The sequence below is a fragment of the Geotrypetes seraphini genome, chromosome 6 (assembly GCF_902459505.1).
Source record: "Geotrypetes seraphini chromosome 6, aGeoSer1.1, whole genome shotgun sequence".
Lineage (NCBI taxonomy): Eukaryota > Metazoa > Chordata > Amphibia > Gymnophiona > Dermophiidae > Geotrypetes > Geotrypetes seraphini.
Genome location: NC_047089.1, coordinates 98,851,407 through 98,923,495, shown reverse-complemented (window position 1 = coordinate 98,923,495; position 72,089 = coordinate 98,851,407).

Here is a 72,089-nt window from a genome sequence, read left to right as displayed (position 1 = left end):
AGGGGGGGCAGAGGTGTATTCGCTCCATAAGATGCACCCCCTTTTCCACCTCCTTTTTGGGAGTGGAAAAAGTGTGTCTTATGGAACGAAAAATACGGTAGTTTGTGAGAGAAGCTATATACATATTACCTCTAGTACAGGGTCTGTGCTGAAAAACATTCCTGGCTTTCCCAATAGCTAGGATGTGCCAGTAGAAGTATTGATTCTAGGAGTGAAACTACTTTGAGATCTGCAGAACAGTGAGTGTATTTATTCTTTAAATTTGATATTAAAGAAATTATGTTCAAGAACCACAATGACCAGCCTGGTAATATTTAGGCTACAAATTCAGAGTTAAACTGGCTGACTAGCACTTAGTGTAGCATGAGGCCAGTAACATACATAGTAATACTTTAAAAACAAGTAGGATAGGGGAAAATATTTTTTCACTTAACAAAGAGTTACTGTATACAGTTGACTCCGCTTAAGTGCAAACCCTTCGGACCGGTTCTCCATATGCGCTTAAATGGAGTGTGCACTTAATCGGAATACCATGTGAAGAGAGTCGAGTACCATCATTTTTCTCGTGAGATCAGCAGCTCGGGGAAAGGATGAATGACCTGTAGTGACATTTGAAGTTTGCGATTATCCCTTGGTTTTTGTTGCTTTCATATTCAACAGGCAGGCACCTTGAAGCCAACAGCTTCACTACGTTTGAAAGCGGTGTATAGGTCTCTATCACTTTAATTGGGAGACCATACTGTAGTTACATAACATAAGAACATAAGAAGCACCATCTCCGGATCAGACCTTCGGTCCATCAAGTCCGGTGATTCGCACATGCAGAGGCCCTGCCAGGTGTACGCCTGGCGTAATTTAGTCACCCATATCCCTCTATGCCTCTCGTAAGGAGATGTGCATCTAGTTTGCTTTTGAATCCTAGGACGGTCGATTCCGCAATAACCTCCTCTGAGAGAGCATTCCAGGTGTCAACCACTCTCTGCGTGAAGCAGAATTTTCTGATATTTGTCCTGAACTTGTCCCCCCCTTAGCTTCATTCCGTGTCCTCTTGTCCGTGCCAAATTGGACAATGTAAATAATTTTTTCTGCTCTATTTTGTCGATTCCTTTCAGTATTTTGAAGGTCTCGATCATATCCCCTCGTAATCTCCTTTTCTCAAGGGAGAACAATCCTAGTCTCTTCAGTCGATCCTCATATTTCAGTTTCTCCATACCCTTTACTAGCTTTGTTGCTCGTATCTGCACCCTCTCCAGCAGTTTTATATCTTTCTTTAGGTTGGGAGACCAATGTTGGACGCAGTATTCCAAGTGGGGTCTGACCGTTGCTCTATAAAGCGGTATGATCCTCTCCGATCTACTCGTGATTCCCTTCTTTATCATGCCCAACATTCTATTTGCTTTCTTTGCCGCTGCTGCACATTGTGCTGACGGTTTCAGGGTCCTATCTATCAGTACACCCAGGTCCTTTTCTTGTTCGCTCTTACCCAGAGCTGCACCTGACATTCTAAACTCGTGTTCCTTATTCTTACTGCCTAAATGCATTACTTTGCATTTCTCCACATTGAACTTAATCTGCCATTTCTCCACCCATTTCTCTAACTGACACAAGTCGCTCTGGAGTTCCTTGCTATCCTCCTGCGATCTGATTGCCCGGCATAGATTTGTGTTGTCTGCAAACTTGATGATCTCACTGGATGTTCCTTCTTCCAGGTCATTGATATAAATATTAAATAGGATCGGCCCAAGTACCAAGCCCTGGGGTACACCACTAATCACTTTCTCCCAGTCAGAGAACTTCCCATTTATGCCCACTCTCTGCTTTCTGTTCTCCAGCCATTTGCCTAGCCATCTTAGTATATCTCCCTCCATTCCATGGCTTTGTAGTTTCCTGAGAAGTCTCTGTGTGAGCAACTGCAGGAGGACCTGGAGTACACCACTGTCAGGGGACAGGCCCTTCCAATTTATGTACAAGTATACTGTAAGCGGCGTCTGACATCAGCATGGTGGACACTTTCAACCAAAGACAATGATTTTTGTCCACCCAACACATGGCCAGACTGCTGTTCCGAAACACATGGCTCATCTACGTGATTGCTTTTAACCGGAGTGATCGTTACGTGAAAGAATAGAGGTAGGACCAACGACATCAGTGCGCAAAGCGGATTGTTTGCTTATCAAAATTGAAAGTATCTGGAGTTTACATCCATTGATTGTAATGTAAAAAAAACGGGACCACGGTGGTCGGGCATGGATAACCGAAGCGTGCGCTTAACCGACGTGCACTTAGGTGGAGTTGACTCTATATTCAAATATAAATCTATCTGAATATAAACCGAGATGACCTTTTTCTCCCGAAAAAGGTTGACTCGAATATAAATTGAGATAGAAATTAGAGTAGAGAAAATATTGGGAGAAGATAGGACAAACGCTCTATTAATCTCAGAAAAACTTTGCCTCTTTCTCTTTTTTTCTGGTTAATAAGCATTTTGCAAGCCATGAAATAAATGCCCTCAGGATGATCCTCAACATTGCCCTCTTTATACCCCCCCCTCCCACACACACACACACAAAATGCAAGGAAACTTTGGAACAAAAAGCCATAGAATGCATGATCAAATCACTCATCTTGGTTACTAAAGTATACAATTCTGACCCAGATGTATGCAGGTAGTATATTTTTTGAAAAGCATTTAAAATTTAACAAATTCTATTCTCAAGTGCATTTTATATTGTTAATCTCATATCCTGCTCCAAGCAAATTTTGGATGAGTGGGTAATAAGGATGCTGAAATAATAAAACATATATTCTTGCAAATGAATTGTAGCTAGCCTAGAAAGCAAATTTGTACAGGGAGATCCCAGGCCCAGATCCATAACTCTGGCTCATTCACTGAAGTCCAGTATGATTTGACATTGTTAATTGTTGACATCTGGAAACCTACATGCATATCACCTTTCCAACACCAGTGTTTTGTGACTGCATCATCAGAGAATGACTCGTATCAGCCATGGAGACAGAGAGCACTTACCCACTGGGTACAAAAGAACAGAGGTTCTTACTAATAACAAAACTCTGAATAGAAATCCTGTCAACCTCTGATTTTAGAACCAGGGATCTCACAGTCTTACTCTAATACAAACTATTCTTCTTTTAGTAAGCAATTAGAGGCTTATTTTAAACAGGTAGCCTGGTTTAAGAGGGCATCTAGGTGTGTGTGTGTATATATATATATATATATATATTCTCTATATCTACTACAAATGGCATTCTTTTCCTTTTTAATTGACGTACACAGCACTGATATTGCAACAAAGAGTGTATTAAACATATATGCATCAGCTCTGATGTCAGAGGGGAAGGCTTCCAAGTCAACCAAGAGTGGTGGCGGCGTGCAGGAAATGCTATACATGGCTTTGAGAAGAAGCAAGTGCGACTGGAAGACAGGAAGAAGGAGGTGCTGCTTGGACAAATGAGGTAACTCACCCACAGGAGCCCCTCAAGAGGTGCCTCCATCCCCGTGGGATCCCCATGACTCCAGGGGATCCACACAGGATCCCCACAACACAGAGGAGAACTCTGTGGGATCCCCAGTGGATTCCTGTTGGCCCCATTCCTGTGCAGCTCTCTATGGTGGATGCTGATGTGCTACACAGAGCATTGAGCATCTGTACATGATCAAGGCCTGTCAGCAATCCACCTTCTCTGAGATTCTCAGAGAGGGTGGCAGCCTGCAGGCCTTGATCATGTGCAGATGCTCAAGGTCCCCTCTGTCAGCATATCAGCATTTTGGTTGCCCTAACCAATGTCAGCAAAGGCCTATGGGAAATTATATCAATCTGACTCTGGAATGTTGATGCAGATAGACCCTAAGTGCTCATGCACAGAATTCACATACAGAAAGCATCCAGGCAGACTGTTTCAAACAGCCCTAATTAAATCATGCTTAAAAGGTAACGAACGAACTTGCAGCTAAGAGGTGCTAAGAAGATGTGTTAATGTCTGATGCTTAGGATGGACAGCTTAGGATATACAATGGATCCAGGTGCACAGATATTGTCAGAAGAATACTGGAAATTACATGTGACTCCAGTCTATTCTCCTGTCTAGCACACCTCACTTCCCTTCCTGGTCAGTGAAACTAACCATTGTTTCAGACAGTTTACTAAGGATGGGGATGCTTAACTTCAATAGATTCTATTGAAGTTCAATAGATTCTAAGATTCCAAGCTATAAAAGCCCCCTCGCAACATCACTGCTTCTCTTGCTCTATCTCTGGAACCTGAAGCTGGGAACATCAACCTCCCCCTTTCTCTCTCTCTCTCTCTGCCTCTCCCTGGAACTTCACGCTTCTCTCTGGACTCTGCAAGGCAGGGAAACTGCTTTGCTCTCTCCTTAATTGTAATGCTTATGAATATTGCTTTTCTGTAAGCCTATTTCTATATTATATTCTTTATGCAATCACATCTGGCTGTGCTTATTTGGTTCTATCCCTAATGAAACTTCTGTGAAGGTAATGAATCCGGGACTGCAGATTGTAAGGCCGCTTCAACCATAACCCATCCAACGTTACATTGTGGGGGCACAACACAACCATCCTTAAACCCTCAACACCAAATCAGCATCCACCATTGGTGATCACAGCCTTATTCGGCATCACAGCAGTCGCTTTCTTGAGCACAAACTGGTAAGCTGCCAGCTTGGGTTTGGGGTGGAGGAGGGCATGTATGCAGGGTAGTGGCTCTGGGGGTTGTGTGCCGGAGGAAGAGGAAGACAGCCTTCCTGGCGGTTGGGTGGTGGCTCAAATATAAACCGAGACCCCCCATTTTTTGGTACACATCCATATTTTCATATGAAATTTTGTTCAACATATATATAATTAGAGTGTAAGTCATTTTAGCATGTAATTTCAGAATAGCAGTTTAACATGATACTGCCATTTATATGTCTTTGTGTACACTTACCTGTGTGAGTGGCAGTACAGTATTCTATTAACTTGTTTGCAAAAGGCACTCAAATTTAAGCAGTTTATTATAAAGCAAGGGGCTTTGTAAATATAGTTTATGCATTATTTCATTTGTTCTAGCTTTTAAGAACATAAGAATTGTCATACTGGGTCAAATCGAAGGTCCATCAAGCCCAGCATCCTGTTTCCAACAGTGGCCAACCCAAGTCCCAAGTACCTAGCTAGATCCCAAGTAGTAAAACAGTTTTTATGGTGCTTATCCTAGGAATTAGAAGTGGATTTCCCCAAGCCATCTCAAAAAGGGCCTATGAAGTACTTCTCTTTTAAGAAATGATCCAAACATTTTTTAAACCTTGCTAAGCTGATTTCACCATATTCTCTGGCAATGAATTCCAGAGTTTAGTTACACGTTGTGTGAAGAAATAATTTTTCTGGATAGTTTTAAATCTACATCATAGTAGCTTCATCACATGCAGGGCGAAGTGAGGGTGAGTGGCACCCCTCCCCTGTCCTCTTCTCCACCCACCACCCCCATTCCTTCCTAGCTCCCCCTGCTCTTCCCTTCCCCTTTACCTTTTAAATTTCACTGGCAAGCGCAACATCAAGAAATTGCTGCCCGTGTCATGTTGGCTATCCCTCTGACGTCACTTCCTGGGTGTGGGGTCCCGGAAATTATGTCAGAGAGAGGTGACACCGATGCGAGCAGCAAGTTTAAAATGCTGCTCACACAGGGAAAATTAGAGGTATGAGGGAAGGGAAGAGGCACACGTTTACAGCAGAGGGGTTTGGGAAGGAGCAGGGGGGGTGGAGAGGAAGACAGGTGCTGGGGCCCCTACCAAGACCATGTCCGGGGTGGACCGTTCCTGGCCCCCCTCACTACACTACTGATTGCATGCCCCCTAGTCCTAGTATTTTTGGAAAGAGTGAACAAGCGATTCATATCTACCCTTTCCACTCCACTCAGTAGTTTATAGACCTCTATCATATCCCCCTGAGCCATCTCTTCTCCAATCTGAAGAGCCCTAGCCACTTTAGCCTTTCCTCATAGAGAAAGTCATCCCATCCCTTTTATAATTTTTGTCGCCCTTCTCTGTGCCTTTTATAATTCTACTACATCTTTTTTGAGATGATGCATTCATTTGTGCTAGTTGGATATCCTTTATTTATTTTCTACTCTATATATGACTCTCATTTTCTCTTGCTTGCTTATATTTTCTATGTGCAGAGGGTTTGGTCTCTTTTTTTTCTTTTATTTATTTATTTATTCATTCATTCAATTTTCTATACCGTTCTTCCAGGGGAGCTCTGAATGGTTTACGTGAATTTATTCAGGTACTCAAACATTTTTCCCCTATCTGTCCCAGTGGGCTCACAATCTATCATATGTACCTGGGCAATAGGGTACCAGGTGGTCTGCTCAGGGTCACAGAGTACAATATAGGCTTAAACCCTGAGGCTATAGTTATAATCTCTGCACCACACTCTCAGACATTATATGGTACAAAATAGCAAGGCAACCATTGTATGATAGAGATGGCAAACATACCCCCTCCTTTACTAAAGCGTAGCGTGGGTTTTAGCGCCGGCAGCGGCAGTAACTGCTCTGACGCTCATAGGAATTCTATGAGCGTCGGAGCAGTTACCGCCACTACCGGTGCTAAAACTCACACTACATGTCAGTAAAAGTGGGGGATAGTTAACAAAGTATGGTGATACATAAAATGACAAAATGTGGTATGATGAGATATAGCATGGTGAGAGTAGAATGGCAGAACATAGCACGGCAGGCATAGTATTACAAGCATGGCTGACAAAGTGAGACATGACATTGCAAAAATGGTAAGACAAGTGTGCATAACATGAAAGACATGGTACAGTGACTAAATGTACCAAAATCATAAGCACCAGTAAAGCAGATAGAAACAAAACCTCTTCCAGGGCATTATTTTCAGATTTGCTCTATTTTTTAATTTTCATTTTTGAATAAAAGCATGTTCCCCATTAAAATGAAGACATACATTTCCACCAAAGACTCAAAATGGCAGCAATCCTCAGAGTGCTACATTTGGTCCCTGGTGTTTTATATATGTCATGTCTGATCCACCTAATAATGTCCCCCTCTTGGGGAACAGTAGGGGAAGGTTTCCATCATGTCTCAAGAAAGAAAGAAATTAAACATCTTTAACAATTGTTTGGTTATGCCACACTCCAACATGCGATATAAAAGGAATGCTACATTAAAAAAGTTAACTTAGTATTGTAGCAGCATTCTGTGAGATGATTAATTGGGAAGTCTATTTTCCCAATGTGTTTGTACCAGTCCTCAGCATATTTTCTTGTGTATTCTCGCCTTCGCTGTAAAATATATTGTGTACTTTAGTTGCTAATATTCAAACTCATTGCATTTAATAAGTTATATCATTCACATGATGAAATTTGTAGAAATCATACATTTAGGGTCCTATAATTAAGTATCCTGCTTAAAAACACTTACTAATGCCAGAGGTAATGATTCTTTGAAGTTTATCGTTCATGGTAATTCTTCAGCACTACAAAAGGCAAGTAACACTGTGACCAAACAAAATTAGAACCATAAATCAGATTAGCCCTTTGCTTATTTCTTCACAAACCTACCCATTCAATAAATCACTTTGTGTGGCCTACACATTACTCTTGTATCTACATCAGCACAACAGTGTGTTGTAAAATGTTATTTGATATATGCAAAGTGAATCAATGGAAATAAAAAAGAAGCATTTTACCACTTCACATTCCGTGGTTTGCTAGAAGATTTTAGAGCAGGGTTAAATGTTGGATGCATAGTAGGATCTAGAAAATTATCTTTTATCATTTAAAATTTTTATTTTTATTTTTTTTGCAGCTTTTGCAGTTTAAAGTGGCATCTTTGCTCTGGAATAAATCCAATTTCCTTTTTGCAATGCTTTTTTTTTGTTTTTCATTTAAATATGTATGTGCCAAAATGGTATATTTTGCTTTACTTTTGCTTTGTACATTTGTTTTCATAAATAAAAGAGCCCATCAAATATGATAAATATACATTTCAGACAGGAACAAAAAGGTGATGTGAAGGTCTGGGATGAGGGAAAAAGCCAATGCAAGAGAAGAGGAAGGGATGATAGGGAAGAGGAAACTATTCTGGACAAGAATGAATGAATCTATTAGGTCTTTTCTATTTATTATGGAGTTCTTGTTTTTATTTGGTTTTTGTTTTTATGTAAAACCACTGAGAACTATTGTAAGCTTTGGCAGGATATCAAATTTTAATAAACATAAACAAGATGCTGGTTGCTTAATTCCCAATCTCCTCTTCCCCTCCCCCAATAAATAAATAAATACAACTAAAATCTTGAAACTACAGCAGAAAAAAGAAGAATAAGCTAATTTTTGGTTTGAGAACAGAGTCAAGATTCAAAATTAACCCCTTCCCCCCTTTTTATCATGCTGCACAAGAGGTTTTTAGCACAGGCTAGTGAGATAAGTGCTCTGACGCTCATAGGAATTATTGGAGTGTCAGGGCATTTACTGCACTGGCCCGCGCTAAAAACCTCTAGCGCTGCTTGATAAAAGCGACCGTTAATTTGTTGATGTGGCCCATTGACTCGGTGGCAGCACATAGCACTGTCTTGTCATTGATTTCTGATTTGATTATCAAATATAGTTTCTGTTCTAAATGCTAACTATGAATACTGTGGAAGCAGATACCACTGCTTCAGGGGTGGGGAGGGAGGGAGAGGGTTACCATATAGCTCCAGAAAAAGGAGGATGGATTGAGACATCTGGTTTTACTTTAACTGAAAGCAATGGAAGTAAAACCTGGATGTCTCAATCCATCCTCCTTTTTCTGGAGCCATATGGTAACCTTAGGAAGGGAGGAATAAAGAGGTGATAGCAACAACGAGTGTTGCCAGCACCAAGTAGTGAGACCTAGGGATCATTAATATCAGATTCCATAAAGAACTGTGGCCTGTGTAAAGTTGTTAACATGGCCCAGTTCAACTGAACTGGCTTTTACAATTCTGATTTTGCCCTATTGCATGCATGAAGTTGTAGATTTGGCTAAGAAAAATCAATGAGCCAATCAGACCTATGTAATGGGGTAAAACCAGAACTGGATCAGCTGGTTTTTATTTCCAATTCTCATAATGCCACTGATGGATATCCCTAATGAATATGTTGGCTCACATCTCATTACCAATGACTTATTTCTCTTTATAAATATTTTTGTTTTAGAAATAAGCTTTTTTAAGAAATCCATTCTTCATTTCCATACAAATAGAGCTAAGAGTATGTAGAGACCAGAAGAAGATCTCATTTCCTGTGGACTTGCATTTTCAGAGAATAACCCTGTTAGCATTTTGGTTTTGGAAGCAAAAGGTTTTATACATAGAGCCCATCTGGATTCTTACTAAAGAAATATGTCCCTTCTAGGAGGGTCAAATTAAGTAAGAATAGTAAAGCTGTGGTTTTCAACCCAGTTTGTAGGGCACACAGTCAATAGGTGTGTGATGTTTCCATGTGCTGCCTCCTATGTATGCAAATCTATCTCATGAATATTCATTGTGGATATTCTGAAAATCTGACTGGCTGAATATGCCCCAAGGACTGGATTGAGAACCTCTGAGTTCGAGGAATATAAGATTTTGCTACAAGAATCCCTTTGGTAAAGGTAATTGCTAGCTTCGATATTACCAGTGACTGCTGTTTTAGCTACTCTTAGGTTTGTTTGTTTTTTAAGGCAGCAGGATGGGACTAAAAGCAAAATGACCAGGCAACAAAAGGTAGAAAAAATAATTTTATTTTTTATTTTGTGATAACAATATGTCAGATTTGAAATATGTATCCTGCCAGAGCTGGTGTTAGACAGCAAGCGTGAACTAGGAAAAGAAAGGAAAAGTATTTTTTATTTATTTTGTAGCCGGCATGGGGATGGAGAGGTTGCATCCCTATACTTCTACTAAGACTACCCCCCTCCTTTGCTGGCACGCAGCGTGGGTTTTGGTGCCAGTGATTGATTGGACGCTCACAGAAGTCCTGTGAGCATTGAAGCGGCCACTGGCGCTGGGGCCCACACTGCATGTCAGCAAAGGAGGGGGCAAGTATCTTAATAAAAAATCCGGCCCATGACTTAGCCTGCGTTTTAGATTTCATCCCCTTATGTGATTTGAGTTTGATACCCCTGGTCTAAGGAAACAAGTTCAATTCCCACTGCAGTTCTTTGTGCAGCAATCCAAAGGAGACGTATGAGACAGCAGGAGAGAGATTTATAAGCACAGCTCAGGAGAGGGACCTTGGTGTGATGGTGTCTGAAGATCTCAAGGTGATGAAACAAAGCAACAAGGCGATGGCCACAGCCAGAAGGATGTTGGGCTGCATAGAGAGGGATATAACCAGAAGAAGAAAGGAGGTATAAGGTGACTAAACGTCCCATTTTGAACAGGACCATCCCTTTTTCAGATCCCCTGTCCCGTTGTCCCCACGCACAGCTTCAGGATGCCAAAATGTCCCATTTTCAGCGACGGCATCCCAAAGCTGTGTTGTAGGGGTGTTTCCTTATTTGCACCTGAAGGTTAGGCCTCTCTGACGTCATCAAGCCTGAACCATTGTTTGCAAGAAATCATTCCAGCCCAAACCTAGCAAGAAGAGAAAGAAGAATACATCTTTGCTGTTTCTGCCTGATGCATTCTGGGTATGTACCAGAACTGTATTCTAGTCAAGGACATCCAGCTATGCCTACATGCTCTGCCTATGTGAATCTTGGGGGAGTTAAGGCTCCTGTGCTTCTTATCTAACGAAGGCGTCTCTGTTCAGCAGCCTGTACGAGACTCTATACAGAAAGGCTATTCATCTAAGTTCTGTTTCTGGATTGGTCCGGAGAGGTCATCTGACGAGATCCAAGTGAAACGTGCTAATTATTAATTTTGTCTATGCTGGGATGTGAGTGAACTTGCATCTTATCATAGGTGTCTCTGCACTTCTTATATAATAATTAAGACCTGAAAAGTTACCTCTTGTGACTATCTGCCTGAGAGAGAGTGAAACCAGACTTTTATACCTCTGGATTCCATCACATAAAGGAAACCTTGGCTGCCAACCTAAGTTACAGCTTCTCCAGTTGCTGACGGACTGTTCCTAAACAGAAGAATTTCTATATCTGCTAAGCTGAGGGAAGACGTCTTCCATTTCACCTGATTTTGGTGCTACGGCCTAATTGGATGGTGAGAATAAGGAATTATATGTCTTTTCTGCTGGGTTAGAGAGAGAGAATTAGATTGTCTTTGGGATAAGGAGATGTAAAGCTGCTAATCAGGAATTATTATTATAAGGAATTATTTAGAGTGTAAGAATTAGTTTTACTTATTTATCTAGCAAGTGTATTGTAATAATTATGTACTGAATTTCATATATGTATTCGGATATTTTGTGAACAATAATTAGTTATTGCTACTGGCTTATGAACTATATTTTTCTATTTTCATAATAAAAGTATTTCTCATTAGCCTGGGTCTCTATTCTTAGTATAAACTGGCAAAATAACGAACCTTGGGTAAGGAGATTATGGTTTACCTAGCATCTGACTAAAACAGGCACGTATTTGTTTATGTAACTGATTAGTCATCCATAAATATTTCTACAGTGTATGGGGACAATGGGACAGGTGATCGCAGGAGAATGGGCTCTCTCTCTCTGCTTCCCCGCCCTCCGCCGCAACAACAGCTGGAAAGGCATGTCCAAGCACTGGCCCAGAAGCTTTTTCCCCAACGTCAATTCTGACATCGGAGAGGAAGTTCCAGACTAACCAATCGCTGCCTGGCTGGCCCAGTACTTCCTCTCCGACGTCAGAATTGACGTTGGGGAGAAGGCTTCTGGCCAGCACCTGGACATGCCTTTCCAGCTGTTGTTGCGGCAGGCAGGAAGTAGCAGCAGGTTGCGGCAGTGGTGGACCGGGGGGGGAGCAGAACAATTGGCGGTAGGCTTTGGAAGGAGGAAGGCAGACAGACAGGCTGTTGTTTGCTAAGCGTTCTCATATTCGGTGTGGCAGAGAGGGAAGCTGGCTGGCTGCCTTCAGGGGAGAGGGTGGGACAAAGTCTGGAAGGCAGGCAGGAGGAGGTAGGCAGGTTGGCTTTGGCAAGGGAGAGGGAGGGAGGCAGACTGGCTGGCTGGCTTCAGGGGACAGGGTGGGCAAAGGCTGGAAGGCAGTGAGGGGGACATAGGAAGGAGGGAGGGAGGAAGGAGAGAAAGAGGCAGAGAAAGGGGGTGGGGGTTGTAAGCAGAAGAAAGACTAGAGAAAGAAAGGCCTGGACCAAAGAGAAAAGACAGGAGGCAGATGCAGGACTATGAGAGGTACTGACAGAGGGGGAGAGACCCTGAGGAAGAGCAGAAAGGGAGACCTGGAACAAAGGTACAAAGGAGAACTGACACTGGATCTGGGGGCACTAAGAACATGGGAAAGTGGCACTAAGGACATGGGAAAGTGGCACTAAGGACATAGGAAGGAGGCACTAAGGACATAGGAAGGAAGGAGGGAGGGAATAGAAAGGGACAATTGTTGGAGATGAAAACGGTAACACAATTAAAAAATGCGTGGGATAAACATAAAGGAATTCTATATGGAAGGTATGGAACCAAATATGCTTAGTGGTGATTAGATGGCAACACTAGTAATTGAGAAGAAAAGCCAGTGCCAAGCAGACTTCTACAGTCTGTGCCCTGAAAATGGCAAGGACAAATCAAAAATGCATATGTAATATCACATCACATGTTATAAGTTTATCTTGTTGGGCATACTGGATAGACTGGACAAGTCTTTATCTGCTGTTACCTAATATGTTAATATGTTGTAATTCTGGGCAAGCCACTTAACCCTGCATTGCTCCAGGTACAAAATAAATATCTGCACATAATATATAGACTACTTTAAATTTAACCACAGAAAGGCAGTACAGTATATTAAATCCCATCTAGAGAATGACATGGGGGAAAAATTTATCACCGTTCCTGCCTCATCCCCGTGAGCTCTGCCCTGTCCCCGTGAGTTCGTTCCCCATCCCTGCGAGCTCAATCCCCATCCCTGCGAGCTCAGTCCCCATCCCTGCCTTGCAAACTGTCAGATCCCATCCGCACAAGCCTCAAATAGTTTAGATTTTATACTGAACTTATTTTATTAAAGTATAAATAATACAGAGCAAGGATCAACAAAACTCCTGTCTCCCCTCCCTTTCACAAATATCCCCTCCACCATTGTGAAAATTGAACAAACCAAATTACTACAGAATGCTACATAGAAAAATCAAGCTAACAGAATACTTCAATCAAACATGGTAGGAATAGTGTTAGGGGAGTGCAAGTAGGGCAACTGCCCCCTGGTCAGAGAGAGAGAACCCTAAGCCAGCTGGAAGCTAAAGAAGCACAGCCTGGGCTTTGTGATCCCCAGTTGTGTCTAATACCAGCTCTAGCAGGATACATATTTCAAATCTGAAATATTCTAATCACAAAATATAAAGTAAATTTATTTTTTTCTACCTTTTGTTGTCTGGTAATTTTATTCCTCAGATCAAACTGGTCTCAGACTTTGGTTCTGGGTTCCTTCTGTCTTCATCGTGGCATGGCTGGCTCCTGAAGGTAAAATAGGTGCAAAAAGAGCTGGGGAGGAGGTTCCGAGTCTGACATGGGCGCAAATTTTTATACTGCAGGAGCAAGAGTTTTCACTGCTCCCACAGGGTGGTAATAGGTCTTGTCCCCATTCCTGTGGTAAACCAGTTGCAAATGTCTCCATTTCTGCGGATTTACTACAGTGACCACGGTTTACCGCGGTAAACGGTCCCCATGCCGTTCTCTAATCCCATCACCTTTCCCCAATAGGTATTATTAGCTCTCAAGGGAGTAGGGCATCCCTGTAATCATTTTATTTGAGATTCAGAGAAAGAAGCTGTAAAAAATAATTCTTCTAATTCTGATCTTTGTAACTTTAAGTTGAAAGTTGTGATTTTAAGCTCTCACTTTGTGCTATATTTATGCCTATTTTGCGTGATTTGCATCAGCTACCTATTTCATCCCGCATTGAATTTAAAGTAGTATGTTTGATCTTTAAGGCTATCTCCCACAGTCTGAATATTGGGATTGGGGGGTGTTGTCTCAAAGACAAATAATCAACTGAGCTCTGTAAAACTCTTCAGGTTCATAGCACTGATCTATAACTGCCTGCAAAGCTTCTCCATGCTTCCTATATGGAAGGCAAAAAAGAAAATTTTATTCAAGGGGTCAAGACTTCTCTGGGAATTTCAAGTATTTTTTTTTTAACCAGGGGTGTCCAATGTCGGTCCTCGAGGGCCGCAGTCCAGTCGGATTTTCAGGATTTCCCCAATGGATATACATGAAGTCTATTTGCATGCACTGCTTTCATTGTATGCTAATAGATCTCATGCATATTCATTGGGGAAATCCTGAAAACCCGACTGGATTGCGGCCCTCGAGGACCGACATTGGACACCCCTGTGTGACTTGGACTAATAATAACATGTGGGGTGACTAGGGTGACCAGATTACCCATTCCAGAAGGGAGACTTTTTGTCCAGTCCTAGTTTTAAAATAACATCACAACACAGTGTAGTTTTTGTAGTCCATGATTCTATCCATTGAAATCAGTACTGCAAGTCCCTTAATGCACCAGGATCAGGTCGGCATAAAATCCAGGAGTGGTCAAAAAGTCTCCCTTCTGGAATGGGTAACCTTAGGAAGGTGCCCCCTAAACACTGCAGGTGCTAATGCAGAAATGATACACTTTTCAACGTCAATATGACATTCTTACCCTCTGCTCTCTCCCCCTCCTTCCAAAGCAAGCAGGCAATCTACCTATGAATACCTCATTTTTTTCTCTATTAACTCCAGTTTATGGTATATCAACTCACTCTCTAGTGAGATAGAAAATTTTGGCAGTTTGCATTTAAGCACAATTTGCCTGATATTCAGCACTACTTGACTGACCAGGAACGGCTCCTGGCCAATTAAATAGCATTTGTCTAGCTAAGTGCTAATATTCAGTGGGAGATAGACAGCTATCTCCTCTGAATTTTAGCGCTAAGCGTCTAAAACTTGGATGGCTATATTGTGTGATAAACTGCTGATTTTATATGCTAACTGGCCAAATTTAGCAGCCAAATCAGGCCGCTCAAATAACTGATCTATCTTTGACCTCTATAACTTAAATGGCCAGCGCTTAAAATTGACTTAGCTGACCAAAAATAGATCAGATATTCAGTGCTGGACCCTGGAAATGGCCCAGCATTGAATATCTGGGCTTAGCACCGACAACAGGAGTTAGCCGGTCTCCCTCCCATGGTCTAAATATCAGCCCTAGTATACTCTAAGGATTATAATGTTACTTGATGCTCCACCACTGTCCTCTCTAACTTAACAGTGTGTTCCTTAGGAGGAAATTTAAAAGTTTTTTGGGTTGTATTTGCAGTGTTCAAATAAAGAATTAAAAAAAAAAAAAAAATGAGTCCCTAGGGCCAGGGGTAGGGAACTCCGGTCCTGAAGAGCCTTATTCCAGTCGGGTTTTCAGGATTTCCCCAATGAATATGCATGAGATCTATTGGCATGCACTGCTTTCAATGCATATTCATTGGGGAAATCCTGAAAAACCGACTGGAATACGGCTCTCGAGGACTGGAGTTCCCTACCCCTGCCCTAGGGCATTCACTGTTTTATTTTTCTAGAGTCACAATTGTCTGACAAGTGGCTTCTACTGTTAAGGTGTTTGAGTTGAGATCAGTGCATTTAATGTGTTTACAAAGAAGTTTTCCTTTAGATTGTATTTCCAAATAGTGTTTTCTCCTATAAATAAAGGGGAGACCTGTTTTTGAAACCACTACTGATGTATAGTGGCTTGAAGTCAGGATATAGTCATCAATGTAAATATAACAAGGATATTTGGGCTATTTGTCAGCAGCTGGCATCATCTCAAAGAGGTGATTTCAGCCATAGGAAGGTTTGATCAATCTCAACGTAGTATATCATCTGATTAATCATAAAGGACCCTACAACCAGGACAGAATTCACCCCTTCTTCTCCAGTTCTAAAAATAATAAGCTAGGAGATTGAGTCCGACTTCTTCCAGTAAGATCTGGCTAAGGGTGTTAGTAAAACCCTTTGAGAAGAAAACAAAATATGAGAACCCCCCCACCACCACCCCACAGACACACACAAAGGAACAACTTTTCTTCCTGGTGAATAGCATTACAGAGACTTCCTTCAAATATAGTTTTAAGTTTGAATCAAAATCAATCAGATGCACAAAAGTAATGGAAATGACACACTGACTCTCTTGGGCATGTGTGTGGTTGAAATTGGAAAAACCCAGATATCCCTGCAGTTAAATTTCATAAAACAATTGATTTATTGAGAATTTTTAAAACCACCAATTGATTTTAATATGCTTAACCTAGTTACATATATGAATATGTATAACTGAAAGGAGAAACTAATATAATTCCATGGGACAATAATATCATCACTGTTATTTTATGCCTTATTGCAAAGTGATAGGGATCTGTGTGGTGGGAATAGGGAAAGAGATTCTTTTAAGCATCATGAGAAATGAAAATAATTTTTTGTACATGGCATATTATAGAGTTTTAAATGTATATTCCAGAAAATTTGGATCAAGGATAAATAAAATAAGCCACTGTTGGAAAACTTACAACATAGACACTGGTGACTATTTTTAGGGCTTTTTAAATTTATTTTATTTAAACTACTTATATCATAGAAACATGATGGCAGATAAAGGCCAAATGGTCCATCCAGTCTTCCCGTCCACAGTAACCAATATCTCTTCCTCTCTTAAGAGATCCAACATGCCTATCCCACGCTTTCTTGAATTCAGACACAGTCTCTGTCTCCACCACTTCTTCCAGGAAACTGTTCCACACATCTACAACCCTTTCTGTAAAAAGGTACAGTGGTTCCTCGGAATCCGAATGCCCTAGAACTTGAACAACTTGGAATCCAAACTATATTTATTATTAAAATTTTGCCCTGGAATCCGAACGCTGCTTTGGAATCCGAACGTATGGGAACTGCAAGCGTTGCTCAGCCCAAAGCTTCCCCTCTGTCGCAGCTTCCTGTTTCCACCTTGGCGGTTCGCGTCAGAGGGAAGCTTTGGGCTGAGTACCGCTTGCAGTTGCCATTGCCAATCATGCTGCCTATGCCGGTGGGGGCCCAATCTTGCTGTCTCTGCCAGGGGGGGCTCGATCTTGCTGTCTATGCCACAGCACATTGTTCCTGCAGGTGAGTTTGTGGGACCAAGGTACGGATTAATCCAGTTTCTATTATTTTCAATGGGAAAAATCATCTTCAAACGCAAATGTTTTGAAACTCAAACGGGGTTCTGGAACAGATTAAGTTTGGATTTCGAGGTACCACTTTCAAATCTTAACTTCATCTATGCCCTCTCATTCCAGAGCTTTCTTTCAAATGAAAGAGACTTGACTCATGCACATTTATGCCATGTAAGCATTTAAACGTCTCTATCGTATCTCCCCTTTCCCATCTTTCCTCCAAAGTATACAAATTGAGATCTTTAAGTCTGTCCTCGTATGCCTTATGATGAAGACCACACACCATTTTAGTAGCCTACACTTGTGATTGAGGTTAACTGCCTTGCTCCTGGGTATGATCCATAGACCTTATCCTAGTAGAATGCATAGTGCAACCAGAGTTTACAGGATCTAGCTTGGTGTGGCTCGGGACCTATGGGGTCCCTGCTTGAGGACTGGCATGATATCTTTATGCACCACTCCACCCCTGGTGTCCCACTTGGCTCCCTGCAGCAATAGGAAGGTTAAAAATAAATGTTTGCCTGGCTTAGCTTTATTTCTTTGTTGTCGGGTCCGGGGGAATAAAGATTATTTAAAATTTTTTTTTTTTAAAAAGCCTAATAAAGATAGCACTCGACAGTCAGAATGAGCAAGGGCAAAGTGATGTGCTTAGTGAGTCTCAGCTTCCTCCGCCCTCTTATGATGGACCATTCTCAGCCGCAGAACAACTGTGCAGAAGTCTTAGGAGCCATGTTTGGTGGCTCCTGATCTGGTCATAGCCGCAAGTCCTATGGTCCCAGTTCCTACCATAAGCAATTCTCGAATTCCTTATTTGTCCCATTTGTCTGTTTTGATTAGATTGTAAACTTTGTTGAGCAGGAACTGTCTCTTACATGTTTAATGTACAGCGCTGTGTATGTCTAGCAGCACTATATGATAAATAGGAGTAGTTTCTTTGGGGGAGAAGTGTCTTGCAGTTATTCCCTCAGATACTGCAGCAGGAACAAGAGCGTCTCCCATGGTATTAGAGAGGCTAGCTAGGAGGTGTCCTAGATGGACTCCCAGGGACCCCCAGGCCATATTGTCTCCAATAGGTAATGAACTTGATCAAATAAACCCTGGTAAATAATAGTGCTCCCTACCTGTAAGGGGAGGGGGGAGGTTGGAGCAGGCCTTGCATGGACCAGAGGCTCTACTGGTTGGGGCCAAATGCAAGAAATATGGGTCAGCCCTAGTTGAAAGACCCCTGCACCTAGTGATTCTCCAGGAGAAATGGGAAGAGTTCTTTGTCTCCTTTTGCTTGGAGGACACTGGTTTTGTAAGTTACTTGTTTCAGAGGGAGCCCTGCCTATGTCCTGTCCATGCTCTGCTCCTGTGTATACCCTCCTTGTGAATTCACACAATGTGAGTTAAGTGAGTATTGGCAGAATAGTGATTAGGCAGCTTATTGGCACATATATACACTAGTATTCTAAACAAATATAGTATATAGTTTTGAGAATTGCCCTTATAATGCATAGAATTAAGCTCTGGCTCTAGCCATTTAAAGAGGATCAATGAATATACCTATAATTGCCAGCCATCTTGCTACTCATACACATGTTAGGCCTCTTCTCTGCTCTATTCTCTTACAGTCAGAACAGGCTCAGATATAGGCTTAGGTAACATAGGCAACTACATAGGGTATCAAATACTTAGGGCCATCCACTTCTACTATGTCACATAAGCACTACTGTGGCACTCTGATCCAATGCTTTCCAGTCTCCAAAAAAGCCCCCTTGAATGTCTGATCTAACAAGTACTTTTTGTCCTTCATCCCTGCCTATGGGCACTGAAATCTAGCCCTGATGTAGGAAAGTCTTTTTAGTTGGATAGCCCTGATGAAAATGGCATTGCTACCAAAGCTAGCTTATCTGTTGCAAATGTTACTTCTTCAGATTAATGGCAAGGAGGAAAGAATATATATAGTAAGTTTATAATTAATACCTTTATATGGAAATCTAGGCTAGCACTCATAGGATATAATAAATTGGTGTTGGAGAGGAAGCAGGGGTGGGGTTTCTGAATTTATATCTGTATAATGCAGTAGCTCTATTCAGATTGGTTCTTGAAATACACTCGATAAATTATAAATTTTTGCCTGCGAACCTATGGAAAGACTGCTGATCCTTTTAATGTACTACACATTGCATCTGGAGAAGGAGGGGGTCTTAAGGTCTTTCATAATTCCCCTGAAGAAGGCATAGAAATGGTGGTGAAGGACAGTAGGAAAAACGATGGGCATCCCCTCGTTTGTACAGTTGGTTGGCAATCCAGAATTTCCAGCAGGCCAGGGAAACATGCCATTTGGGGAATGGATTGCAAAAGGCTGTCGATATTTGGGGCAACATTTGGGCATGGCACAAGGGGTATTCCTTTCCTTTACACAATTGAAAGAAAAGTAGGATATTCTCAACACACAAAAGTTACTTTTTATTTCTAGGTTAGATATTATACTTTTTCTTTGTAGAAAAGGGCCCATACTGCTTCTCAAGGCTAGACATGGTGTTTGTTGCTACCCCTCCATGTAGTAGGTTTTTCTATTCATATTGGTTGAGAAGAGTGGAAAAGAGGGCGGTATACTTGAATACCATGGCTGAATTGTGAGGCAGAGAACTGGGAGAAGAAATTATTATTCATTAGTTGGAACACTGTTTTGTTAATGTCTTCACCTCCCACTCGAATGTCGACTTGCATTCTAATACTTTATAGAGTGTTGCATTCTAATACTTTAAAGTGTTTATTACTAAAGTTAAATGTAAACAAATGAGACTGTGGGAGGATGACACCTATGGAAAATGTAAAACCCAAGTAAGTATGTTGGTTCACTCCTTTTAAAAATGCACTAGTCTGGGTAAAGTGTGGAAATCCATGCTAGACCAGATGAATGTAGAGTGGACTTATCTACTCTTTCTATGGGGAGGTGATGATGCTATCAGAAGGCAGGGAATACCAGTACACAAAAGCCAATTCATACGAATAGCAGTGCTGTTGATCAAAAAAGTAATTTTAAAATTTTGGGTTCAGGAAGACTCACCACCATTGGAAAACTTATATGTGTGATATGGTTGATTGGGGACTAAAGTTAAAAAAGATTAGTCTGAACTTGGAGACCAGAGCCTATTGCCAATTATGGCAACAATTTAAGACAACATTCCCACATAGGATTGAACTGCACTGGGAGAGACTTAAGGGTTGGGATGAAAGAGTGGCAATAAGAAAAATATGAAGCAGGATGAATTTATTTATTAAAAATGTTTATATATAGCTTAAGAACTAAACTGTTCACATGAGTTAAAACAACCATAATAATTATGACAAACTGACTAAGGGGTGGAGCATGATTAAGATGGCACCCGTCTGTCCGGCCAACTTACCTAAAGGTACGGGGGGTGGGGGGGTCGTGGGGTCGGCCGGGGGGGTCGTGTGTTGGCTGGGAGGGGGGCCGATCGGGGGTTCTGGTGGGGCGGACGTTGGGGGGAGGGGGGTTCATCGAGGGCAGGAGGGCCTGGGATCCCTCCTGCCCGTAATGTAGTGGGGGGTGGGGGTAGAGGATCGGCGGGGCAAGAGGGCTTGGGCTCCCTCTTGCCCCGATGGAGTTGGGGAGTCGGGGGGGGGGGCAAGAGGGCTTGGGCTCCCTCTTGCCCCGATATGTCGGGGGTGCCGCGGTTGGCTGGGGCAAGAGGGCTTGAGCTCCCTCTTGCCCCGATGTTGTGTGTGTGGGGGGGGAGTGATGCATCGTGGCAGGAGAGATGCCTCATCTCCCCTACCGCGATGCCATCACTCCTCTACCTGAACTGCCGCGGGTCGCGGCAGTTCGGGTAGAAGAGTGATGGCATCGCGGTAGGGGAGATGAGGCATCTCTCCTGCCGCGATGGTTAGGTTGCCGGGCCGCTGAACTGATGGTGCCAACGGCCATCAGCTCAGCGGCCCGTTTTTCGGCACTTAGACCTGGTTTTATTTTGTCTAAGTGAAAAAGGTCTAAGTTCCGACTAAGCTGTATTGGTTATACCTGTTGTACACCTAGGTGTAGGTCGGCCCACCTCCTGCCCACTGCCCGCCCTTTCCCCTCCTCTAAACACATCCCTTTTCTCTCTGTGCGTTTAAAGGCAGGGGAAAGGCCTAAGTTGGTTTTAGATCTGTCTAAAAACCAGCTTTGGTTATGGGTACTTGGACGATCAGGCTTTTTGATCGTCCAAGTAGCCACTTAGGACACTTTTTAGACTTTTTTTTTTTTATTATTACCCCCACAGTCTTCACAAGTGGATAATTAGCCCCCAAAGCAAAATTGGCCATCTTTTTTTTTTCTTCCTTTAAAAGTAATGTGATATAATCTCCGCTGATAGTTTTTTTGCCGCCTCTTCATATAATTGGGGACTATCTAACAGTACAAGATAAATGATTTATTTCCTCATTACTTTTTAAATTTATGTCTTTTATATTACTTTAGTTATTTTACTGTTAATATTGAGTCATTTATTTGATCATGGAAAAATTTAAATCTTAATAAAGAAATATTGAAAAAAAAATTATGACAAACTAAAATCTTAAAAACAACAGAGGAGAGAACTTGTCAGCTTTGTTGAGAGAATGAAACTTTAGTCTGGTATTGCATGCAATATGCTTTGTTTTACTGTTTTTAGGGAAATTATACAGTCTGTTTTTACAGTGCAATTTGTACAGCAAATTTTTCTTACCAATAAAAATATAGTAAACAAAAAGAAATGGGAGGGGTTTTATAACTTCTTTCAGTTATCTCTCTTCCTCGCTGCCCTATTCTTTAAGTAGGGGTCCTTTTACTAAGGTGTGCTAGCCAATTTAACGCATGCTAAATGCTAACACAACCATTATATTCTATGGACACATTATCATTTAGTGTGCGCTAATATTTAGGCTAGCGTGCCTTAGTAAAAGAGGAGGAAAACAAGTATGCTCTCCTTGGCCCTTATCTCCATCTTTATCTCCTAGTTCTTCACTGGACACTAATAACAGCTGAAGCCTTGATGATGGCATTATTAATTTAAATTTTCAGTTATTTTTCCTGCATGCTTTTCAAATGTCCAATACATGCCTACCAATTTTTCTCATGCCAGAAAGTATTGTGTAAAAATGTCAATGCTTCACCAAACTGGATTGCCAAACTTTTTCTTTTAAAGCAATCTGAAAAATGTTAATGGACTTTTGAAAAACATGAAATGAATTTCATTGCATTGAAGATTCACTTCAGATTTTTTGTTTGTCTTTAAGTAGAGCATCAGTGGGAGAGTCAGGATCTGAATGCTGTCATTCTTGGCCTTGGCCCCTTTATGAGGGGCTGCTGAAAAGTTCTCAGCCCAACCAAGAAAGTTGGGGCAGTTTCCATCGAGAGCTATACACTTATCCCCCACCCCTTTTACAAAACCATGCTAGCATTTTTTATTGTTAGTCACGGCGGTAACAGCTCTGATACTCATAGAATTCCCTTGAGCATTGGAGCTGTTACTGCTGTGGCTAGCACAAAAATACGCTAGCGTGGTTTTGTAAAAGGGGGGCTTAGTACAGCAATTTTCTACTTTTTCATTCTGTATTTTTCCAACAGAATGAAAAAACTAGAAAATCACTGGACTAACCCCCTCTTTTACGAAACTCAATGAGCGTTGGGAGTAGCGCGGGCCTTTCAGCACGGCTCCCCATGCTAGAAACTGCTATCGCAGTTTCGTACAATGAGGCCCAAGTATATAGCTCTCGATGGAGACTGCCCCAACTTTGTTGGTTGGTCTGAGAACTTTATATCAGCCCCTTGTACTCTAACCACTAGACCAAGGGCCTAGTCAAACTCGTGGACCAGGGGCCACATGTGGCCCACCAGGTACTATTTTGAGGCCCTTGATACATTTATCATAATCACAAAAGTAAAATAAAACAGTTTCTTGATCATGTGTCTCTTTAACTATAAATTGCAATATTATTATTAAGACTTAGTCAAAAGGAAAGATTTATAAACTATAAAGAGTTTTACCTCATGCAAAATTGTCATTTCTTTAATAAGACATTAACTATTTCTTCTGAGGCCTTCCAAGTACCTACAAATCCAAAATGTGGCTCTACAAAGGGTTTGAGTTTGAGACCACTGCACTAGACTAACCCTTAATGTCTTCTATTCTATTTTCATTGTAGTAACTGTATTAGTTTATTCCTAGATAATATGTTTAAGGAGGTCCTGGGCAGAGGTGCTATGAAACATCATTGCATAAACTAGTGGGAAACAGCTCAGGGACACTAAATTGTGGCAGCAATATTTGAAAGTCAAGAAAACCTGGCAAGTAGGGAATTACACAACCACAAAGACCCAGTTTACATAAAAAGGATCAAATATATGAAATTCACTTGCTTCCAAGTTTAAATTCAAACTCAGCAAGTTTATTTTCAGGCCCAGATGATTCTTGCAGACTCGAGTTCATAGCAAAAATAATGATGTCTAAGAAGTAATTGTTACTTATTTAGTTATGATAGTGATGCCCATTGATTAATTATCATATTAATTTATTTTTAAATCTGTAAATAAGTTAATAATAATATATATGAGGAATATTGGATGTTTGTAAATCTTTTTAATATGGGCAAAATAAAATAGACACATGGTGTTACTACATCAGAATTTACACAGTGCTAAATATTTTTAGATTGATTTTTACTGAAAAGATTGCTGAGAACACTTGCAAAGATCTCTGGGGATCTATGCTATGATATTAGTTTTGCAAAAACAAATGTAATATAATTTGAACACTTAATCTTGTTACCTTTAACCTCCACAAATTCTTGGCCTTCTATTCCCAAATTAATAAATCATAAACAGAAATTCTTGTATAATGTAGCTCTGTGGTTTCTTTTTACAGAACTTAGTTTACATTTGAAAATTTATCCCAGGGAAACAGGATTACAAGACCGTTAAGAAAAGCACATAAAGGGTAATGTTTTAATAAGTCACCCACACTGGTTTTTACAAAGCTACAGTAGAGGCTTCTACCATGGGCTAGAATTCCTATGAGAGTTGAAGCATTTACCTTGCTGGCCTGTGATAGAATCCTCTACCGCAGCTATGTAAAAGGAGACCCTAGATTGAGAGGCAAAGTAGGTGCCTGTACTAAAATTATCTTATCAAGATACAAAGATGCCTATGGTATGTATCTTTTTAAAATGTCAGCACAAAATCATCTGAAATTGCAGTTGATGTAAATGTATGTGGTTTAAGTATGCACATAGATGTACATTTTTATACCCAATGCACTTATTTTGTGCCTCCTTCTACTTTATAGCTAAGATACTCCTCCAACCATGCTTATATCCAAGTAGCATGCAGGTAGGCTCCTAAATGTCATAGTGTGCCCTTATATACATTGAGTAATTTTTACAAAGTATTTCATGAGCATATACAGGTATATACACATGAAACATCCTTTACAATATTACTCCCTGTAAAAGCCTGAGTGAATTTTAGGGTGAAGCCTGTGCACACACAGACACACATGAAAGGTACAACAAAACTCTTTATTAGTTCATAAACCTGAGCACTGTCACTTCACAAACTCAGAGAAAGGAAAAGTAGTCTCTCAGTTCAAATGGCAAACAGCCTTTCTCTAGTCAAGTGAAATGGTCTGCTCCCAGCCGGACCCTAAAATGAAGTCCACATATATTCAGCAGAAGAGGTTGGCCTACACTAAGGTGACTTCCTCTTTCACTCTGTGAGCTAGCACCCCCTGCTATATAGTGGTATAATTGCAGTATCAGTGAGGGAGGACCATTCATGTCCTCATATACTCTCCCCCTCAGCTCAAACCTGAGAGGTTGAGTACCTGCTTTCGCCATGGGAAGCTCCCAAAAAGGCTGATGATAACTACCTCCAAGGGCAACCAGAACCCCCACACTCATAGGGAATCCCTGAGACCACCCCAGGCTACCACCACATAACCATCCATGTCACATCAGTCCTGCAGCAACCACACAGAAACAGGGCAAAACAAAGAAACCAAAACAACCATTGGGCCCTGTCACATCAATGATCCCAAACTGTCCAAGTTCCTGTCCCAGACACAGGAATTCCAGTAGACAACAGCTGGCCCCATCACTAGGCTACACTGCATCCATTTTCACTTCCAGCAACCACCAATAGTCTTCATCATGAAACCGATTACCCTCTCTAAAAGATAGCATCCCTCTACACACAGGCATCCCCTGTCTCTAAGTCATCACTGGGCCATTCGTCTGTACTAAAGCTCCCCTTCTCTACAACAGGCTGACACTCTTCCCTCCTGCAACACAAGAACATAAGATTTGCAGTTGCTGGGTCAGACCAGTGGTCCATCGTGCCCAGCAGTCCGCTCATGCGGCAGCCCTTAGGTCAAAGACCAGTGCCCTATTTGAGTCTAGCCTTACCTGCGTATGTTCTGTTCCAGTAGGAACTTATCCAACCTTTTCTTGAATCCCTGAAGGGTGCTTTCCTATATAACAGCTTCCGGAAGAATGTTCTAGATTTCTACCACTTTCTGGTTGAAGAACTTCCTTACGTTTGTACGGAATCTTTTCCCTTCTAACTTTAGCGCGTGCCCTCTTGTTCTCTTCACCTTGGAGAGGGTAAACAATCTCTCGTTCTCTACTAAGTCAAATCCCTTCAATATCTTGAATGTTTCGATCATGTCCCCTCTGTCTTCTCTTTCAAGGGAGAAGAGGCCCAGTTTTTCTAGCCTTTCATTGTACGGCAACCCCCCAGCCCCTTAACCATTTGTGTTGCTCTTTTCTGGATCCTTTTGAGTAGTACTATGTCAGGTTTCATGTACGGCAACCAGTGTTGGACGCAGTACTCCAGGTGGGGGCGTACCATGGCCTGGTACAACAGCATGATAACCTTCTCAGATCTGTTTATGATCCCCCTTCTTAATCATTCCTAGCATTCTGTTTGACCTTTTTGCCACCGCCTTGCATTGTGCAGACGGTTTCATTGACTTGTCTACAAGTACGCCAAGTCTCTTTCCTGGGGGCTCTCTCCGAGTATACCACCGGACATCCTGTATTCGTGCATATGATTCTTGATATTGTTCAGAGATGTTTGGGGGTTGCCTAGAAGAAAAACTGTGCACTGGTATGCTAATCTTTGTTTGTTCTGAATTTAAAAAAAAGAAATACAAGTGGAAATAAAGAAGTAAATAACAAAACAGATAAATGGGGTGGGGAAGGGGGCAGGGCAGGGGGGGGCAGTGTACTTGTGTGCCTATGGGCCCTCGGAGAATTAATCCTGCCCTGACAACACTAGGTTATTCACTAATATCATACATCAAGCCAATCTCTCAAATCAATCATATATAGCAATAGCACTTGATGCTGAAAAAGTGTTCAACCATGCCCTTAAGAGATTGAAAAGTTGTAAAAATGTAGGTGGAATTAATTTCCCTAGCTTTTACGACTACCATATAGCATTTTAATGAAACAAGGTTCCAAATGGCTAGTAGATGATTCTTTATCCCTGTCCAAATGTAATTGGTTGTAATTAGAATTACAACAACAAAATGTAGCTACACTAAAATATTTGCCATTCATGCATTCATCCACAGTTACTAATGCCAATCCTGTTTTGACTTCCACTGACACTGCTGTAAGAGAAAATGAAAATTGTATTGAAACAAAATGGCTTCAAACTTAGTTTTTGCCCATCTGGAATAATGATAGTTATAAAATACAAAGATCCACTATTGTCTGGAAACCATGGCAGAAATTAGGAATATGGTATGTTGGTCAATTATTTGACAGCACCAATTAGCTTTCTTTCAATAATTTATGGACCCTTTATAACTTACCTAATGACCAATATTTTCACTGATTACATTTGAAACACTGCATACAAGCCATTGTTACCAAAAACCCATTATTAGATATATCTCCAGACATCTTAACGATGGCATACAAATTGGCTTCCAAAAAAGGAGAAGCATCTTGTTGGTACAAGATCATTCAGTTGCATGAATCTCACAAATCTTCAGGAACTGAAGCTATTTGAGAATCTGATCTTGATATTACCCTCTCTTCTAATCAATGGAATGAGCTTTGGCTTTCTACATCTAAAACGCTCGCATCTGCAAGCATGTCTCAAACCTTATACTTTCTATACCACAGAGTTTTTTAGACTCCTTATTGTGTATCAAAAATTCAATCCACAAAAACTAACAAATGTTGGACATGTAACAAAGAAATTGGAACATTAGAGCATGTGATGTTTACTTGCACTTGTTTAAGCAACTTCTGGTCTGAAGTCTGGACAACTATTCAACAATTACGTCACATCAATGAACCCTTATCCTTTAAAATTCTGATACTTGGTCCAGTTGGATTAACCTTAAAGATATCAGATCAAAAACCAAAACTTTGAAAATCTTTACTGCTTTTAGCAATAAGACTTATTTTGAATAATTGGAAAGACTTCACTCTTGACTATACTTTATGTGCTGGTGGAACTACATCTGCCTGATAGCTAAATATAAATATGTTGCTTGCAGCAGAAAAGAAAAGCAATACCAAGGCTTACAATAACATATGGTCTACTGTACTAGAATGCTCACATTCAGCATGATTGTTATTATTTTGTCATTTGTCATATAATACTACTCAGATGTCTTTAATATTTATCATAGGCTTTGAAGTGATATTACTCTCGTTCTTTTTGCAATATATATGATCTGTTATGTATTTCCTTGTTATACGGTGTACTTTCATACAAGCTTATTAGCCACTTGTTATAACATTCAGATGGTGTTCCATCTTGTATTTATAAAATTTATTAAATGAAACTTGATTGAATTAAAAAAAATATTGCCAAAGATTCAGAATACCAAGGTTGTTTTTAAAAAAAAAATTAGTTCTAACCTTCTTTGTTTTTTGGGGAGCTATGGTATGAGCATTTCCCACTAATATAACTAATTGATCCACCTTATTCCAAAAATCTTCAGAGTTAAATTATCCTGATCTCATCTTTAATCTGTGAAAACCATCATATTTCTCCCTTTTTATATATGGCATATTGAGAAAAAAATTCAAAAAGTACTGGTCTGACCAAATAATTGGCCTCCAGTCTTAAGGATCAGCTAATAAATATCACTTTCCTTTAGTTAAAACACCACTAAAATCAAGTGAATGGCCTTGGATATGTTTAGGCAGTGCAGGATTAACAGTAATATTCAAAGACATACAAAAATCTAAAAATTGGCAAACATTGGGATCATTCCTATCTTCCAAATAGAAGTTTAAATCTCCCAGTATAACCAAATCATCAATTTATGCCTAGAGTGATGCTACTGGGCAAAAAAGCCATTTTAACTAACTCGTTGTCTACTGAACCACTGACCTATAGTCAATGGAGATCATTCAAGCCTCTTTGGAACGTAGGCACTTTGCAGCCCTTGATGGGGGCCGGGCTGTCACTTCCAAGCAATTTGGGAACACTTCTGGATGGATCTCACTCCTCACGCCCGGAGTCGACTTTTGAATGTGTGACCTTGATTCTTGACTGATTCTAATGCTCATGAACTGGGTTTGCATTAAGTGGGGGGGGGGGGGTGAATATAATGTACAGATACAAAAGAAAAATGTTCTGTTTTGTTCACTATGTTTGCGTGCACTTTGACATTTAATAAAAATATTTAAACATAACCAAATCATTAAAAATAGTGATACAATGTAAAATTACTTCATACAGTTTTGTTGAGATTTACCCCCCAAAACAGGAAGTCTTTAAAATAACAAGAAATCTAAGGTGCCAGCATGGTCAGATTCATATAGTTTACAAATTAAAACCTCCCAGATTAACGTAAGCATATGAATCAACCATTGAAGCCCCCCCAAAAAAAATCTTTATAAACTAATGCTAACTCACCTCCCCTTTTATTATGTTGTCACGGACTATTAATCACTTTATATCCCAAAGGATATATATTGGCAACATGGGGGTGAATCTAAATCTGGTATCCAAGTTTCAACAATAAAAGGAGCAGCTGAAAAGGAAAGGAAAAAGAGGTTAGTCCTATATAGCATCATGTCTGTCCATTATAGAATCACATCTGTCCGCCTAACCCTATCAAATCCCGCCTAACCATCCTGATTCCATAACCGGCGTCTATCACAGGTGCTGGTTAGAGAATTGCATTGCTGCTGAATTCAATATCATCCCACAGTGAAAACAATTAAATGAAGCGTTGTGCACAAATATATGCTGAGAAGTAAAAGCTGTGGAACGATTTTGAATTCACATCTGCTTACCATTGCTATTAAATCAGCTTGGAACATCACCGATTGATTCCATGCTTCTGACTCCTGATGCAGGCTTCTGGCCGAAACACGAATCATGTTGAGCCATTTTATATATCACCAAATAAACTTAATTTATTATAGTCTTTTGGTTTTCATCTCCTTCACTGTGGTACTGCATGTTATGAAACAGAACATGAACTCCAAATTAATTTCTTCTTTCCAACGGGAAAGAAGCACTTCTTCTGCACTTCTGATGCAAACAAAACAACCTATTTACAAAGTCTCTTTCAGGAAGTTGGAGGTTTCAGGAAGTTAGAGGTCTCTTCCTATCTTGATTTTAGGAAAATTGTTAAAGACTCAACTCTTTGATAGGCTGGTATCTTAATGCATTCTGCTTCATTTTTTCAATCAAGTTCCTTATATTCAACCTGATATATTTTATCTGTTCTATGTATTACTTCTTTCCCTGTATTATATTGTAAATGCTTTCTGTCTTTATCTGTTTATAAGTCCATTATTCAAATTTGTATTTTATCTGTATTCCATGTATTAGTTTACCTTGTTGTGAACCGCCTAGAACTTTTTCGGTATGGCGGTATATAAGAATAAAATTATTATTATTATTATTACATCTCCTAGTGTTAAGATCCTCTCTGTTGGGATCTTGATCTAAAGGTGGAGATCCCCCTATAAACAACTCTCCCACCCAATGCAGGAGCTTATGAATCCTCTGATGATGTCGCTCAGATGTTTCTTTATATCCACCATTCAGAGAGATTCTAACTCTGCCTGGGTCTCATGTATTGCAGGCTTCCAGAAGTTGCTGGAAACCCAAAGACTGGGTTTCCAACTGCCTCCTAAAAAATGTATAAACTACCTTACCAGTGCAAATCAGATTTCACATTCACTCTAACCACTTTTACTATACAGGCAACCCTAAACCCAGGGACTGCTAATACTCATTACGTAGTTTGGGGAGATGTATTTCCTGATGCATAAATCTAACCCCAGGCTACACATAATGTGAGCATAAATTTTAGCACCTACATTGTATTGCAGAATTGCCTCCAAAATACTGATTTCCAATGCTGGGTGCTTAACTTAGATGCTTTAACTGAGGCAAAACTACAGCAATTCTCCAGTACATTTTCAAAGAGGATAATTTATGAGCATAACTCAAAGTTAGGAATATAAATCCTCTGAATATTGGGCCTTATACAGTATATGTAAGTATCAGCGTTTACATGTTCAAAGCCCCAATTTATGCCATTTTTTGGAAACATATTCCTTCCTAAAATACCTATTCCTGCTGTACTTGCTGCAGACTGCATGTATTTTTACTGCATTGTTATACATATTTTACAAAAGGCTCTATATTCAGCTAGCCTTTTATAAAATATTTTGGAAAATGTGCACATCCAGACTTACCTAGAAAACCCATATAAAATCAAGCTCAGTTTGAAGAGATGACTGAAAGATGATATGATGGTGATTTGGAAAATAATGAGTAGTGTGAAGCAGGTTATTAGGGAATAGTTTACCCTTTCAAAGAGTACTAGAATTAGGGGGAACCTTCATGAGCTCATGCAGCAGATTTTAAATGAAATTTAAAAAGTACTTTTTCAGCACACTGTTAAATTGTGGAATTTGTTGTTGAGTGATGTCATCAAGGAATAGGTAGGTTTCAAAATATCTGAATAAGTTTTTGAAGGTTAGGTCAATTAACACTTATTAGCCAGGCAAGATCAGGTGACTGCTATTTTCTGGATACTTCCAGGTAACCTAGGTTGGCCACTGGAGGCTGTATGCTGTGCTCCATGAATGATTGGTCTGACTCTGCATAGCATTTCTTATGTTCAAGCTTGAAAGAGTTCCATTAAGTTAATTGTTAACAGGTTATAGTAATAGGGTTTTTATTGACAACCATTCCCCTTGTACTTATTTACATCTAGGATTTCTCATATATCACGGATTCCAGTGATGTATTGGAGAAACTGGGCCTCTTCTCCCTTAAAAAGAGAAGACTGAGAGGGGACATGATCGAAACATTCAAAATACTGAAGGGAATAGATTTAGCAGATAAAGACAGATTGTTCACCCTCTCCAAGGTAGGGAGAATGAGAGGGCACTCTCTAAAGTTGAAAGGGGATAGATTCCGTACAAATGTAAGGAAGTTCTTCACCCAGAGAGTGTTAGAAAACTGGAATGCTCTTCCGGAGTCTGTTATAGGGGAAAACACCCACCAGGGATTCAAGACAAAGTTTGACAAGTTCCTGCTAAACTGGAACGTACGCAGATGAGGCTGGACTCATTTAGATCACTGGTCTTTGACCTGGGAGCTGCCGCGTGAGCAGACTGCTCACGATGGACCATTGCTTTGACCCAACAGCGGTAATTCTTATGTTCTTATCACTTATCCCTTGACACCTTGTTTTTCTCTTATTTTGCTATATTATCCTTTGTCCATTATCCACTATGTATGTATATATCCTGTTTCACTTAATTTTGTAGAGTCTACAGTGTTTTGTTGCCAGTAGCATATCTATGGAACAAGCTGCTGTGTAGGCTGCTTTTAAGGTTGCATTTTAATATGTACTTCAAGTAAAATATATCATGATGGGCCTGAAGCAAAGAGTGTTGCAAGGTGTTATTTTCCTCACATCTTTGGGCAAATATTGCACAATACTTTATAACTCATTCTTGACTTCAGGGTTCATGAATTATACATTAGACAACTTTCCTGTGTAAAACATTGAAACTCATGTTTTGGGACTCTATTCTTCCGCTTTTGTAGAAATACAGTGATCATGAAATTTATTTATCTGGATTTGATTTCTTGCCTTTTGCTACTTACTGCAGAGAATTACAACTAAAAATAGATCAGTGCAAATATAATATTAAAATGGAATAAACCCCTGGAAAACTCTCCCATACAACAGAGGGCTATGCTCTTAGACTTACAGTTATGCTTTTTATAACATGAAAATGTCTCTCAAGTGTGTTCTTGCAGGCATATGCTGTGGCTGCAGCATATAAAAATTGAAAGGTTTGACCCAATCTGACACTTGGCATTTCATATCCCACAGCAAACAGTAAGGCATTGCTAAGGATGCGAGGGTCCAAAGCTGGATTGTTGTGGCGATTAGAACTCAGAAAAGAAACTATTTGCTTTACAAGACCCTATTTGTGCTGTGATTTTTAATTTTGAAAGTCACTGTCAGGCTTGAGTGTGACCTGTTAAAGTTTGAGAAAACTTTGATGCAAATAACAACTATAGAAGATGAAAATTCTGAATTCAGTGATAAATCTAAGAACATAAGAAGTGCCTTTGCTGGATCAGACCATAGGTCCATCGTGCCCAGCAGTCCGCTCATACGGCAGCCCATCAGGTTCAGGACCTGTATAGTGATCCTCTATCCCCTTTTCCTTCAGGAAGCTATCTAATCCCTTCTTGAACCACAATACCATACTCTGTCCTATGATACCCTCTGGAAGCGCATTCCAGGTGTCCACCACCCTTTGGGTGAAGAAGAACTTCCTAGCATTGGTTCTGAATCTGTCCCCTCTAGATGAAAGAAGCTTAATAAAACCACTATAGTGTACAGAGAAGGAAAAAAGTATATTGTACTGTTATACATTTTATTATAGCTGACTACCTGGTTTTTATAATGGATATTGATCATCCATCCATATTGTAAATAAAGAAAATGCTATTGGAATCAGAGGGAATGTGAAAAAGACCCAAACCCATTCCAAGATGAATTATGAAAGTCACTAGCAATAAAGGCTAATAAAAACAATAAAGAACATAAGGTGATAAATTTTTAATAGACTAACTTAAGACCCTTTTACTAAAGTGTCTTAAGAAGTTAACATGCAAATTAGTGTTCACTGTTAAAACTTGTGCGCAGTAACTGTTTTACTGTGATGTCATGCCAATTAGAATGCACTAATTTATGCTTTAACTGCATGCTGTGTTGGAGGCAGGGACTGCATATTGCAGGTAATGCATGGTACTTACCTCCCACTGCACCCAAAAGTGTTATTAAGTGCATCCCTGCTAATTGCAAGCACTCTACCTGTGGTAAACTACATTTCGGGCCATGCCCCCAACATTTTCAGCACAGTGGGCCTGATTCTATAAATGGCACCTAACGTATGTCATTCAAACTTAGGTACCATTTGTAGAATTGTGCCTAGCGGTGCCTAACTTGATGTAGGCATCAGGTGTCATAATGTTAGGTGCTGGTATATTAGGCCAGGGTTTTCCTGGACTAATTTACCAGTGCCTAATGTTATCCATTCCCATAACTATGCCTACTTTTTGGGCAGGCACAGGTAGGCACCTCTGTGTATATGCCTACATGGCACCTAGTGAGCTAGGCAACTACCCCAAAAGTAATTTTTTAATTATTTTTAAAATTGTTTTTAATAGTGCTTTTCAATTAACAGCATCGATTGAACTAATTAAAAAAATTAAGTTAGGTACCTACATCGATAGGCGTCCTGAACTAGGTGACTACTGGTAGGTGTCATCAGGGCCTATGTATTAATCTTCGCTGTTAACGCAGGGATGTCCAACCTTTTGGCTTCCCTGGGCTGCATTGGCCATAAAATTTTTTTCTGGGGCCACACTAACACTAGCTGATGAGCAAAAAAAAAAAGGTTGAGCAGGTCCCAAATCTGCAATCACTAATATAGAAGATGTATGTATCTAATAATAAATCTTCATTAAAAGGGACATTGAGCGAGGAACCCAAAAAAGCAGTAATACTTACCCTGACTGAGTGATCCTCCATGTACACTGCTGACATTGGAAGTAGCCACAGGCTTCCGCATCTCCATTCTGATGAGCAGGGATGCACGCTCCTGGTTCTCCCATTCACTTCTATTACAGCTACGGTGAGCCTCTTCAGAGCAGCGATGCTGAAACAGCTGTCAGCAGCGCACGTGGAGGATCATTTAATCAGGGTAAATATTACTGCTTTTTTGGGCCTCCCACTTTGAGCTTAGACTCCCTCAAAATGAATATCTCCCCTGCTGTAACTAGTAGGGATTCCCAAGCCTCACGAACTGACAGCCACCTCCTCCCCCTCCAACTTCCCAAGTTCTACAGCTGGCAGCAATATTGCAGAGCTGCTGCCTTCCCTCCTCCCTGCCCCCCCCCCTTGGCTTTCATGCATGCATGAAAGCAGGGGCAGCTTGAGGATATTGCCATTGGCTGCAAAGCTTGGAGATTTTGAATTGCTAGACTGGAGGAAGATGTCTTCAGCTGGCAGGGCTTGGGAATCCCCACTAGCTCAAGTATTTATAAATTGCACTCAGGCAGGGAGAAACTTTGGTGCCAATCCACTAATTTTGGGCTCCAATCCCTCCCCCAAATCAGCTATATATGACTATGCCACTTAATAAAAAAATTATTGTGATGTACATATTCCAGTTAATAAATTCAAAATAAAACAATTTTTTCTACCTTGTTATCTGGATGTTTTGTTTTTCCATCATCTTGGTCCCAGTTTTTCTATCTGCGTTTTCTCTATCTTCAACTAATTCTCTTTCCAGTGTCTGCTGTCCATTTTTTTCTCCTCTTCTCTCATTCCATTTCCTTCTTATGCCTATCTCCAACGTATTGACTTTCCCTTTCAGCTTTCTACCTCTGTCCACTCAAATCTTGCCTTCTTTCTCACCCTTCTTCTTTTTAAATGTTCAGTTACCTCTCAATTCTCCATCATCTCTCAGTCTCTAGCTCTCCCATTTCCTATCTCACTCCTTTCCCACTCAAATCTTGCCTTCCTTTCTCACCCTTCTTCTTTTTAAATGTTCAGCTACCTCTCAATTGTCCATCATTTCTCAGTCTCTAGCTCTCCCATTTCCCATCTCATTCCTTTCTCAGCCTCCTATTCCCTTCTATCTACTACCCATTACCACATTTCTACCACTGTACTCACTGCTCTCTCACTCATCTTATCACCTCCCTTTTGACCTCATCCACATGGCTCACCACTTTCAGAATCCCTCTCTCCACTTGTCAGGCTATAACTCCCTGTCCCTTTCTTTCCATTCCCTAGCATCATCTTATCCCAGCTCTCTTCCCTCCTGCCCTTCCATGGTTTCATCTCTCCTCCTCTATTTCCATGGTTCAACATTTTGCTCCCTCTCTTTTCTGTTTTTCTTCTTCCCTCCCCCCTTGATGCTGAACAATGAAATAGAGAAAAAAAGAGAGATGCTGCATCTTTCTGCCTTCCATCTACAGGCCTAACATTTCTCCCTCCCATCCTTAGATCCAACTTCTTTCCCTTTCTCTTCCCAACTGGCCCCCATCCCATCTCTCCCCCTGCCTGACTGCTTCCCTTCCCCAGGTCCACCATTTTTTTCTTTCTCTTCCCAACAGTTTTCCCTTCAAGCATCTCTTTCCCTCTTCCTCCACACCACCCCAGGTCCAACTTCTCTCCCTTCAGACCACTGCCCACCATCTCTCTCTCTGTTCTCTGTTTCTGGTCCCATAAGCTCTCTCCCCACGCCCAATCTGGCACTTCTTTTAATACCCTCTCCCCCTCCCCCCCAAAAAAAGTCCAGGAGGCTTCCTTGGCTCAGCGTGTTCTCCCCCTTCTCTCTGCGCCCATGCATCTCTATCTCGCTTCTCTCCCACCACCATGTCCAATAATTCTCTCTCTGTCTCCATCCCTCCTCTCTCTGCCCAACAGTTCTCCTCTTTCTTTATTTCTCCAACTGCACCATCTCTTTCCTTCTCTCAGACACCCAATTCTCCCTTTCTATTATCTCCCTCACCTCTGCATCTATTTCCCTCAGTCCCTCCATTCTTCCATCTTATGACTCATGCTCCCCTCTATCTTTCCCTTCATTCTGTGTCCTAAGTTCATGCCCCTCCCTCCTTCCCTCCATCATTTTTCCTAAGTTTGTGCTCCCTCCCTCTCAAGTCCTCTCAAGTCTCATGCCCTTCTCCCTCCCTCCCATGCCCCGGGTGTTTACCTTCAGGCCGGCTCCCTCCTCATTGCTAGTCATTTTTTGCTGAAAGCTGTGGACAGCGCCTCCCTTTCAAGTCCAATCACACCCTTCTCCCTCCCTTCTATGCCACAGGTGTTTACCGTCCTGCCTGCTCCGTCCTCCATCTTGCTGCAGCGTTTTCTCAATGCTGTGGGCAACAGATCCTATGTGCCTCTTGCGGCTGATCTGGAAGCATTCCCTCTGAGAGCCTCAGAGTGACCTATTTTATACCAAGTACGCCATGATTGGATGGTGAACTCTTTTCCTAAGAGGGGACAACCTTCCCCCTCTTCAGAGTTTCATGTCTCTGAGCGCATTTCAAATTTAGATTCACTCTCTGGAGGCTTAGTTCAATTTAGTCAGTTTCTTTTATCCAGCTAAACGATTTTACTGACTTTCAATATAATATAAAATATTATATCCCTGTTGTGTGTACGAAACAAAGTTGCATACATATTTGGCATTAACATTCAGTTTTTCAATTTTTCTGCTTTCTTCTCAAAATCTACGTTTCCACGTCTTACCTTCCCTCCCTATCGCTCTCTCCTTCCCTCCCTATTTCCATGGTCTGACATCTCTCTCCTCACAAATTTATAAGCTATTCATTCAATTTCAATTTGATACTCATAATTCACTACAAAAATCTTGGGAGACGGACCTGAGCTGTAGTATACATGATAGGCAATGGTCTATTCTCTGGTCTAAAATTATTAGAACTATCCCTTCTGCTAATTCGCTACAATCTATGTTCCTCTTACACCTTAAAACAAATTGAAAGCCCCAAAGACTCCATATTGCAGGACTTCTTTCCTTCAATCATTGTTGGAATTGCAAGCTGTTGCCAGGTACTTTACAACACATGATTTTTGAATTCCCTTGCTTGAAATCTTTTTGGACTGATGTTTGGACCACTATATAACATATCTTAAACTTTCAGTCTGACCTTTCCTATAACATTATTTTGAAATCCGAAACTCCTTCACTTAAGATCCCTACTTCTCAACATGCTCTATTTGATAACACTTCTGATCATTGCTCTCAGGCTTATACTTTCCAATTGTAAATCATTTGACTCGGTTAATATATACTTTTGGCTATAATCAGTGTTGTTACAACATAAATGTGAAATGTTGATATCTTCCGCTAAGCCTCTAAATACCAAAACACATACGAAATGGGCCTTTTTCTAAACCTACTTGGAGCCTATGAGCGTCGAGAGCAGCGCTGGGCATTCAGCGTAGCTCCCTGCGCTAAAAACTGCTATTGTGGTTTAGTAAAAATGGAGAGGGATGGGTATTTGTCTATTTTTGTATGGTTGTTACTGAGGTGACAGTGCAAAGAGTCATCTGCTTTGACCTCTTTGAAAAAACCCCGGAATAGGAATGATAATTAACAATTCTATGCGTACAGTGTGCGTTGTGTTTTTTAAAAATTTTATTGTTAGTAGATCATTTTGACTTGGTCATTTTAAAAGTAGCTCGCGAGTCAAAAAAGTGTGGGCACCCCTGGTTTATACTAAAATAGAGAAAATTGAGAAAGAAATGGAGCACCCCTAGGATGTTGAAAAGGACTGAGAGAGAACAACAGCAGGGGTTGATCATGGATGTAAAAAAACAAACCAACCTGGAATCCATCTAAAAGTGCTCCCAAATGTAATTGTGTGATGTGAAAACTCTGATATACATTGGATTTTTAAAAATCCTTTGGGGATCATATATTGGGTTATATGTGTAGATTGTAGGGAATCTCTGTCTCAAACTCCCCATTAGGGGTTTTGTTTGGTAAAACTGCTTATTATAGGGCTTTTGCATTGGGAAGGTTTTTATTCTTTCAAAAAGCTTGCTTGGTGGGTCATTAATGTATAATTTTATTTATATACTGCCTATTGTCTAAGAGCGGTTTACATACAGGTACCCAGTCATTTGTCCCTATTTGTCCTGACGGTCTCACAATCTAACTAACATACTTGGGACATTGGAGAATAGAATGACTTGCCCAGGGTCACAAGGAGCAGCGTGGGGCTTGAACCCACAACCTCAGGGTGCTGAGGTTGTAGCTCTAACCACTATGTCAGTCTTGGTTGCAGGATTCTCTGCCTGGATTTTGGCACTGGAGGAATCAACTTCACTGTTTACTACTATTCGAAGCTACACCAAGACACCAAGAAGCAAACATTTCCTCCTGGTCTGGGAGCCATATATCCAGTCTTTACCACATAGATCCAGAAGTTTGGTCCTGAATGAACTGAATTTATGAGCTGGAACTTGTTTAGTATTGGTCACCTTTGGCTCTTCAGGGATATCATTGAGGGGAGGGGGGGAGGGACGTATTTAGAATATTTTTTGGTTGGTTGACTGAAGGTACTTGTTTCTCTGTTTGCCTTGTAACACCATGTTAGTGGGATCTTAAGCATGATAGGTTCCACTTGATTTGGTATTGCACTTATTGGAGAATGGGGTGTTCATGTTTTGTTTTATACCTTCAATAAAAGAGAATCGACATACATTGGATTTTAATACCCTCCCAAAGCACCTTACTTATTTACAATGTATGAAACCTTATAATCAAGAGCCCTTATCATTATACTGTAAAACAATTATTCCTTATAGTAGTACTCTTTTGGTTTTAAATTACTTCATTAAATTTTGGAAAAACAACCTGTCGAAATAGTAGAAAGAGGTCCATACATGATAATGGCAATGCAGATTAATGTCACTTGACCAAATGTTTTTTGTTCTAGGCTGACTGGAAAACTTCGTAGTATATATAAAATTAAAAGCATAAGGACAAAATAAAAAGAAAAATATATTATTGAGAAGTTGGGCAGAGTTCTAGACCTAGATCCATTTTTAAGTTGCTAGAGTTTGAATCACTAAAATAACAAAACAAATATCCACTAACATTAAAGTCATTATTATATTCTAGGACTTTCTGGCAGTATTGTGTTGATTGTTTTTTGGGGGGAGTTTGGAAAGATTTTCAACCTTTCAAATTTATGCAAACAGTCTCATTAAAATGACTGAAGGGGAAATATTTTAACTGATGGGGCAAGAAAAAAATGTCATTATCCATGCAATACTCTAGCGAATAAGACTGTTTTGTGATACTAAAAATATTTGCAGCTTTGTGTTAGTCTAAATAGACCAATTATTTAAATCCTTAAGTGGCATTTGTCTGGTGCATCCGAGAATCTTCACTGCCACTACCCTGATGATAATTTACATAGCTGTGCTGATGATTCTTTGCTTCTGGAATTATTACTATTTGACAGCCACCCTGTAAGTACCTAATTAAGTCTCTGTGGAAACATAACATTGTACCTGAACTTTGTGAGTTTCTAATTCTAAATACTTGGACTTCAGTTTCAAATTCAAATGCTGTCAGAGCTGGTCATATTTATGTAAATACAATTTTGCCAATATACATTAATGGCATTGGAATGGGCTGAGAACCAGGAAAACCAGTGCTCAAATCCTACCTCTCCCATTGATGTTTTCTTTTGACCTCCAGCAAATTATTATCCCCCCCCCCCAACCATTGCTTTAGGGTCAACTTAGATTATGACCCCATTGGGCAAGAAAATAACTCTTGTGCCTGAATATAACTCTCCTTTGGCTTAGATTGGGAAAAGCAAGTAATAAATCTAAAATCCAGACAGGTGGTTTTATGAAAACTTTCTGTTCAAATGAATGGTTAACAAGGTTCCTAGTGTCTGTTAGCATAAAAATTAAAAGGATTCTATGGAAAATATTAACCAATTTGAATTCCAAATTCTGGGTATTGTAATAACATGTGAAAATATTCACAGGACTCGTATGCATTTTGTTAATTTAGTTATGAGTTCATGGCTCATCTTTGTACTGTAGCTAAATTTCACATGATATTTTTTTTAACATTGCTACATTCAGGAGCTCTGTACATTTCCAGCACTAGCAATGTGTAATTTAGGGCTTATTGTCAAAAAAGAAAAATGTCCAAAAAGTGGCAACCTATACCAATACAATATGGAGTAATACATAGTGCTCTCCTGTCCCCCTCTGCTTTTCAACCTCTATATCACTCCAGTGCTAGACATCGCCTTAAAACACCACATAAACGATCCACTTGTTTGCCAACGACATACAACTGTATCTACCGCTAAGCTCAAACTGAGATGCCCAAGTCTTTAAACTACTTCTTGAAAATAAAAAGCTGGATGTCTCAAAACAAACTGCAACTAAACGCGACAAAAGCTGATCTCCTTTAAATATGAAGAAGTGACCCAGAACTCACCCATCCATCGATCTCTTGAGAATCAGCCACCCTGATGGCCAAAGACAAAAAATGCAGACTAGGGATGATCATGGATGGTGACCTGTTGCTCTCTGGCCATATCTCCCAAGTAGCATCCGTCTCATTCTACTACCTCTGACAGCTATGGTAAACAGACGATACTTCTCGGAAGAGGACTTCTCTCAGCTACTCTATGTTTTTATCCTCTCCTGTATGGACTACTGCAACACACTCCTAAATGGCCTCCATCGACTACAATGTGTACAAAATGCCACCGACTCCTGAAGAATGTCATCATATGAGATTTGATCACTCCGGTGCTGCACGCTGCCCACTGGCTGCCGATCAACAAACAATGCATTTTCAAAGGCCTAGTAATGGCCTACAAGCTCTTCCACAACAATGGCACTGGCTTTTATGGCCTGCAAACTTCCGCCCTACACCCTGAATTGACTGTTTCGCTTGCAAGAAGAAAAGCAACTACACGTGCCATCAGAACACATCCTCTGTCTTGAGAATGCCTCAAAAATATATTACTCACACTTCCTACCGCACCTCTTGAACAAACTACCTGCCTTCATATGATCACTATAAAACCCACCTCTTCCCCTGTCCCTCTATGAGAGTGTGCTGATCAAATCTTCTGACAAAGTGCCTCGACTCCCACTGTCTCAAGTCTCAAATGATATGCACTTCATCCTATATCTGACCATATCATGTTTTCTCATACAATGTTCCTCTACACTGTGTTATACTATTCACCATCTTTGGCCTACTACACTATAATATACCATCTTTACCATACTATATTTGCCGTATTATGTGTGCCATATTACAATCTTTCATAACATGTCTGACACACAGTGTTTGCTATTCCATGTCTTCCATGCTACACTTCATGTACACTTGCCAAACCATTTCTGCCAAGTCGTGCCATGCTTTGTAATACCATCTTTGCCATGCTATGTTCTGCAATACTATGCTCACCTTGTTATGTCTCAGTACACCATGTCTGTCATGTTATGTTTTGCCATGCTTTGTCTGCTATCTCTGTCTTGACAATGCTTGCCATGCTATCTCCTACTACACTATATCTAAGAGTGTGGCACAGGGGTTATAGCTACTGCCTGGGCACCCTGAGGTTGTGGGTTCAGACTTACGCTGCTTGTGACCTTGGGCAAGTCCATTTGTAGATGCAATTTGAAAAGGGAGAAGAATTAATCCAAATTTCCTCAAAATGCGCCATATAGATATTAGCTATTGAAGGGGCAAACATAGCCCCCATGGCTACTCCTGAGATTTGTAAATACATTGCACCATCGTACAGAAAAAATATTCTCCTTCATGGCTAATGAAGCCAACTAAAGCAGAAAATCTGTTGGAATTATTTATAACTATTGTTAAGGCTTCATCTTGTGGGATCGAAACATATAGAGAAGCTACATCAAATGCCACTAAAATAAATGGAAAATCTTGTTCAGGAACTTCAGATAACAGTGTGAAGGAGTCTGGATACTTCTACATTCAAGAACTGGTAAACGAACCTGGACAATGGTTCCAACAGAGAACCCCTGGAGGACATGATCGGCCGACCTAGTAGGTCGACTGGATTTTTATGAATCTTAGGCAAAACATATAGCATAGGGTGCTGATTATTCAGAAAATGATAATCTCTGTAGGTTAAAAAACTAGTCTCTAGACCAGCCTTGGTTATTCTTGTGATTTTAGATTATAGGCGTTTGGTGGGATCAGCCCTTAATTTTTGTTGCGTTGAAACATCATTCAGTTGCCTACAAATTTGAAGATGATATTTCATCTTGCCGAGGACCACCAACGTGCCTCCTTTATTGGCTTTCTTGATGAAAATCAAGTTGTCATTCTTTACAGCTTTCCACTGTGCAAATGTCAGATTGTAATGATAATTATGAAGTGACTGCTTGATTTTATCCACTTCATTGATCACACATTTTTTGAAAACATTCAAATCATAATTCAATGGACCCTGAGAGTACCATGTTGACAGTGGTGCTATGACTGTATGATCTGTGGGTTTAGGTTTACCAGCAAAAAATAATTTAATCTGGAAGCGCCTTAAAAAGTTTTCCAAATCAACCAAAAATTGGAATGAATCAAAAGGGGTAGATGGAACAAATGATAGCCCATATAATAGCATTGTTTCTACAGTCTTGAAACTTGGTTGTGCTCAACAATAACAGAGGATTGCTTGAATGGGCTATGTATATTAGGTGTGCATCGAAAGCTGGTTCAAGAAAGAAGGATAGAAATAAAAAAGGACGTTCTGGGAAGGTTTAGTGCAGGTAGAAGAAAAATTGTTTTAGTGTAAGTTGAAGACTAAGGGCTCCTTTTACAAAGGTGCGTTAGGGCCTTAATGCGCAGAATAGCATGCGCTAAATTGCCACATGCGCTAGCCGCTACCGCTTCCTTTTAAGCAGATGGTAATTTTTCATCTAGTGTGTGCTATGGCGTTTGCTAATCTTGTGCGTGCGCTAAAAACGCCAGTGCACATTAGTAAATGGAGCCCTAAGTTTAAAATTAAAGCATTTTTTCAATGGCCTATTTTGTCATGTTTACTTAGGGCTCCTTTTACTAAACTGTGCTTAGCGGTTTTAGTGCACGCTGCATTGCCGCACACACTAGACGCTAACGCCAGCATTGAGCTAGCATTAGGTCTTGGTGCGTAGCGTGGGGTTACTGTGTGCGGCAATGCAGCGCACGCTAAAAACGCTAGCGTACCTTAGTAAAAGGAGCCCTTCGACTGAGACGACTACACAAAGATTGGACTTGAGCTTGAATGCATGGGTGTAAGCTAAGATCATTTGCACCCTCCTGGTTCAGATCCTAGCTACACCCATGAGCCCAGTAGCCTGTTTCCAACAGTGGCCAACCCAGTCCCAAGTACCTAAAACAGATTTTATGCTGCTTATCTTAGGAATAAGCAGTGAATTTCTCCAAGCCATCTCAATAATAGCTTATGGATGTCTTTTTTAGGAAATTATTCAAATCTTTATTAAACCCCGCTAATCTGATTTCACCACATTCTCTGGCAATGAATTCCAGAGTTTAATTATACATTGTGTGAAAAAATATTTTCTCCGGTTTGTTTTAAATCTACAAATTAGTAGCTTCATCGCATGCCGCCTAGTCCTAGTATTTTTGGAAAGAGTAAACAAACAATTCACATCTACCCTTTTCACTCCACTCAGTATTTTATAGACCTCTATCATATCACCCCTGAGGCATCTCTTCTCCAAGCTGAAGAGACCTAGCTGTTTTAAACTTTCCTCATAGGGGAGTTGACACATCCCTTTTATCATTTTTGTCACCCTTTTTTGTACCTTTTCTAATTCAGCTATATCTCTTTTGAGATAAAGCGACCAGAATAGCACACAGTATTCGAGGAGCGGCTGTACCATAGAGCAATACATGGGCATTATAACATTTTCATCCTACCATTCTATTTGCTTTCTTAGCTGCCGCCACACAATGAGCTGAGAGTTTTTCAAGTATCCTCAATGCAGTGACTCGTGACTCCGAGCATGAAACACTACAATCATGTAACTATAGTTCAGGTTCTTCTATCTCACATGCATAACTTTGCACTTGCTCACATTAAACATTATCTGCTACTTTTTCTAAGTGTTTGAAAAATTGTTATGCATCTTGTGTTTATTGTATAAATATAGTACCAGTAATAGAACATAGAGTTGACGATGAAATGAGAAATTAGGAGAGATAAGTGAACCCACCTCAACCTCACTTTGACCTGCTGAAGTGGTAGGGTCTCCATTGCAAGACATATCCATTGTTATTAGACATCGCTAGACGACTCTATAATTTCAGCATCTTCAGCTGAATGTGAGAGACACTTCAGCGCATTCAATGCTTGGCACACAATTATGTCACAACACAGTTTCATGTATCATGAACTGTTGAGGCTATTTCAATCATGCTTGAGGGGTACAAAAATAAGCTGATTTTGGAACAGTGATTTTCTCAGGCAGACAGTAGATATAATAGACTTTGTTACTGCAGTCGCAGTCGCACAACACATGACTCACATTTAGTAGTACTATGCCCATTACAATTGCGATACATGTCTTTTTGCCATTAGTGCTGCCCAATTCAGGGAAAAAAATTTTGATTCGATTTGATTCAGCCTATTGAATAGATTTTTCGATTCGATTCGATTTTCCTGCCCACTTGGGTGTGTTTTTTTTTTTTAAACATCCTGGTGGGTTTATTTTATAACCTCTTCACCCCTTTTATAGCTTCTTCACCCTCTTTGCATTCTCCTAACCACACTGGCGCTGTGGTGTAAACAAACAAAAAATACTTTTCCTCTCTCTGTTAGCTCACATTTGTGGTCTAACACCAGCTCTGGCAGAATACACGTTTCAAATCTGACATATTGTAATCACAAAACAGAAAATAAAATGATTTTTTTTCTACCTTTTGTTGTCTGGTCATTATTCAAAATTTGTTGGTCCCAGGGCTCTGGTTGTCTTCTGCTAACTTGCTTGCCAGGGTCTCCTTCTTTCTTCTTTCTCTATGCTAACCATCCATCTGCCATCTCTGTACTCCCCTTCTGTTTCCCTTCCCTCCCCAGGAGGTCTGGTATCTTTCCTTTTTTTTGTCTCCCTCCACAGATCCACCTTTCCTTAACTACCCTTTCATCCAGCATCTCTCCCTCCTTCCCCACCACCCCAGGGTTCACCATCTCTCCCTTTCTTTTCCCAACTACCCTCCTTTCCAGTAACTCTATCCCCCCTCCACACCATCCCTTGTGTCCTTCTCTCCCATCTCTCTCCCTCTCCTCTATTTTTAGACCAATTATTTCTTCCCCCCAAAGTCCGGCATATGCACGTCTCTTTGAACCCCCCTTCCCTCCCTCCCTCCGTGTACTTCTACACCAGGGCCCATTCTCATGAAAGTTTATCCCCCTGAAGGTCTGTCCCACTAGCGATTTTATGCAGGCTGATGAAATAGGTAAATTGATGCTGGGAGGCCAGGGGGGAAGCCGGACAGAAGCACTTACCGAATGACATTTCCCACTCGCCCTCTAAACAGGAGTGGTAGCGGTCGGCCAGCAAGAGGCAGCGCTGCCGATCCTGCTTTAGAGGGTGAAGGGGGAGGGTCAGTCGCCGAATCGGTTGGCCGATTTTTTTTGTTTTTGAATCGATTCGAACCGATTCACTCGAAATGAATCGGTGAATTGATTCAAATCGGGCAGCACTACCATTTATGAATGAATGGAAATTGCATACAGTAATCGTAAAAATAAAACAAGAGAACTTGCACCATTACTATTAGAACCAGTTTAGCAGTTAACAATTGTCGCCTTATCTGCTGACACTACGTCTGGAGCCAGGAAAATACACCGCAGGTCATATGTATTGGTCACGGGTCAAAGGTGTGATGGGTCACATGGGTCATGGATCACAAAAGATGACCCATTGTCAGCTCTACAGTGAATCCCAAACCTACCTCAAGTTGTAGGAGGCGTAGCCTGAAGGCTGGCTTTAGTACCCCCTCTCCAGTTTCTGCCATGAGCCCTTGCATGTCTAACACCAAAGTCAGGGCTGGTTCTCAAGAGATCTACATGCATAAATGCATGAAGTATTTTTACAAAGAATTATATTACTTAGCATAATCAGACTTTTCTGAAAACTATACTTGTGTGCAGCACTCGAAGACTACAATGGAATGCCTTACACTAGATGAACAATATTAAAACTGCAAGTATATCCAAATGATTACAATCAAAAAAGATCAGAAACAGAGAAATGCTCTGAAAGCATTGAATACCTCGTACTTTAGACGAAAAGGTTCCATAACATTGTCTGCAATTTGCTCTTCATTTCCCATAATCCTTTTAGTCAGTAAGAGATGTTCCTCAATTAGTTGGACTATGTTTCGCCTTGCTTGCTAAGCATTTTTGGTCAAACAAGGAATGGCAGAGTACCACAATTAGATCAAAAGATCAATCCTAATGTACCATTTTCCCCTCACCCTCCTGCTGTAATAAAGTGGCTGCAGTTCTCGAGGGGACAACTCAAAATCCTAGTACTGATATTTCTAAATTAGCTGACTCTGTGACCTTGCGGATAATTGCATTAGTTTATCAATGTTCAACACAATTTATTACTCTCCAATATGTACCAAAGTGTTTATCTCTCAGCACTAACTATATTAAAAAAATCTAAACTACTGAGACACAAAGAATAATTCACTAAGAACAGTATACAAATCAGAAGAAAAGATGCACTAGTGACAAATGGAATATTATAATTAGTGACTCTAAACCTATCATATAAGACAGTTTGTACTTCTGTTTGAGTTTTCAGTCTGTAGATATACAATATTCATATAGCTATGTATTTATCTATCCATTTTTCTTTCTTAATCTATATCTATCTATACCAATATAGATAGCTATGTATAGAGAGATAGTCAAATACCTTCATTGTTGTAACTCTATATTAGCTTAAATATATTGAATACATCTTTGAAACAGCTTGTTTTTTAAGCTGCATGTAAGCTTCGGGCAAATGATTGTCTGGAGGCATATAGTACTAGACTTTTTCTTCAGCAATATGTAAGAGTAGCTCAAACCTTAAACATATGAAGAGTAATGCTTTGGTCTGGTTTCATCCTATTCTCTATTAACTGATTGTTAGTATGTAAATTGGAGAGTGTATAGCTTTTGTTAACATGTGAGCATAGTGTAAGTTGCCCAACCAGTGGTTGAATAGCAGTGCAGTCTTCTAGAAATTTTAATGGGTAAAGCATATACTGCTGTAGAAATATATAAATACTAGTCTTTAAGCCCGTTACATTAACGGGTGCTAGAGTAGATGTCTGTCTGTCTGGGGTTTTTTTTTTCTTTGTCTCTCTCTCCTTGCACACTGCCTGTCTGTCATTTTTTCTGTCTGTGTCTCTCCCTATGTCCATAGTGCCCTCAGTGCCTCTTTCCCTTGTCCTTAGTACCCCTTCCTACATCCTTAGTGCCCCCATTACCTCCTTCCTGTGTCCATAATGCCCCCAGTGCCTCTGTACTGTGTCCTTAGTGCCCCAGTGCCAGCGTACTGTGTCCTTAATGCCCCCAGTGCCTCCTTCCTATGTCCTTAGTGCCCCCATTGCCTCCTTCCCGTGTCCTTAGTGCCCCCAGTGCCTCTGTCTTGCTTAGTGCCCTCAATGCCCCTTTCTATGTCCTTAGTGCCCCCAGTGCCTCCTTCTGTCCCCATCATTATCTTCCAGACTTTGTCCCACTCCCGATGCCAGCCTGCCTCCCATCCCCCTGAGCAGCATGTTTCAATTGAACCCCCCACCCTCCCCGATTCCAGCCTGCCTGCCTGCCTTCCATTGAAACCCCCACCCCCTCCGATGCCAACCTGCCTGCCTGCCTCCCATCCCCCTTCCATTGAACCCCCCCCCCCGATGCCAGTCTCTCTGCCTGCCTGCCTGCCTCCCATTCCCCTGAGCAGCATGTTTTTACCCCCCCCCCTGCGCCGACCTTACCCGGCACACCAGAAACTCTCGTTGACCCTCCCAGCCGACCCTCCCACTGCTACACGGCTGACAAACCTCACAGCTCCAGCAGTCCCAGGCACAGTAAACACATTGCTTTGGGTCTTCTACTGGCCTAATTTCCTCTGCCGCATCCCTGACATCAGGGATGCGGCAGAGGAAATTAGCCCAGTAGAAGACCTGAAGCAGCATGTTTACTGTGCCTGGGACTGCTGGAGGTGCAAGGTTTGTCGGCCGTGTAGCGGTGGGAGGGTCGGCTGGGAGGGTCAACGGGGGTTTATGGTGTACCAGGTAGGGTCGGCGGGGATGGGGGGGAGTCGCGGCATGTTAGTGGTGTGCCGGGTAGGGTCAGCGGCAGGGGGAGGGGGGAGTCATGGCGTGTTACCTGGCTGGTCCTTAGATGCATGCAGATGCACTCTTACTGCCACAACCCAACAGATCAGGAATCAGGGAAGCACGCGGTAAGAGTGCGCATGCGCGCTTAGCATTTTATTATTATAGATTTCCTCTGCAAATGAAAATGTATTACCAGACTTTTAGGCTGGAGAATAGTAGGAAACCTGTGATGCAAAAGCTATTTCTTGCTTATTGCTTGGCATGTCAGTGCACCCGCAGAAAACATTTTTCAGTGGAAAAATGAGGAGCAAGGGTGTAAACTCAGGAGGAAAATTAAAAAACATGTGTTCACTGAAAGGGCTTAAATGCATGAAACAGCTTCTTGGGCTAGATGGGGGAGGCAAATGCAATAACAAAGTTCAAAAAAGCATGGGAGAAGTACAAGGTTCACTTGGAAAGGTCATCAAATCAAATGTTGGTGCATACATACTGTATCATATGTTGGTGTCATAGCAGATAACATGGAATGCAGTTGGCAACACCTCTGGAGATATAGATAACCACACTGTGTTATCTGTCACATTAGCTGCTAACCAGCTAGCATGTTATGATTACTTCTTGCTAACTAGTTAACGTTGAGTTAATGCAGAAGCACTTAGCACTCTCTAAATAGAAAGGACTACAGCCCCTTTTACAAAGCTGCAATAGTGATACTGCAGCAAATGTGGCAAAGCCCATATGAATTGGAAAGGGCAGGATTCGTTACTGTGACATAAGAACATAAGCTATGCCTCCACTGGGTCAGACCCGAGGTCCATCGTGCCCAGCAGTCCGCTCACGCGGCGGCCCAACAGGTCCAGGACCTGCGCAGTAGCTCCCTATCTATACCCCTCTATCCCTTTTTCCAGCAGGAAATCGTCCAATCCTTTCTTGAAATCCAGTACCGTACTCTGTCCTATTACGTCCTCTGGAAGCGCATTCCAGGTGTCCACCACACGCTGGGTAAAGAAAAACTTCCTAGCATTTGTTTTGAATCTGTCCCCTTCCAATTTTTCCGAATGCCCTCTTGTTCTTATATGTTTTGAAAGTTTGAAGAATCTGTCCCTCTCTACTTTCTCTATGCCCTTCATGATCTTGTAGGTCTCTATCATATCTCCTCTGAGTCTCCGCTTTTCCAGGGAGAAGAGCCCCAGTCTCTCCAATCTTTCAGTGTATGAGAGGTTTTCCGTGCCTTTAATCATTCGTGTCGCTCTCCTCTGGACCCTCTCAAGTGTTGCCATATCCTTCTTAAGGTACGGTGACCAATACTGAACACAGTACTCCAGGTGCGGGCGCACCATTGCCCGATATAACGGCAGGATGACTTCTTTTGTTCTGGTCATAATACCCTTCTTAATAATACCCAACATTCTGTTTGCCTTCTTCGCGGCTGCTGCACATTGTGCCGTTGACTTCATTGTTGTATCCACCAGTACACCCAAATCTCTTTCAAGGTTACTTCTCTCTAATACTAATCCCCCCATTTGTTAGCTGAACATCGGGTTCTTTCTCCCTATATGCATGACCTTACATTTCCCTACATTGAAGTTCATCTGCCATTTATTCGCCCACTCCTCCAGTTTGTTTAGGTCCCTTTGTAGGTCCTCACACTCTTCCGTAGTTCTAACCCTTCTACAGAGTTTAGTGTCATCCGCAAATTTTATAACTTCACATTTCATCCCCGTTTCCAGGTCATTAATAAATACATTAAACAGCAGCGGTCCCAGTACAGACCCCTGCGGAACTCCGCTCATGACCTTCCTCCAGCCCGAGTAGTGACCCTTCACTCCAACCCTCTGTCTTCTGCCTGCCAACCAGTGTTTGACCCATCTGTGTACGTCCCCTTCCACCCCGTGGTTCCACAGCTTCCTAAGTAGCCGCTCATGGGGTACCTTGTCAAAGGCCTTTGTAAAAGGAGCTCAAAGTGCTCCCATATTAACATTTTGTAGGTATTATGCTAATGGGAACATTAGCACACTTCCTGAGGGTAAAAAAGGGAACAAACCCCAAGCAGTGCCATGTAAAATCTGGGCTTAATGTGTGGAAAGTCCCACATTAAAATGCATTGAGCCAGATTCTCGTGCACTTTAGTAAAAGCACTCTATTTAATTTTATAGTGTCTGCTGACTTCCTCTTAGATTTTCTATAAAGATGTTAGGAAATTTTGCAGCACAGAATTTAAGATTCTGCCATTAGTCTGTGTCAATTTTTAATTAAAAAAATCTTTTATTTCAAATAATTTTATTTTCATCATTTAACTTTTCTCCTCTTTTATTCAGTCAGTTTTTGCCTCTACTAATCTTCCTCCTGCTCACTAATTCCTCCCTATCTTTTCCAAATTGTGTCCTCCATTTCTCAAACATCTATGCCATCTCTTCCCTTCTATCAAGTACTACCTTACCCCTCATGATTCCCATTCCTTCTCCTTACTTGCATTATATATTTGCTTCTTCTCTCTTAACCATCATGTATCTACAACTATCCTCCTCGATTTTGTGTTTTTAAAAATCCTTTTATTACTTACCATATGTGGAATTATGCAGCACCAGCTTAATAAGTAGAGCCAAGTGGCTGAATTGTAGTTACTAATATCGACAGTGGTAGGTGCACTCTGGTACTAGTGGTGATTATGACGGTGGAAGAGAGAATATATGGACTGAGTGACATACATTAGAGAGGGAAGTGATGAGAGAGTAATCACTGTAGCAGGCACTGAGATGGGAGAAAATGCTGATCATGGACAGCAGAGTGCAGTACTGATGATTGGTGATGAAGCAAGGAGAGATGGCGGCTTTTAGGGAGATAAAGTTAGCAGCTGTAAAAGCTAGGGAAAAGTGGTGGTGGTTGAAGGAGGCGACAGAGTGGCAATGAGCAGCATTGGGTCTATTTCTATGGTTCTCTGGCATAAATAAGCAAATTCTGAAGCAATTTCTGTGGTCACAAAATTCTGTTAAACTGGGGTCTCAAATGTAAGGGCTCCTTTTATCAAGCCGTGCTAGCGGGGTTAACGTGCGTGCCTTTTCATCACGCGCTAACCCCTGCGCTGGCCACAAACTACCGCCTGCTCAAGAGGAGGCGGTAGCGGCTAGCACCCCTGGCGGTTTAACGCACGTTAAATCGCTAGCGCGGCTTGATAAAAGGAGCCCTAAGTGAACCACTAATAAACTGCAGGCAAAGGGGTACACCATAATTACCTTACAAACCAGCCTCTGTTTAATACAATTAGGGGACTGGTTTCTAAGGTCCCAAATGTAAGTCCCTTGAAAGATAAAATGAAGATAATTACAAAAGAAATCTACAGAAAAATAGAAGTATTAAACAGCTTAAAATCTGTATTTATTATGGGAAAAGGTTAATAGAGCTTGCTAAAGTATCCATGCTAAACAATTTACTGTAAATGCTTGCTGGTAAAAGCTTTATGGAAAGCAGAAAAACAGTGTTACATCAATTCAGTAAGTATCTCAGTTAATAGTTAAAAGAGTTCTATGAAGTCCTTGCAATGTTGCCATAATTAGTGTAACAAAGATGCAAAAAAACCCAAACAAAAAACCCCTGGCATTAAGCTTATAAATAAAGGATTACGTAAAAGCTCCAAAAAGAACAAGGGCGCTATAGATCAGCAAGACTTGTGAGACAATACCCCAGTTATATTGCCAGACCTTCAATTCTGGAGGAGCTTGATCTCAAAGTGATGGTATTAATGTTCACCAATAAACTTCACCCTGTATCAAAAAACATACTATGGAAAATGTCTGCAGTATTACTGTGTATGGAGAATGTCAGCAATGATGTCAATACATCACTGTGGTAGTGCAATGACATTCCTGTGATGTGCTGAACATGTATATATAGAAACACGTGTGGAGAAATATTCCTTTGTGTGAGTGAAGAGAGAGAGAGTAGGAGAGATAGTGGAGGTAGCAAAGAAATAGAGATAGTGAGGAGGGAGAGGGGAGAGAGTGTGTGTTTGTTTGAGAGAGAGATAGAGATATGATAGAGAGGGGGGAGGAAGGTAGAGATAGATATATAGGAGATAAAGGAGGAACAACATAACATAATTATTTATTTATATACTGCATAAGCAAGAGGTAGGAAACATAGGAGATGTCCATTAGGAGGGAGCCCAATTACTGCCCCTGGGAGACTGTGGCCCTGGTGCTCCTGTGCCTCTGCTGTAGGAGGCACATCTTTGATAGATTGTGAGCCCACTGGGACAGAGAGGGAAAATGCCTGAGTACCTGATTGTAAAAAAACGCTTAGAAAACCTTGATAGGCGGTATATAAAATCCTAATAATAAACTTAAACTTAAACTATCACCTGCCCCACCTCAGTGTGTCCATGAGGGCCTGGAGAGCCTTCCACAGCAGCTTACACAGGTGAGTGTGAAACTGGGCCCCCTAGGAGCACAGCAATGCTCATGTACAAGCATCAGTCACAGGCAGTCTGTAGCTCCAATACATCTAAATTCTCATGTCCCATTAAAGGAAAAAACACATCACTGCAAAGCACAGTCCACAGAATAACATATGAGGAGGTAACAAGTCCTATTCCCCCCACCCCACTGTTACCCTGCACATATGACGAGCCCCACAAATGTAAGCCCCCTTCCCTCCTGCTCCTTGCTAAGAGTCATAGCAATGTTGGGAGTTTAGCATTGTTCCCCCATCAGGTATTCTGCTTTCTAACAATCTAACACAGCTTAGTTTTATATCTTAGTCTGGAGAACAGTGTTATTTCCACAAGGTGTGGGTACACTCCCAGCTCCCTTTTTGAATTGGGAAAGTGAGAAGATTCTGTCACAGAGTTGAACTGCCTTGAAGTCATCAATTGTGATTGTTTATTCTTTACTTCATGTAATTAAAGAAAGTTTTTCAAGAAGTAGAGAGTGGCTGATAACACTGAAATTATAGAAGTAAGGGTTAACTGAATAGGAGCCTCTTGCAATTGCCAATATAACTCAGAGTGAGTTTAAGTGTTTGGCCATTCAGAGGAGTCCTGCTTTTAGTACAAAGCCCGAGGAGACTTCAGAGTGAGGAAATCTACAAAGAATGTACAATAAAACTATAGCTGTATAGTGAGCTGTAATCAGCACAGTGAAAACCTGGAGGCCTTGGTAGTGAAAAATCCTGAAACAGGCAGTGTTGAATTGATGCCAAAATTGTCATAACTTTGAAGCAGAGGTCTATGGAAAGATCAGTGAACCAAAACAATCTTCAGAGTGAGGTCAGTCATTAAATCAAGAAGCAAGTAAAATTCATCTGTAAAGTCTACCTGGTATTGTCCTAGGTTCCAAATGCTGAAGTTGCCATCCAAGCTCTACCTTCTACCCTTTTTACCTTACCCTTTTTATCTACCCTATCCCTGCTGAATAGATTTTAGCCAGAAATAACTACATCCCAATCATGATTCTTCATGAACCACGTTTCCGTGATTACCACTAAATCTAATTCAGCTTCAACTATTAGTGCAGGGGTGTCAAATTCAAATCACATAAGGGGCTGAAATCTAAAACACAGGCTAAGTCGTGGGCTGGATTTTTTTATTAAGATGCTTACCCCCTCCTTTGCTGATGCACAGTATGAGCCTCAGCGCCAGTGGCAGCTCTGACGCACACAGGACTTCTGTGAGCGTTGGATCAATCGCTGCCACCGCCGCCCAAACCCACACCGTGCGCCAGTAAAAATATAGGGATACAACCTCTCTAACCCCACGCCGGCTACAAAATAAATAAAAAAGACTTTTCCTTTCTTGTAGGTCCTAGTTCACACTTGCTGTCTAATACCAGCTCTGGCAGGATACACATTTCAAATTTGACATATTGTAATCACAAAATAAAAAATAAAATTATTTTTTCTACCTTTTGAAGTAGGCCGCTGTCTAGGCCTACCTCGTAATGGAGACTCCACACACTATATACTGGTTTCAATAGGTATACATTTATTAGCAAATCAGTAACAGCTTACAATTTCAAATGATTCAGCATATAATGGAACAGATGTGATCCTCAGGCCTGAGGGTTCTCTGATGTCTGTTCAGCCTACTTCTGCTTATAGGCCTGATTTTATACATTTTTTGGTGGTCAATACCACGTTAGCCTAAATCACATGATACATCTTTATTGGTTGTTTTTCTTATACGTCAATACATACGTAGATTCATTTATTGGCTTATCTATTTGTGTCATCTTATACGTCTGTTCAGTTTGCCGTAAGGCCTAACCCTTTCCTGCAAATGCCCTTTTCCCCTTACCATATATGCAATTCCGAGTCCAAAATTCCTTCTCTGCTGTGGTAACACATGATATATCTTGCTAAATAATGTTCTTGAGTACTCTGTTTTTCTGACCATGAGCTGTGTTCCTCTTTGCATAATATCCGGCCAGGTGCCATGCATCGGAATTTAAGTCTTGCTTCTTACAAGTTTTTGCTTACCATAGCTAATTCAGAAACAGAACATTTCTCAATCACTATAGGCCAGCTGGCAAGTGGGTTATGAAATATCTTTTACAGTTCATATACTGATTTATTAGAGCAAGAGGGAGGGGAGGGGGTTTTTCTCTTGTGAGGTCTGGTTACTTCACCTTTATCCAAAGGACTTGTCCTGCTTCACCTGTATCACACCAGGTCTTCTTCTTCTTCATCTCATCCTCTTTTCCCTCTCACTTTGTTGTCTGGTCATTTTGCTTTTAGTCCCAGTTTCTCTTTCTGATTTTGTCTATCTTCTAATTCTCTTTCCAGTGTTTGCTGTCCATTTTTTTATCCCTCTTCTCTCTTGCTCCAGTCCCTGTCTCCAACATATTGATTTTTTCCTTTCAACTTTTCTTCTTTTTTTCTTTTCTTCCTCTGTCCACTCAAATCTCACCCTCTTTCTCATCCTTCTCCTTTTAAAATTTTCAGCTACCTATCAATTTTCCATCCTCTCTTATTCTGTAGCTCTCCCATTTCCCAGCCTCCTATTTCCTTCTATCTCTCCTCCTCTCTCTTTTTGGTCCAACATTTTGCTCCGTCTCTTTTCTGTTGTTCTTCTTCCCTCCCCCCTTGATGCTGAACAATGAGATGGAAGAGGGGAAAAAAAGAGATGCTGCATCTCTCTCTCCCTTCCACCCCCAGGCCTAACATTTCTCCCTCCTTTCCTCCAGATCCAACTTTTCTCCCTTTCTCTTCCCAATGGTTCCCCCCTCAAGTATCTTTTTCCCTCTTCCTCCACACTATCCCAGGTCCAACCTCTCTCCTTTCATCTCGATCTTCCTCACAACCCAGTTTGCCTTTCCCTCCAGCGCTGGACCCTCTCTCCTCACAACCCGGCATGTCTTTCCCTCCAGCGCTGATCCAATGTCGCCGCCAAGCCAAGGAGTCTGGTGGTCTCAGCGATTCGGCAGTGTTGTACATGACTCCCCCTCCTGCTTTTTGCCTGCCACGGTCTGTCTCCAATGACTCACAACTTCCTGTTTCCGCCCGGGTGGACCGCGACGGATGGAAGGCAAGAGGGGGAGCCACAGACAACACTGCCGAAGCTGGAAGACTTTCCAGCGTGACAACGATGTTGGACTGGTACGGGAGGGAGGACATGCTGGGCTCTGAGAAGGGGAAGTTCAGGAGCATTGCCGCGTGCCACATAAAAAGGTCAGGCGGGCCAGATTCGGCCTGCAGGCCTTGTGTTTGGCACATGTGTATTAGAGCTTCTAGATCTGGAATTTTTTTACCCATACTACGGGCATTGGTATACAGCACTTTCCAGCTATCACCCTTTTGTCTCATTTCAATAACGGTATTTGATGTCTTATATTCCTGAGTTATTATTACCTTGGGGCATTTTACACCCCTAGTAAATTTAGTTTAAAGCCCTCTTCAGTACATTAGCCAATCTGTTACTGAAGCCACTTCATCCCTTCTTGGATAGATGGACACCATCTCTGCTGAACATATCTAGGAACTTTTTCTTTGAAATATGTGGCTCATACACTTACAGAAGGAAGATCTGTCTTTGTTTCCAATAAATCAGATGATTCATTAATTTAAACAATTTTTTAAATTAGTCTTCTACTTCCATCTCCCAGGAATAATACCTTTTCTTTCTATCCTTCAATAACATTTTATAATGATTTTTGGCAATTCTTCAATTAGTTCTATTACTATCAGAATTTTCTTTCTCTGTTTCTTCTCCAGACTTCTACAAATTTGTTTCAGATGAAGTATGGTAGAATGGCTCTTTAAGCCCTGATTGGCATTTATAGGGCTCCTTTTACTAAGCTGTGCTAGCGGTTTTAGCCAGCGCTACGCCTCCATTGAGCTGGAGTTAGTTTTTCCACGTAGTGCAGGGGTTAGCGCGTGCTAATCTGCAGCGCATGCTAAAAACACTACCGCAGCTTAGTAAAAGGAGCCCTATAAATGCCAATCAGGGCTTAAAGAGCCATTCTACCATACTTCATCTGAAACAAATGTTTTGTATTTTTTCACAGTATATCTGGTACTGGATTTTGAATTTAGATCACTCCTTTCTCATTAATAGCTCAAGACAAGTTACATTCAAGTACTAGTTTCAAGTTTATTAGGTGTTTATGTACTGTAGCTATTTCACTGTCCCTTTAGAGCTTACAATTTAAGTTTTGTACCTGATTCAATGGAGGGTTAAGTGATTTGTCCAAGATTTCAGGGAGCAGCAATGGCTTCCCTGGTTCTCAGCCTGCAGCTCTATTAGGTACTACTAATATAGATTACACATATTATCTATATTACCTAATCTTTGGTAATTCAACTGCTTACTAAAGTCTAGCTGAGCTGGAGCCTGATGGCTATTTGGCAACTTACCAAAAATATGGTAGGTAAATTATTTTATGGTTACCAAAAACCTCAAGATTTCTGTTATAGTGCTGCTGAACATCACTATTACATGACTAATAGGAAGATACTGGACAGGGGATCTAAGGTTGACCGAGAACCAAGTGTTAAAGTACCTGTATAACAGGAAGAAAAAAATAATAATAAATTGAAAGAACTTACAGAGGAGAGGCAGGAGGAAAATGATGAGAGCTGCTTGGGGGATGGGCACCCAAGCAGCGAAACTAGACCACCACGTCTCCAACCTGCTAATCACAATGTCCAACTACAAAACCTTCAGGAGAGAATTAAAAACCAAGTTATTCAGGAAATTTGTCAAGTCTAACTAACCTTCTCAATATATTCCCGGACCCTAGTGCTTCTTCTAATTATCTATCTTGTAATCTCAAAATGATCTTAAATACAGAGATGTCATCATTATACATATCACCATAGGGCATCTTGCCTACGCCAATGTGTTTATGCACACTGAGTTTAAAATTTGCAGCACTTCTTTTGGCATGATACCTGGCTATCAGTGGCCTCACATGGTGTTCTCAGTTCAAGCACACAGTTACAGCAAACTCTAAGGCATGATTTTTGTTTTCCTGTCAACTTCTCTGAATATTCCATTTCTGTTTTTCTTTTAAAATCCTGTCGCAGCTTTCTTCAATATGGATCTCATTAATTTTGTGGCTACCATTATATATTGTTATTAAGATTATATTGCATGTATATGAAGAATGAATGGAAGAAATGGCATCACAATTAGTACCATTATGGAGTTGGGTTTGGGGCGGAGCTTGGGCTGGGTCTGAAGGCGGAGCTTGGGCATCCCCCAAATAAAAAGGCTTTCTGATGCCCCTGGATCTGCAGCTCAGCCCTGACAAAATCCAGGTTCTCACTCTGCTCAGCCCCTTTAACATAGGCTTTTTAAAACTCACCTCTTCTCAGGCTTCCCTTTGCTCAGTTCTACCCTCCCTGGCTGTGCTCACCTGATCTTAACCTCAGTGCTGTGTTGCTCAGCTGCACCAAACTCTCAGAGGAAAGAACTAAAAAATACTATTTTTCAAATACCTGGCTTTTGCACAAAGCCCACAAGTCTGGCCTCTACCAGAGGTGATTTCACACTTTTTTAGCAAATTAATTCAGGTAGCCCAAAGTGCTATCTTGCCACTCTAAATTTCAAATTTACCAAAAGAACCAGCATTCTTTCCTCAATATAGGCCAGGTCTCTGTACTGCATCCTACTGTTCCTAAGCTAACTCCTAAGTGACCTGGCTTCTTCTAGTTTTGTTGCTATAGTGACGGGAGAATGGCTTGCTCCACTTGACTCTTCACGGCCAATCAGGAACTGATGCAAAACAAAAAACATACAGATAAAAACTGAAATGAAAACCCCAAAGAAAGCCAGACTTTGTAAGCAATACAAATATGCTATGCAAATCTGTCAATGAAGCAGTCTCTTATTATAATGCTATTTTTTCCTCTGCCCTTGATACCCTTGCTCCTCCCATTTCATGTCTTGTAAGATGTGCCAAACCCCAGTCCTGGTTGACCTCTAAGATCCACTACTTACATTCCTGCGCCTGATCTACGGAACATCACTGGCTAAAATCCTGTGCTCATGCTGACTTGGTTCACTTCAAATCCCTGTTAATCTCCTTCAAATCCACTCTTTGATTTGCAAAACAAGACTACTACACCCACTTGACTGATCCCCTTTGATGCAAAGCCTCGCCATCTCATTGCCATGCTTAACTCTCTACTCAAAGTGCCCTCACCTCTGACTCCTCCTTCACTTTCTCCTCAGATCATGGCTGAGTACTTCCATGACAAGATTAACATTGAGTTCTTGACTGAATCATCTCTGCATCTCCCTCCTCACGTTCGAACCACTGAGGAGGAAATTGCACATTTTTTCTCCTCTAAACTCACCGGCTGTTCCTCTGATCCCATCCCCTCCTGCCTACTGATCACCTTCTATTCTACTATTATCCCCGCTATGTGTTGAATCCTCAACCTATCCCTCTCTACTGCAACTGTAACTGATTCCTTTTTAATCTCTCTAATCTTCTCTCCAATCTACTCACCATATCTTCCCCAACTCCTCATACTTGCTTTTGCTTCCCCCTATTCCTCCCCTTTCCTCCACTCCCCTTGTGATCAGCCATCTCTCCCTACCCCTGCAGAGGCCATTGGTATTGCTCTCTCTCTCCTTTCCATCCCCCCACCAACCACTGTGCTGCACTCTTCCCAAACTTGCAGGCTGTTGGCAGCATTAGCAAGGTAAATGCTGTCTTGTGCCTGTCCCCGAAGTCTTCTGCCTAGGTGGGAACAGGAAGTAGCTGTACAAAGAAAGCTTCCAGGGCAGGCCCAAGACAGCGCTTACCTCACTGATGCTGTCAGTGGCCTGCAAGTTTGGAAGAATGTAGCATAGCAGCATGGAAAGAGGTGGAAAAGTAATATGTACAGTGGCATGGAGAAAGGAGGGAAAGCAAAATATTGGCAGCCACCATACGGGTATAGAAGAAAGGAGAGGGATGTCGGCAGAAGATGAGGTGGCAAGCTGTTTAGAGAAGCCTCCAAACTATGCCCATGAATGACATGGGTTTTTGTAATCTAACAGTATATAGCTAGAGGGTTAGAGAACAAGGGTCAGCTACGTAGGAGATGTGGTCTTATTATTCCAGAGTGCTTAACAGTTATTTTATGCACATCTTTATCCCATAACATCTAGTGGTGATTACTGGTATTACCCTCATAGTTTCTGTGTATTCGTGTTATGACTATGGTCTTCATTAATTTTTAAGTTGGGGCCACTTTGGATTCCAATGACCTGAAGGAGAACCACCAAATATCTCCCCATGTGTAGCCATTATACTGCTGACCAGTGTGTGTCAATAGCACCCATCTCTTCCAGCTCACCTTCTAACTTCATTGGAGGTTATCCTCATGTCTATGAGCATTTCCAAACGCATCCTCTTTTGTTTGTTGATAAATGCCTCATTGTTCAAGTATGTGGCTCTTTCTCCTATACACTTTCCCCATTCTGTCCTGCCCTTAGATAGAAAGGCAGCATAGTAGGAAAAAAACAGAAACACAATGGGTGCCACCCCAGAGATCTCTGGGTGCCACCGTTGGACCCTAGACTTTGTATTGAAGAACACTGTTAAATGGAATGAGAAAAATATAAATTGATAGAACCAAAATTAAGTTTTAATTGGTGCAACCCTTTATTTTTATACAAATCAAAGGTCATCCCTCAAAAGGATGAGGCTGGCTTTGAACTTGATGTCTGGTTTGATGAATCAGAATTGACTTATTTTTAAAAGTATTTTGTTATCTCTTTGCTCTTTGAGGGCAATTCTATAATGGGGTGCCTGCCTCTGTTTCCTCTAAGTTGGGAGTCCTCTGATTACTGCCAGTTGGGGATGGTGCTTCAGTTCAATATTGCATTTTCAGTCTCTAGAGACTGCAGAGCTTGCCTGTCCCTCGCTATTGAAAATATGATAGTGAAACAGCATCACCCACTGGCAGGACTGTAGCTGAAGTCCTACTTAGCTTAGAGCAGGGATCTCAAAGTCCCTCCTTGAGGGCCGCAATCCAGTCGGGTTTTTAGGATTTCCCCAATGAATATGCATTGAAGCAGTGCATGCACATAGATCTCATGCATATTTATTGGGGAAATCCTGAAAACCCAACTGGATTGCGGCCCTCAAAGAGGGACTTTGAGATCCCTGGCTTAGAGGGAACAGTGTTACCTAGTACCTTTAGGTGCCTATTCTGTAAAGGAAAGAGGTGCCTTTTTTTTGAATAAATAAATACTGCCATAACTGAATATATATGTGCATATGTATTTAGGTTTACACCAAACCATATCATAGAACTGATGTAAATGCCCACACCTAGATTCTGGACATATGCATGTAAGTTATAGTATTCTGTAAGTTAGCCAGATAATAATCAGCTGGCACCCAGGCAGTGTGCTGTCTTCCTGAGGCTGACACTCAACCTGAATATTCAATACTGGGCCATTTCTGGTGACCGTCATTGAATATCCAGGTTTTTTTTTGTCCAGCTGTAACATAACCGGTAAGCGAATATTCAGCAATGGCCAGTTAAATTAATAGCGGGCAAAGATAGGACTGCTATTTATGTAGTCTAATTTGTCCACTAACTTAGCCATCCAGTGATGAATATTCACATCTAGCCAGCTAGGTTGCATGACATAGCTGGTTAGTGGCTAGCTGCTAATCTGAATAGCTCCTGCTGAATATCAGCTGTTAACTGGCTAAATGCTTTTTAATTGGCTAGGAATATCTCCTGCTTTGTGGTATATATTTAAGTGTATGCCACACTCAAACTTCTCTTGAGGAAACGTTTTTAAAACAGAGAATAGTGATGTTTTTGGAATCTAGTGGATTACAGGATCAGAGGTAACATAGAGGCAGGTCTTGTCAGAAAAACCTGATCAATTTCTTTGACTGGGTGACCAGAGAATTGGTTAGAGCAGTGGTCTCAAACTCGCGGCCCGCCAGGTACTATTTTGAGGCCCTCGGTATGTTACCATTGTTCTGGAACTTTGCCTGCCTCACTGCTGTAACCTCACGCAAGCACTTTCCTGCATCTGTACGCGATTATGAGGTTGAGTGGAGAGGACAATTGCGTACAGACACAGGAAAGCACTTGCATGAGGTTACTGCAGAGAGGCGAGCAATGTTCCAGAATGTAAGGTAACCAGTGGAGGCAGTGCAGCATGTGCATGTGTATGTAATCTTGTGAACTCTCGTGAAATTCGGCACCTCTCCTGGTGGTGACTGCTTGATGCAAGATGTCGGTTGTGTCTGGTGCTGGAGGAAGTGAGAGCTGAAGGCGGTTGCGGACGTGACTACCGGACACTTAAGGCACAAGTTTTCCAGGCACAAGTTGGATATTGATTCTCCCCTCTGCAAAAAAAGCCTAGAGAACTACACCAAAATCTTGTCTCTTGCAGTTGATACTTTAAATTAGAATCTAAATCACAATTTTACATGAGGTAAAACTCTTTATAGTTTATAAATCTTTCCTTATTTGCTTCTGATAATTTCGGCTATACACAGCTGAAAGTAGTGCAACATGCAGAAAGTGAAAAACTACCTAAACTTCACTTTCTGCATGCTGCACTGCTTTCAGTTGTGTATAGCTGAAATTATCAGAAGCAATTAAGGAAAGATTTATAAACTATAACGAGTTTTACCTCATGCAAAGTTGTTATTTCTTTAACAAGACATTATTTTTTCTGCAGCCCTCCAAGTACCTACAAATCTAAAATATGGCCTTGCAAAGTTTGAGACTGCTGGGTTAGAGAGTATGTACTAGATAAGGTGTATTTAAATTTTAGCAATGCCTTTGACAGTGTTCCACACAGATGTCCAATAAATAAACCGAGTAACAGATTGGGTCAGGAACTGGTTGAGAGGAGGGCAACAAAGGGTAGTGGTCAATGGAGATCTCTCTAAGGAAAGGGATGTTACCAGTGGTGTACCTCAAGGTTCGGTTCTTGGGCCTGTTCTTTTTTTTTTTTTTTAATTTATATATTTATTGAAATTTTCAATATATTACAAGAAATAAACATTCTTGCTAAGGAAATACAGCCAAAATAAATGGTAACACATCATATCAGATTATATAAAAATAATAATAAAATTCTTGCTTCCTTAGACCACAAAATATTGGGGAGTAATGGCAATTATTACTAAGAAGTTAAACAAAAAGGAAAAAGAACCAATCAATGAAAGGCTATAACATACTCTGCATTATCATAATATTCCCCGCTAAACACCAGCAATTTTCTTAAGCTCCAGAAATGATTTTAGCTGCTCTGGCTGAAAAAAAATATATTTAACCTGTGCAAATTTTACTACACATTTACAAGGGTACGCCAGTAAAAAAGACGCCCCAAGTGCCCTGGTCTCCTGTCGCAAAGACAAAAATTGTTTCCTCTTTTCCTGGGTAACCTTAGTTACATCCAGGAATACCCATATCTTTTTACCATGAAACAATTCTTTTGATAAACGGAAATAAAGTAGGGCCTGTTCTTTTTAACGTTTTCGTAAGCAATATTGCTGAAGGGCTGTTGGGTAAGATTTGCCTCTTTGCAGATGATACCAAAATCTGCAATGGAGTAGATACCCCTGATGGTGTGAATAACATGAGGAAGGACCTAGTGAAGCTTGAAGAATGGTCTGAAATTTGACAGCTAAGATTTAATGTTAAGAAATGCAAAGTCATGCATTTGGACTGCAAAAACCCGAGGGAAAGGTGCAGTTTAGGGGGTGGAGATCTTTTGTGCACAAAAGAGGAGAGTGACTTAGGTGTGATAGTATGTGATGATCTTAAGGTAACAAAACAGGTTGAAAAGTCGATGGCGAAAGCTAGAAGGATGTTAGGGTGCATAGGGAGAGGTATGGCCAGTAGGAAAAAGGAAGTATTGATTCCCCTGGTGAGACCTAATTTAGAAAACTCTGTACAATTATGGAGCCCGCACCTTCAAAAAGATATATATCCTACACCAGATTTTGTATGGAAACTCAGCTACCCCCCTCATCCAACTATTCTCTACTGCTTGGTCGACATCAAGAAGAATCTTTTAACAGAATTCAACTAAACCTGCCATCCATAAAATACCTCCACTACAAGCAAATTTTCCACTCTATGCTAACTTATCTGGGTGTAAAAACCTGGAATGACCTCCCAGAAGCAATCAGGAAGGAGACAGACTATACCGCATTCAGAAAAAACTTGAAGACTCACCTCTTTGACAAATGACTGTTCAGCTCTGTATAGCACCCCCTCCTTCTAGGCCCCTCCCCTTGTTTCTCCGTGCCCCCTGCCCTACTCCTTTTCCCTCTCCTTCTTTGATCTGTCGCCTTGAGCTTGCATTGGTTTGTGCGACTCACAAATGGAAGATTAGATTAGATAAATCAGCATTAGATAAATCATTAGATTAGATAAAACCTCAGCGAAATCATTATAACTCTGATCCTAATAGACCCCAAAGGAGCAACGGACCAACCATCCAACTACAGACCCATAGCCTCAATTCCACTTTACGTCATGCTAATGGAAGGCCTCGTAGCTAAAGCCCTAGCCTTGTACCTAGAAAACCACAACTTACTCCACCCCACACAGTCTGGCTTCAGAACCAACTACAGCACTGAGATTCTACTAGGAACACTCATGGACACCACTAGACAACACCTCAGCAAGGCAAGAAAATGCTGATCATACAACTAGACCTCTCCACAGCCTTTGACCTGGTAAACCATGACATCCTTTTACAAACGCTAGACTCAATAGGAATCTCAGGCAAGGTACTATCATGGTTTAAAGGATTCCTACAATCCAGAACTTACAGAGTTAAAACAAACAAAGAAAAATCAGAACCATGCGGAGTACCCCAAGGATCACCTCTGTCTCCCACACTCTTCAACCTATACATTGCTTCCCTCAGCTCCTACCTAGACAAACTAGGCCTAACCTTCTACAGCTATGCAGATGACATCACCATTCTCCTTCCCTTCGAACAACCAGTACCCACCATGGTAGGCACAATACACAGAACACTTGAAACAGTAGCAACATGGATGAAAGAACACAAACTAAAGCTTAACCCAGACCAGGGGTAGGCAATTCCGGTCCTCAAGAGCCGGAGCTAGGTCAGGTTTTCTGGATATCCACAATAAATATGCATGAGATAGATTTGCATCTCAAGGAGGCAGTGTATGCAAATCCATCTCATACATATTCATTGTGGATATCCTGAAAACCTGACCTGGCTCCGGCTCTCGAGGACTGGAATTGCCTATCCCTGATCCAGACAAAACAAACTTCATCTTTCTAGAAAACAACAAAACCCCAACCTTGACAAACCTAGTAATAAACTCGATCTCATACCCCATTCAACCCATGCTAAAACTCCTTGGAGTGCTGATAGAGGCTGTACCATGCAACCACAAATCAACAAAATAATAAAAACATCTTTCGCAATTATGAGAAACCTAAGACAAGTTCAAAAATTCTTCGACAGAAAACAATCCCAACTCGTGGTACAATCACTAATCCTAGGCCTAACAGACTATTGCAACATACTCTATCTCCCCTGCTCAGCAACCATGATAAAACAACTACAAACAATACAAAACACAGCCCTAAGACATCTATTCACTGAAAAAATACGACCACATCACAGAGGCATACCACGACTCGCACTGGCTCCCAATACAAGCCAGAGTACACTTCAAATTCCACTGTTTACTATTTAAAGCTATAAACGGAGACAGCCCTACTGGAACAATCGACTAATTCAATCCACCTCAACCAGACACAGGTGAACCCACACACTATTCACACCTGCCAACCAAACATGTCAAATGAAGAAAACTGTATGACAACCTACTGGCCACCAGAGCAGCGAAACTGGACAGACAACTCACCAATCTGCTGATTTTGACCACAGACTACAAAACCTTCAAAAAAGAAACAAAAACCCTACTCTTCAAAAAATACATAAAACCAATATAACACAACCAGACATGTCCCAAGCTTCACCTGCAATACTATCTACTCCTTAGCAAATTAGAAAATGTTCAGACTATTCCTTATGTACTTCTTAATATCAACAACTCTTATGTAATCCGCCTTGAACCGCAAGGTAATGGTGGAATAGAAATCACTAATGTAATGTAATAAACAGGATGGAGTTTGTTCAGAGGAAGTCTACTACAATGGTCGATGGTCTTCGACATAAGGCATAACATAAGAACATAAGAATTGCTGCTGCTGGGTCAGACCAGTGGTCCATCGTGCCCAGCAGTCCGCTCACGTGGCAGCCCCTAGGTCAAAGACCAGTGCCCTAACCAAGAAGAGGCCTACCTGCATACGTTCTGGTTCAGCAGGAACTTGTCTAACTTTGTCTTGAATCCCTGGAGGGTGTATTCCTCTATAACAGCCTCGGGATGAGCGTTCTAGTTTTCCACCACTCTCTAGGTGAAGAAGAACTTCCTTACGTTTGGGGACAGACAAAGACCTCAATATGTATACATTGGAGGAAAGGCAGGAGTGGGGAGTGGGGAGATATGATAGAGATATTTAATTACCTACATGGCATAAATGTGCATGAGGCAAATCTCTTTCATTTGAAAGGAAGCTTCAGAAGGAATAAGATGAAGTTAAGAGGTGATAGGCTCAGGTGTAATCTAAGGAAACAATTTTTTACAGAAAGGATGGCAGATGTGTGGAATAGTCTCCTGGTAGAGGTGGTAGAGGCAAAGACTGTGTCTGAATTCAAGAAAGCAAGAGACAGGCACATGGAATCTCTTAGGGATAGTGGATGCTGTGGATGGGCAGATTGGATGGGCCATTTGGTCTTTATTTCCCATCATGTTTCTATGTGAATTCCCACTTACAAAGTATGCACTATCGAAGATATGCATGTACTCATAAGATACCCATGGAGGTATTCACATACATGTGTAAGGACTAGAATATTGTTATTTATATGTGCACATGCCACTTTTAGGAAGTTTCATATAAAATTATCTCTTTTGTGGTTTGTTAAGTGCTGCCAGTGCTTCTGAAAACCCTTTCAGCACTACTGTTCTAATTTCTGGGTTTTATTGCTAATTTGTTAAAATATGCTCTATATGCATGTGTACTCATTGATACAACATGGGAGATAGGGCTAATACTAAATAATAGTTAAACACTATAACTGTGCTTGAAATAACGATTTCATATAGGCAGAGCAGTCACTGCTAAAGCAGACTCATTAGTTTGCAGTATTTCTGTTCTGGCAGTCTTTCCTTATTATTATTTCTAGCCTTTACTGGGTTTCATTCTTTCAGCTAAAAACATGCATATCAGCTTTGCAGTTTGATTGCCTTATGGGCATAAAGCTTTGCATAGTTACTGCCCATGAATCATACCGGTATGTGAGATCCAGTGAAGATTCAATTTTTCCTGCTAGATGCACCTCTAGCCATTTAATTAAAATATGTATTATTAATAAAACTATATTTAAGTCATATTTTTTATAGCTATGACTGAAACATTAAGTGCAAATTGTTTCATACTTTCAAAGTAATTTGCTTTTAACGTTTTGTGCCTTAATCAAGGTAATACACGCTGAAGCATGGTGATGCTGGAGAGCCCCTGATGTTTTAAGTTGAAGAAAACACGTGGAGCTGTGTTTTAATGAGGTAAAAAACCCAAACCTCCAGCCCATGCTTACTTAGGAAGAACAATAACAAAGAACAGGCAGCACAGAGGGTCTTATGTTAGAGAAGAACTGCAATAAATCCAATGCCTTTCAAAGTAAGCATAAGACATACATTAAAGCATATTTGCCTTTATCAGTGGCACGCTAATTATCATTTTGGGTTGCTCAGCTATTAGCAGAAAAGTGAGAAATGCACAGCTGCCTTTAGATGTCATAGTTGTTCTTCTATTTGCTTTCCACACCTTGTTCTGTAGTAAAGGCTAGATTCACTAAGCAAACCGATCGTGTACCGATCGGTTTGCGCTCACTTTCCGACTACGGCTCGATTCACTAACCTTCCTCCAGACCCCATCTGCACCCAATCCGATCTGCGCATGCAAATGATAAAAAGGCATGTAAATTTCTTAAGGCATCGATTCATGAAACCATTTCATCCAAATCGACTGGCCTTTCCGATCCAAAAAGTTTTGACTGCTGAGGACCAGTTGCTTTACATCCTCGCTGACTATTCCTGCCAAGCAACTGCCGCATGCATGTTAAGAACCCGATTAAAAATATATATCTACCCAGCAAAAATTCCAAAATATATCTAAACTTTAAATATATGTAAACTTTCATGTACATAAGTGTTAGAAATATTTTTTGATTTTTTTTGGAATGCGCATGGCGAGAAAATCACGGATTAAACCCGTGCTCTCCTTGCGCATTGTACATTTCATATATCATTGCCAAATTTTTTTTAAAAAATCAAAAATAACTTTTAAGGGTCAGCTATCCCTTCCTCCCTTTCTTCCAGCTAGATTGTCGCGTGCATCTGATTTTCACAGGGTCGCCTTTGGTTGCTTTGTGCTTCACGGCAGAAAGAGCTGTACAGCCTCCTGGGATTCGTTGTATATAACAGTGCGTGATCCCAGCGCATTCAACTGCTGTTAACTGTTGTGCCTTCTAGCAACTTAACAGTTCTTTTCCTGAGAGAAATGGACGGCGCTCGTCGGGTGTGCTATCTGCTTCTTTTGGAACACAAGTATGCCAAGGAGAGGTTGGTAAAAACTACAATTCTTATATTGTAGTTTTTACGACAACAATGCTTTGTGGTAAGCGCATTCAGAGCCCGCCAATGACATCCACGATTAAACCCCGCCACATTTCTACGCAGTGAAGTCCTAAAGAGCTTGCGCATGCGTTATGTGCTTCAAAACCAACAAGGATACAGTGCACACGTGCATCGATCGATGTTACAGCGAGACGTGTACGGGAATGGGGGCGTGTTTACGATTTGATCATTTGCATGGACAAGCTTTACTGAGTTGATTGGCCAAAATGACTCGGAAACGGATAGGACACGAATTGGAGCGATTTGTGGACTTTAGTGAATCTAGCCCTAAGTCTTTCTAAGACTTAAGGAATAAAATATGTATGTTTAGTAATACTTGCCATAGTTGGAGGAGTCGTCTAATGGTTAGAGCAGTGATTAGAGAGGAGATCTAGGGAAGGTGAGGTTCAATTTTGCTTCTCTCTCTAATTGCCTCAGATGCAACCAATTATGAGTTTGCTTGGCCAGGGAAATAACTTGTGTATCTAGGGGCCTCTTCTATTAAATTGCGCTAGCAGTTTCTAGCGCGAGGAGCCATGCTGAATGGCCCACACTGTTCCCAAAGCTCATAGAGTTCCTATGAGCGTCGGGAGCAGCGTAGGCCATTCAGCATGGCTCTCTGCGCTAAAAACTGCTAGTACAGTTTAATAGAAGAGGGGGTAAATATTTACACATTTATGTTCTGCTTAGCCTAAGTGGACTACAAAAATAAACACATTTGAATCAATAATAAGGTAATAAAGGTTGTCATTAAAAAAAACTTGTAATATATATTGAATTTGAATTTGGGAAAAGGCAACTAATTAACTCCAAATCATTACACATCTTCACTGTAAGGGGTTAATTTTCATTTTTTGCTTCACAATGTGTTTCCTGTTAATATACATTTTTCTTGGTGGATCAAGTAGAATTTTCTCAGTTGATATAAAATTACTCCAACTGTAAGTTGATAACCGACCTATGCTTACTTTTAACATCCAATGCAAGATGTATTAGGATCATGTTGAGAGAAGAACAGTTATCATCTGCAATCATTACGAAAAATTTCTACTGGACTCTTTCCCAAAACATGAAAGATTAGGTTCTGTTTTTCCTCTCCTGAAAGACCCTTATGCTAATATTTCTGGTCCTAACCTACTGGTGAGTCTCCCAGCTCCCATTTCTGTCTAAGGTAATTAGGAAAATGGTAGCTAATTGACTAACATCAGTTCATTAATAATACAAATGCCCTGCATCCATTCCAGACTGGGTTCTGCAACATTTTTATACTGAGCATTCCTTACTAGCACTTCTGAATTTTATTCACACTAATTTGGATCAAGGTACAGAAGTCCTACTACTTTTACTGGATTTAAATGCAGTATTTGATCTTGTAAATTACAATATATTACTTAATTATCTAAGCCAGTTGGGAATTACTAGGTATTTATCCTACCTTAAGGGTAGATTCTTTTAAGTCCACTGGCCTAGGTTTATTTTGGATAACCAGAAATTAACTTGCAGGGTACCACAAGGCTCTTATTTCAAACTCTTGGAATAACATTCTATATATATGCAGGTGATATCTAACTACTTTTTACTCAAGACTCACGGGTCTCTCAAAACACTATTGAAATATCTAGTCAATTAGACATATCTAATTAATTAGACATAACTGCTGTTTGGCTAACTGCTAAAACTATTGTGCACGACAGAAGAATGGGACTTGGTGTGATTGTATGTGATGATCTTAAGGTGGCCAAACAGGTTGAAAAGGTGACAGCGAAAGCTAGAAGAATGTTAGGTTGCATAGGGAGAGGTATGGCCAGTAGGAAAAAGGAGATATTGATGCCTCTGTATAAGACTCTGGTGAGACCTCATTTAGAATATTGTGTACAATTCTGGAGGCTGCACCTTCAAAAAGATATAAAAAGGATGGAGTCAGTCCAAAGGAAGGCTACTAAAATGGTATGTGGTCTTCATGATAAGGCGTATGGGGACAGACTTAAAAATCTCAATTTGTATACTTTGGAGGAAAGGCAGGAGAGGGGAGATATGATAGAGTTGGTTAAATACCTACGCAATATAAATGTGCATGAGTTGAGTCTCTTTCATGTGAAAGGAAACTCTTCAATGAGAGGGCATATGAATAAGTTAAGAGGTGATAGGCTCTGGAGTAATCTGAAATACTTTTTTACGGAAAAGGTGGTAGATGCGTGGGACAGTTTCCTGGAAGAGGTGGTGGAAACGGAGACTGTGTCTGAATTCAAGAGGGCCTGGGATAGGCACGTGGGATCTCTCAGAGAGAGAAAGAGATAATGGTTACTGGGGGATGGGCAGACTAGATGGGCCATTTGGCCTTTAAGTGCCTTCATGTTTTTATGCTTCTATGGACTAGGGCCCATATGCACAAAACTCACTGTGCATTTAATGATCATCGCTAAACTATTTTAAATCAGTTTAGCAACTAAATATTGCATCTATTAATGCCCAAATTGGCAAATCATGGTCTTTTTCATGGTTTGTAGCAGCCTCCGATAATCATATGTAAATACATAACAACTCATCAATATTAAATATTACAACTCACAATATTGTAATATACAATATTACAACTCATCAATATTTAAATGAGCACTCTGATCGATGCCCACATGATGCACAAAATGAAGCACCAGTTTTTAATGCTTCAAAATCTCTGACAGGTCTGGAGGTGTCAGTAGTGTTAAAAAAGCGCTGAACAGCAGCTTTTTAAAATTTGTATAAATGGGCTGTTTGCCTAACTAAGTGTATGACAGAGGGTGGGATGGTACAGCGATGATGCATGGATGAGACTAGTGTGTGTGGACAGGGTTGTGGGACCAGGTGTGATGGGAATCATTTATATTCTGATGCAGACTGAAGCCCACCAGGGGAGCTTGTGGTATTGCCTGAGCATTTCCCCAACTGTGGAGGCCACCTGTGAAGATAGCATGGCTGTGGCTTGAGGGTAGAGGATGTGACCTTTGGGTACCAGTCTATGTACTGGAGTCATGTTAATAGTTGGCAATGTAAGCCCTTACTGATTAAAAAAATCTTTGGAGGTGCATGGGGAGGGGAGGAACAAATATGGATATAGGTGGGGTTCTA